Source organism: Carcharodon carcharias, chromosome 6, assembly GCF_017639515.1.
Source record: "Carcharodon carcharias isolate sCarCar2 chromosome 6, sCarCar2.pri, whole genome shotgun sequence".
NCBI lineage: Eukaryota > Metazoa > Chordata > Chondrichthyes > Lamniformes > Lamnidae > Carcharodon > Carcharodon carcharias.
Genome location: NC_054472.1, coordinates 159038664 through 159110752, shown reverse-complemented (window position 1 = coordinate 159110752; position 72089 = coordinate 159038664).

The following is a 72089-nucleotide window of genomic DNA, read 5'->3' as shown; positions in this document are numbered from 1 at the left end:
GCTTTGCAGAACACCTGCGGTCTGTCCGCAAGAATGACCCAAACCTCCCTGTCGCTTGCCATTTTAACACTCCATCCTGCTCTCTTGCCCACATGTCTATCCTTAGCTTGCTGCATTGTTCCAGTGAAGCCCAACGCAAACTGGAGGGACAGTACCTCATCTTCTGACTAGACACTTTACAGCCTTCCGGACTGAATATTGAATTCAACAACTTTAGATCTTGAACTTCCTCCTCCATCCCCATCCCCTTTCTGTTTCTTCCCCTTTCCATTTGTTTTTTTCCAATATTTTATATAGATTTTTCTTTTCCCACCTATTTCCATTATTTTTAAATCTTTTATGCCCTGCTAGTCTTTCCACCCCACCCCCACTAGAGCTGTACCTTGAGTGCTCTGCCATCCATTCTTAATTAGCACATTCACTTAGATAATATCACCACCTTCAACACCTCTTTGTTCCTTTATCTGTGACATCTTTTGATGATCTGCTTCTATCACTGCTTGCTTGTCCCTACAACCACACTCCACACCCCCCGCTTCTCTCCCCCCACCAACCCCCCCACCCCTCCCCCACCCCCAACCACCTTAAACCAGTTTATATTTCACCCCTCTCCTAATATTCACTCAGTTCTGCTGAAGGGTCATGAGGACTCAAAACGTCAACTCTTTTCTTCTCCACCGATGGTGCCAGACCTGCTGAGTTTTTACAGGTAAATCTGTTTATGTTCTCATTGGCCTGAATTTTGCACTTGTTGGGCATGTGCAACTGGTGGGCCCAGGAACAGATGGGAAACTGTCTCCCAACTGTGATCAGCCTCCAACCACAATTTCATGCCAATTAACAGACAATCAGCATGAAAAGCGCCAGGAGAAATGCTCAGCACTGCTGGTCTGCTGGTGTAGGAGGGAAGAGGGCGGGTGTTGGTGAGTGGTTCCACTGAGCTCCCTGAAGGCAGTTAGCTGCCTCAGGGAGCTGCAGACCTCTAAATAATATAAGGAAGCACAAGAATGCTGCAATAACTGTCCATGCAGCACAATCAAGCATCTGAAAGCATACCTCATAAAAAAAAGTCCCCAGATATTTCTTCTTATATTAAATCCTAACAGGAATGTCATCTCACCCTTGGATGAGGTTTCATCAAAAATGTAAAGCCCACCTGGCCAATTGGCTCATCCGTCAACCTTAAGGTTCGGCGGGCTGTGAAAAATCGCTCACAATTATGCCGTTAATGAGCTTAATTGCCCGCTTAATTGTCAGTAGGTGTTCTTCCAACTTTTGCATGTGCCCGCCAAGCAAAATATCACGTGAGTGTGCAATGAGGTTCGGACACTCACTTGACGTCATCTCGCGTGATTTTACCATGACATCTGAATTCAGTACACAAGCCTTCTCGTAATAAATACAAATTGCAAAACTGTTGTGATAGCGTGGCCAAGTTTTCCTTGTGGAGTTGGTCAGCCTGGCAAATACCACCTGCCATATCATAACACAATGCATAGTTTATCCTTTACGTCAAATGATTAACTGTTTTTCCTTTGTCATTTAGAACTCGACGCAGTTGCTTTCATTTCCAGTGAGCAAATTGCAAGAAATAAAGATGGTCTTTTGACAAAAGCAAAATACTGCAGATGCTGGAAATCTGAAATAAAAAAGAAAATGCTGGAAAAACTCAGCAGATCTAGCAGCGTCTGTGGAGAGAGGAGCAGAGTTAATGTTTTGGCTGCAAAATGACCCTTATTTTGGAACAAATAAGTTTGGGAATTAGTTCCAATTTTCCAAAAGAAAAGCTTTGCAAGTGGTTCAATATTGTTTAAAATTTAACTTTTGATCTTGGCTTTGTTACATTCTCATGTCAATTTGTAGAAAATGCTTGAAATACACTGAAAGGTCAAACAAAAGGCCAAGACAAAAAGACATCAACCTGACGTGGGCCTGAACTTTCCTAGCCTTATGGAGATGGGGTTGAGGTGGAAGGGGTGCGGGGCGGAGTTGGAAAATAGGAAGGAACTGTGTGGGATGGCTCTCGGGGACTTTCACGGGGGGGCTGGAACCAAGATCTACTCAGGTCTCCTGCTTAGGGAGGGCGGTCAGTCGCTGGTGTGCCTATGTACCCAGGTGGCGACTTTCCGTCTTCAGACCCTGCGATACCTTTATGTTGAGACCCCTCCGAGATGGTGTGTCCTGATGACGTATTTCTTATGTCAGGTGCACGGCTTGAATTATGACATGCAGCTCTTGTTTGTAGACCTGAGGAGCCTAAGTTGCTCCTTGCATGCGTTGCCGGTCTTTTACCAGGACCTAATCAAAGTCTGGGATATGGTCGCCTCGCGACGCAGCTCTCCACTGTCAGGAGTAGCGGATATCGTCAGAGAGCCGCTGCTTAGGAATCCGCCCCTCCGGCCTTTTCCATTGCTGGTGGAGAGGAGGGCTGTGGCTCCCAGGGTGACCAGGATCGGGGATGTGCTGGGTAGCGGAGGACTGGGCTGGATGCTTCCACAGGGGTTGGTGCATTGCGCATCTGCAGACGTCCGGCTCTCAGCCAATGCCATTCTTGACCTTAGGATGGTCGTGCTCGGCACGTACATCATACTATGCCTCGAGGTGGTGCAGGTCTTCTGTCCGAGTGTACCCCTGTTCAGATGGAATTCCACATTGGCCCCAAGCCCCGAACCCTCCCTCGGGAGCCATTCCCCGCAATCTGAGTTGCCGCACGGAAATACCCTCTGTGTCCTTTAGCATGGCGCAGAGTGGTTTCTGTATGGGCTGCTGCTACACACCCTTCACGTCCTTGCCTTCACCGCCACCCGGACACACCCTGTCATGCCTTGTTGCTATCCGGCAGTGGAAGTCCCCAGTGGGGGGCCCTCTATGGGGTGTCCTCCTTCTTTCCATCAGGGACCTGGGGTGCAGGGTGTTACGTGAAGCAGTCCCATATAACCATACGATGTGTCAGTTCATGGACTTCCATGATACCGGCGTCTTTTGCAGCCTTGTGGAGTCCGTGGACAATGTTTATATAGTGTGTTGTAGGCTGCACTTCCTTTTCTGTTATTTAAAAACCCTTTTATTGATGTCTTGTTTGCACTTCAGTCCCATGTTCCTGACCTACGTGCACCCAGTGCAGAGCGGGGCCGGGAGGGAGGAGGAGCTCCTCGTGAACTTGTTCCTGAGCCTGGACAAGCCAAAAAGCTGACAGAGTCCATGGTCCAGGGCCTCCAATCAAGCCCTGAAGAAACCTCCAAAGGGAAAATGACTACTTTCGCGGCTGGGTGTGCCTGGAGAGGGAACACGCAGTGTCTCTTGGCATTGTCGAGGCCTTCCATGCTCGGTGGGCACCACAGGGACTGGGGTGTTTTATTGACCCTCTTAATCACATTTTGGTTTAATGTTTGTAAGTCTCCTTTAAATTTTGTCTTTGGCTTTTCAGTCTCCCTAACTTAAGGAGCTGCGTTTGTTTTGTCCCTGATTTTGTTAATATATTTTATTTGGTTGACTGAAAACAGCTAATTCTCCTTAACTTTTCTAGGCCTGCCTCTACACGTTGGTGCTCCCCAGGCATCCACAGCAGAGGTGGAGGAAACCTGCTGACTGTGATGTCCTGTCTGTGATGACCTGGGCATATGTCGTCTGGAGGGCCCAGACTAGGAGGGCCCTGGCCTGCTTTTGGGGCCTTGCTGTGTGGCAATGATACCCTCCTCAACCTGTGAAGCTGGAGCTGCAGAAGTCACAGGAAGAGGGGATTCGGATGGGCCGGACACTCCCAGCATCACCTGGGTGAATGGGCCCAGAGTATGCACCTGCTGATCCTCCTCCCTATGAGTGCCGATGGACCCCTGGCTGATTCCTTGAGGAGAAAGGGTAGCTGGAGTGAGACAGAGCTGCCCCACACCCCTCTCACGTACACACTGCTGGAGGCCAACTATGGCGCCAGTGATGGAGTTCAGCCCAGGCAGCAACATCCTGGGCCAAGGTCTCCATGGCGACCGTCATTGCCTCTCCAGGGACACCCAGCTGCAAACATAACCGGAGAAGAGGGACAGACAGTTGGGTCATTCGCTGCCTGGACCTGTTAATGGCCAACTTGGCCATACCCAGGAGCAGGTTCATTAGGAGGTCCCCCCCACTTCCAGGCCCCCCTCCGCACTGGGTGCCCGTAGATCAGGAGAGTGGGACAGTGTTGACCTCGGTGCGTTGACATGCCGGTGCTATCATCTTAGGCTGAAGGCTGACGGACTCCTCCATGTGCCTTAAAATCTGAGGAGTGCAGTGACCATCCCTCCCTGATGTTCCCTAGCTTGCCTTTGCAGCTTCAGCAACTGTGACGTGACCAATTCCAGAGGCTCATCATCTGACTCAGACTCAGCAACGTCCTGGCCTCCAGCAGTTCCTCGACTGCCAGGGACCAGGGAAGTCCCTGCCTCCACCTGCTGTGCATCAGACAGTGTGATGTGCTCACCAGATTGTGATCCTGTGTCTATTCTAAAGCTAGGTTCCACTGAGATGTGTGTCCCTGCGCTGTTGGAGGACATGGGTGAGTGCTGTGATGGAACTTCGAGGATTTCCCATTGGAGGTTTCGTCAGGGCTTGATTGGAGGCCCTGGACCATGGACTCTGTCGGCTTTTTAGCAGATGTGTCTGTGAAAGCAAGGGGAGATAATTAGTGCATGGCAATGGCCTGTGAAAGAGGACACATCACTCTCAGCATGGTTGTCTGTTGCACTGCTGGATCCTCACTTGGTAGAGCAGCGCTGACCTCACCATCAGCACAGGACTGGTCCAGATCGCCGCCAGCCAGATGGATGGCTCTGTTTTCAAAGTCCGTGTGGACTTTGATTTCAGGCGTTTTGCCACCAGCCTGCAATCTCTTTGCCTTGTTGTGTGCCAGCTTGTCCTGCATGGATAGAGATGGAGAAAGTGTAAGCAGGATGCCAACCAGGCAAGGTGATTAATGTGCCTGGCTTGTGCGGGTGGTGAGTGGTCCAGTGGACGGGGTGGGGCCAATGATGGTGAGTATGAGAGAGTGAATGGTGATGTCCCTTGAACTGGCAGTGAATGAGGGCCCTGTGGATGTGTGATGGGTTTGTATGTGTTTGAGTTGAGACTGATAAAAACAGTGACTTACCCTGGCAGAACAGAGGCATTCATTCATCCTCTTGCAGCACTGGGAAGTTGTCCTCTTCTGAAGGCCGCTGGTGCTGACCACCGCTGCCACCACTTCCCAAGCTGGACTGGTTACGTTGCTGCCCATCCTGTGGCCACAGCGAGGGTACAGGACATCCCAGTGAGCTTCCACGGCATCCAGCAGTCGCTTGAAGGACATGTCATTAAACTGGGGGGCTGGGGGTTGGGGGCACAGCTGCAGTCTTTTTTCCTCTGCTGTCTATGTCTCCCTGGCAACAGTGGTGAGCTGGTAGTGATGAGCGGTGTGCTGGTGGCTGCCATATAAACATGGCAGCCAGCGTGATGCAGTGGCGAGGTGATGGTGGGAAGGCAAATAAGGGCCCGCCCGCCATGGAAACGATGTGCTTCCCGGGAGTGCATGAATAATGAGGTGGGTTTGGGATGATACGGTGTGAAAACCTGCCATCGCTGACAGCGGGTAGGACGACATTTTTCCTGCCTACTACCACACTTTGTGCAAATTTGGGAAAATCCGCCCTTAGTCTTTATACATTTCCTGGATTTCATTTTTATCCTCCACTCTGAAAGTGCTAAATGCATTCCTCCCGCTTCAAACATGATGTATTCTCCCTGTACATCATGGAACCCTGCTTGCTCATCAATACACATGAACCGTAAAATTACAACTTGGGCCATAACCCTCTTTCCTTCTAGTCAAATACTTTCTTTGTTAATGCTTCTTTTAGTATTATTCCAGCACTGAATCTCACTGTCTTATTGTCACTGCTTCCTAAATGTTCCACTTGCTACATCTCTTTAGGCTGAAGCATGTCAAGTCCTTGTTAGGGTACCAACATATTGAAAGAGAATGTGATTCTAAACCTTGCAAAAGCAATTCTTCTCTTTCTCGCCACCTTGTATCTGCCTATTTCCAGATAATTAACATTAGCCAATATTGTGACTTGATTGTTAGGACACATCAATCTAATTTCTCATTTAATTCCAAATATATCAGTAATCTCTACCCAGCGGAGAGATCAATAACTTGCTGCTACTCAGCTCAATTTACAAAGATTTTGTTTGAATCACTTGTTTTAATTAAATACCAACACTCTTGGATAATGGGATGGTTTCTTCTTCAGTATTCTGGCCGAAATCGGGATAATGCAGAGAACAATTTGGATGCTGAGGACTGTTAAAGCCTCATTGCTCAAACCAACTTTCCTTTAGGTTTCCAGACTTTTACAGTTCCAACCACCCATTTTATCACAGCTCTGTAGAATCACCAGTTCAGTTGGACTGCGAGAGCATCAGTGCGAGAGCATCAGGAATGAACTCAGTGCTCTGAATGAAAGTAAAGGGCCTAGTTGAAGGTCTTTAGCAGGTGAGCTGTTTCACTCATCTGTTATTGATACCTCTTACCTCTGGATGCTGATAGAGTGGTCCCGCTGAAACACTGTCCTTGTTTCCCTGGGGCCTCTGGTGAGTTCCTGTTCCTTTATTTGAGACCATTATTAACACCCTGATCCAGGCTGGTTCACCCCTGCAGGGACAGATTAAGGAAAATTCAAACTAATGGTAGCAAAATTTGGCTCCATTGTGCCTGCCTTTTCAATGCCGGGGAGCTGTTTTGGGTCCAAATGACATCCACCACACATGAACAGGATTCTGGTGCAGGCCTTGCAGGTCACTATTTTGGGAAGATTAATGGGGTGGGCGTTTGGAGCATGTGTTGGGAATAAGCAGACTAGGCAGATCATGATGTCAGTCAGCATGTAACAGTGTGTAATGCTGATTTAACCCTAGTGGTGTCATTTTCAACCTCAACTTTACCTGTCACAGTTTCACTCAACAGCAGGCAGGACCTTCCAACAGTGCTATTTAAATGGGTTATTAGTCACTCTTAGCTTAGATGCTGGTTAATTTGCACTGGCTGCTGCTGCATTAGTAGAAGTATTTGCAGGCTTGTACAGCTATTCAAAGTTGGTGGAGTCTACAGGGAGTAGTCTGACATGTGATGAAGGCTTTGGTTTCCATTTCAAGCGTTCTGTCACACCTCTTGCTCCCAGACAATGGCAGCTGCAATTTCAATTCCCCCTTGCCTTCAGCGTGATGGGGAGAATGAATAGAGATGACATAGAGGAAGGTGACCTGCTCAAAGAGGGAGGAGAAGGAGAAGGCATTGATGGCCATGAACCTCTTTGTATTGGGTTCCTTGAAGGCAGGAACAGGAGTCATCTCCAACATCACAGAGTTGTGAAAGGGAGGTGACTGATACACTGTTCAAAAAGGGAGAATATATTGTCTTATCTCTTTCCAGAGAGAATCAGGCAGAATGTGCATATGGCGAGCTATCCCATGGCACAGGATGCCACTGACTAAATTCAGAAATGTCGACTATCGTAAAAGGGTTACGTTCCCTTAATGTGCTGTTGATGTATGCCAATATCCAGTGCCTTTATTCTGGGCCAGTCTATTGTACCATTAGCATTTGAGCCACTGTGAGAGACCAGAGGGTGGCTATTACAGAAAATAGCCCTTGTCATGACTAGTTGGCCCATGATTCTAGACATGCAACCCATACACAAAAAGCCAGTGTGTGAAGAATGAGAGCCATGCGACTACACAGAATGTCATCAAGCAGATCACTGGTCTCCTTAAGCAGCATTTCTTCTGCCTGGACTACTCTGGAACAGACTTGCAGCACTGTATAGAGTGAATGTCACGGTTCATCATGGAATGCTGCATCCTGCACAACCTTGAAGAAAAGAAATAAAGCCTTGCTTTTATATAGCCTATTTTGTGACCACTGGACAACCCAAAAAAACTTTTACAACCAATGAAGCATTTCTGGATTGTAGCCCCGGTTATAATAAAGGAAACAAGGCAGCCAATTTGTGCACAGCAAGGTCTTACAAACAGTAATGCGATAATGATCAAATAATCTGTTTTCATGATGCCGATTAAGAAATAAATATTGGTTAGGACACTGGGGAGAACTCCCCTGCATTTCTTCAAAATAGCACCAAAGAATCTTCGATGTCCACCTGAGAGGGCAGGTTTAATGTCTCATCAGAAAGCTGGCACCTCTAACAGTGCAGAACTCCCTCAGCACTGCCCTCGAGTGTCAGCCTTCATTTTTATACAAGGCTGAACCTTGCTACCATTCACTGTACAGACATTGCCAGTATTTATATGGTTTGGAGGAGGAATAGGAGGAGCAGAAAGCAACCAATAGACCCCAGTTCTGACCGCACTTGCTGTGATCAGCTTGTTCATGGTACCAGGAAACACAATCTCAATTCCTCACTCAACAACAGTCACCTCTAACCTTCCCTCTGCTACAGACCTCTTGGCCACGATGTTGAAATAAAAGCTACTACAAAACAACCATTCCAAACCTACTTTGTCAAGCAAATTATTCAATATTCCATGCAAAAGTTCACTAATCACCCTTACACTTTCCCTTTGAGCGTGCCTTCCATATGCCTTTGCCTGGCCTAATGCTTTTACACAGTGCTACCCCAATGGCTACAGCATAGTGGAAGGCTGCTGACTTAAAGCAGACTACAGATGGCTTTGCAGGCTGACCTAGTGTAGCTCAGGAGCTAGAAGGTCCAACTGTTGGCTGCTCTCCATCAAATGGGTGGCAGCAGTTTTTTACTGGCTGGCTGACAGGTAACTGCAAGAGCTCTGATGGAATGGCAGTGCTGGGAGGATGAATGTTGTCATCCTGAGGGAAGACAGCAGGTTATTGTTCCACGAAACCACTGCTCTTCCTCACAGGCTGATGCCTCAGCAATCCTTGTATTCAACTGGGGCACAGATTGCTTGAGAACTATGATACCCTGCAAGTCCTTTTGAGCATTGGTATCTGCAACCATGACAGCAGCAGTCTGAGTATGATGGTAGCAAGCTGAACGTACACAATGTTTTCTGAAAGGCCTGCCAATGCATCAAGAATTTAATTGTGCCTGTACATCGCCTTTCTTTTTGGTACAACACCCCATTATGCCCTCATCTAAGTCCTCAGTGGTAAAACACAGGTGTGACTTGGCTCTCCAGCAAGCTGGTATCTGCGCTACCTTTTCCCCATGACCTGGCTGCAGGCTATTTGTGCCCACTATCTCAATGCATGCTGACCCTGTCTCTAATCTGTACTCTCAAGTATGAGCAGCGTCAATATCTGAGCTGTTGGTTTTAAGTGTCAGAGCAAAATAAATTGTTTCTTCCTTCTCCACTTCTGAGTCCTGTACCACTGCTTGGCCAACTTATAATTCTTGTGTGCCTGAAAGAGGGAAGGCAAATAATAAGATGGTGGTGAGGGGAAAGGCTGAAAGCAAGCGGCACATTCTGAAAAATCTGCAGCTTGGGAATCAGAAAAGATGTAGGATGAAGCATAAGTGGATTGCGAGAAGGCGGTTTTGGTAAGAGCACAGCATTATCATCAATTTTTTCAGTCCTGTTGCTGGCCACAGCCTCAGTCACGGCCACTCCAATGATGATGAAAACTATCCCCTCCATTGGAGTGAAGCCAAGCATCAGTGTCTATCCCCCACCAGCTATATGCTACTGCACCGCCTTGTTATGGCACAGCCGTTGGTAAATGCTGAGCTACTCAAATTCCAAAGGAAAACTTGAAACAATGCCACAAAACGTTTGCATTTTGTATTTTTTTGGAGATGCACGCTTTGAACTCAATAGTAATAAGACCACTGAGGTTTATAGGTTTCTTACAAAACTAAATTAAACCTTTATTAAATAGGGAGAAAATGATTTTAAGCACATACATAGGTTTACTAGTTACTTCTATGATAACTCCTAGCTCCCTTGATTAATCTAATTCCCAGTTGCACCTCTGTTAAGGCAACAATAAAACACAAATATTTTAAAAGACCCAGGCAAAGTAACATGATACCCTGAGCAGTTTAGTTCAAAGTGAGTTTTCTTAACTTCATTTCTTGCAGACAATAGTTTGAGGTTTAGAGGCTAGAGGTTTTTCACACTTGTTAGAACATAGGATGCCTTTCCTTACACACAGCCTTCTCTCCTTCATACATAGTTTCCCCTTTGAATGCAAATTCTTATTGTTTCACTGGGCAAAACTTTTAGCTCGGCGGGTGGGTGTGCACCCAACCCACCCAAGCATAAAATGACGCATGACATTTCGTTCGGCGGGCGCACTGCGTACTCCGGTGCATGCCCGCTGACAATTAAAAGGCCTGTTAAGGCCACTAAATTATCAGTTAAATAGAATTTTTTGCTGCCCATCCACCCTTATGGTTGGCGGGCAGGCAAAAAGGCCAAGTGCCCATGGATGTGGCTTCCTAAAGCAAATAAAAATAAGATAAAAACTTTGAAACTTAATTAATAACATGTCACTGCTCATGTGACAGAGCTGCGCGCTGCCAGTCGCATTTCACGCTGGGCCAGCCTTAATTGGCCCACCAGGGTGAAATTGCCTCCCGGCTCCAATCATGGGTGGCATTCGGCTTCCTGACTGCCCCCAGCAAGCCTGACCGACAAGGGCAAGCTTCTGTCCATTGTGCCTTTGGGCTTTTCCTCTCTAGTAATAAAATCTATCATAGTACCAATTGTACCAGTAATCTTTGGGAAAAATAATCGCACCCTTTCTTAACGACTACTGGCTGGGTGAAACATTTCACGCCCTCTTTTGAATTCAAACTAGTTTTATTTAAAAATGCAAATGTTCCTTTTACACCTAACACCCTAAAACTTCACCCATATTTACTACCTAAAATTTCAAACCTAGCTTATCTTCTGATGCACCAAGGCCTTCAGACCAGTTGCCTTTAATTCAATTAAGTCACACACACACACACACATGCACGCACACGCACGTACACACACACACACAGACCCCACTATTGTTCTACTTTACAATAAATTCCAATAACATTATGAAAATTATTATATCTTCCTGATAGCCTTGCCTGCAAGAGTGAGCAAAATGTATCAATATTGTGGTGTAAGGTGCTTGGCTAATGTGGCTGTGATGGTTAAAAAGCTGTCAATGTGTATAAGTTGGGAGTTATAGAGCAATAGTATCATAGTGGTTATGTTACTGGGCTAGTAATCTGGATGTCTGGCCTAATAAACTGAGGATGTGAGTTCAAATCCAACCACAGGATCTGGGGAATTTAAGGACATAAGAAGTAGGAGAATACCGTGTGGCCCATTGAGCCTGCTCTACCATTCAATGTGGTCATGACTGATCTTGGACTGCAACTGCACTTTCCTGCCCATTCCCCATGTCCCTTGATTCCCTGAGTAACCAAAAATCTGTTCATCTCACTCTTAAATATATTCAATGATGGCTGCATCCCTAATCCACTGGGGTAGAAAATTCCAAAGATTTGCAACCCTTTGAGTGAGAAATTTCCCCTCACCTCAGTCCTAATTGATTGGCCCCTTATATGGAAACTGTTCCCCCTTGTTCAAGATTTCTCAGCCAGGGGAAATAATATCTCAGTGTCTACACTGTCAAGACCTTTCATAATCTTGAATGTTTCAACAAGGTCACTTCTCATTGTTCTAAATTCTAGAGAATATTGACCCAGTTTGCTCAGCCTATCATCATAGGGTAACCTTTCATTCCAGAGACCATTGAGTGAACCTTCACTGTTTTAAATATGAAGAGCAAAATTGTACACAGTATTCTGGGTGTGGCCTCACCAAAGTCCTGTACAATTGTAGCAAGACTTCTTTATTTTTGTACTGTAGTCCTCTTGCAAAGAAGGCCAACATGACATTTATTTTCATAATTGCCTGCCGTACATGCATGCTACCTTTTTGTGTTCCTTGTACGAACACACCCAATTCTCTCTGAACATCAACATTTGCAAGTTTCACACTTGTAGAAAAAAATTCTGCTTTTCAATTCTTATGAGCAAGGCGAATAACATCACACTTCCCCACACTATACTCAATATGCCATCTTGTTGTCCATTCACTTAACCTGTCTATATCTCTTTGAAGTTCCTTTCTGTCTCTGTCCTCCTCACAGTTAGCTACAATACTCTCTATATCTTTGTCGAAGTCATTAATATAGATTGTAAATGGCTGAGGCCCCAGCACTGACCTTTGCGATATTCTACTAGTCACAGCCTGCCAACCTGAAAAAGCCCCATTTAACCCTACTCTCTGCTTCCTGTCCCTTAGCAAGCCCCCCTCTATCCACGCTAATATATCACCCCCAACTTCATGAGCCCTTATTTTTTGTATTAGTCTTTTGTATGGCAGCTTATTGAATGCCTTCTGGAAATTTAAGCATTATACATCTACCGGCTCCCCTTTATCCACCCAACTAGTTAAATCCTCAAAATACTGTAATAATTTTGCCAAACAGGATTCCCTTTTGTAAAACAAAAATCAAGTATTCTAGGTCCAAGTTTTGTTTCTCGTACTTGGGAGAAGACTTTTGCATGTTTCTGTTACATGGGAGGCAGAACTCACACCTATGGTTACAGAAGAAACTGGTGATGGCGTACTGATATTGTCAGTGGACTTGTGACCCAGAGACCCAGGGTAGTGCTCTGGTGGACCTGGGTTTGAATCCCGCCATAGCAGGTGGTGGAATTTGAATTCAATAAAAATCTGGAATTAAAAGTCAAATGATGACCACGAAAGCATTGTTGATTGTTGTAAAAACCCATCTGGTTCACTAATGTCCTTTAGGGAAGGCAATCTTTGTGCTTACCTGGTCTGGCCTACATGTGACTCCAAACCCACAGCAATGTGGTTGACTCTTAAATGCCCCCTAAACAAGGGCAATTAGGGATGGGCAATAAATGTTGGCCTAGCCAGTTACAGCCACATCCCAGGAACAAATTAAAAAAAATAATTTAACTTGCTGCCTTGGCTAGCTATTTTCTCCTCAGTACAATGTAGATGATAATGATTTTCTTCCTCTGAGTCACTATTCCACACTTCATCCACTTTCGGCACCATGGGCTGTGTGCATATCTGACAGGTTTTAAGCCCCTGGAGTTTCCTCCAATGTCTCTCCTCTCCTCTCCCCTGGCCCCTAAGTGCCCCCTACATTGTTACTCTTCCAATCTTTGCTTTTTCTTTATAATCCATGCAGTATTTCTACTTGTGCCTCAGGGAGGAACGTTGTTGAGGGACTGGGGGGCTTGCCTGCCGGCTGGAGAGTTAGCAACAGACCCACGCTTCCTCTTTCCCAGAAGGACCATTGAACCACATGCTGATCATGCAGTGGTGAGGCCATCGGCAGGTCTTCCTCTGGAATCAAGACCCCAGGGCGGAGGTCTCACCGATCAAGAGTTGACGGGCCGGCCGATCAGAGGTGCTCTGCAGCACCATGGAGGAGGATGTGGCTACTGCCAAAAGAACAACCGCCGGAATCCCAGGATCACGGAACAACACAGGACAAAGGTAAGAGATGCGGTGAGGGTGGGTGGGAGGCTTCACAAGGTGGGGGTAATGGAGGGAGGGAGGCAGGGATGTTGGAACCAAGGAAAGGCTGGTGGCTTTCAGTAATACTGCCCCCCCTCCTAATGTCCAGTCCCTCGATCAAGCAATGGGTGCCTTCGATCGAGGGATTCCACCCTCCGAAAGCTGACAAGCTGCCCGCATGGCGACAGTCTGTCGGCAACTAGCTAATCCCAGCAGCAGTGGGATGAGGCCTTTAAGTGGTCCTTCACTGGTGGGGGCAGGGTGGCGCTGGGGTTTGGGTATGCCACCATCCCAGCTTGGTAGATGCCCTTCCTACTCGCCACTAGTGAAAGCACAAGACTCCACTGTCAGTCTCAGTAATTTTCAACTTTAGCAAGTCAATTATTCTCTCATCAGCAAAGAGGTGGGAGATGTCATTGACTGGGCTATCAAGCAGCACCTACTAGCAATAACCTGCTCACTGATCCTCAGTTTGAGTTCCACCAAGGCCACTCAGCTCCTGACCTCATTACAGCCTTGGTCAAAACAAAAGAACTGAACTCAAGTAGTGAGGTGACTGCCCTCGACATCAAGGCAGCATTTGACCGAGTGTGGCATCAAGAAGCCCTAGCAAAACTGGAATCAATGGGAATTTGGGGAAAACTCTCCACTGGTTGGAGTGATACCTAGCACAAAGGAAGATGATTGTAGTTGTTGGAGGTCAGTCATCTCAGTTCCAGGACATCACTGCAGGAGCTCCACAGGCTAGTGACCTAGACCAACAAGATAGAATCTAACCATCTCCCCTTCACATTCAATGATTCATTGCTGAATCTCCCAATATCAGTATCCTGGGGGTTACCATTGATCGGAAATTGAACTGAACTAGCCATATAAATACAGTGGCTACAAAAGCAGGTCAAAGGCTGGAAATTCTGTGGAAAGTAACTCACTTTCTGACTCCCCAAAGCCTGTTCAGCGTCTACAAGGCACAAGTTAGGAGTGTGATAGAACATTCTCCACTTGACTGGATGAGTGCAGCTCCACCAACACTCAAGAAGCTCAACAGCATCCAGGCCAAAGCAGCCCGCTTGATTGGCACCCCATCCAGCACCTTAAACATTCACTCTCTCCACCATTGATGCACAGTGGCAACAATGTGTACCATCGACAAGATACACTACAGAAACTCACCAAGGCTCCTTCGACAGCACCTTCAAAACCCACGTACTCTGCCATCTAGAAGGACAAGGGCAGCAGGCGGTGCTTCTCTTCCAAGCCAAGCACCATCCTGGCTTGGAAATATATCACCGTTCCTTTGCTGTCACTGGGTCAAAAGCCTGGAACTCCCTCCCTAACAGCACTGTGGGTAACTGACAATACATGGGCTCCGGCAGTGCAAGTAGGCAGCTCACCACCATCTTCCCAAGGGCAATTAGGGATGGGCAATAAATGCTGGCCTAGCCAGCAATGCCAAGATCCTGTGAATGAATAAAAATTAAATAAAAGACATTTCTTCCTCTCCTGTGGCTTTCATGGTTTTCATAAAAATCCCACATTATACTAAGTTGAAGACAACGCAAGTTTTTAACCTAATAATTGGTGTCACAATACTCAAAGACATGAAAGCAGTTTCAGGCTAAATACACTCCAGCACTAAATTCCAATCCAGGTAACCCCCTTCAATTCACTAGCTTCTCACAAATCAATTCCCTCTCTTCCACAATGCACTTAAATTCTCTCAAATGAACACTGTCAATGTAAACAAGCAAATAATCCAAACATATGTGCTACTTCCACAGTAGTCAATCAATAAGAAGCACACCTCACTACCAATAACTTCATACCTAATTGATAGCTAGCTTGTCATTCAAACTCTCCCATTTACACTTCTAATAAAAATAACACCACTTAATTCAGCACATACCTACGCACTCTTCCACTTCTGTTTTGGCCTGTATTCCCTCAACTCTCTCCAGGCTTCATTCAGTTTTCCTCATTTAGGGGAGGGGTGCTTATGGTTTTAGTTACATTGGTTTTAGCCTTTCTCTGGTAAAGTATGGTTTTAGGATCTATGCTGATCCAGTTTACAAAGCAAGGTAGACTTTCTGAATTGTTTACTCATTATTCGTCATTCTGGCAGTTGCTCATTATTTTTTTCATTAAACTTTGCTTTCCATTTTATATCAAAATGTTAAAGGTATTTCAAATGACCCCTACCAATACTCACAACCTAACATTTCTTGTGAAGCTCTCTCCTAATTTGTTACTGTGTTTAGATCATTCACCACCAATATCAGGTGCTGTTGAGTTGCCAAGAGGGATGATTTTTGGTAAGCTACATCCAGTAAGACAAGTAATGGGAAATACAGAACTTTTTCAGACTGAGAAGATCTGATAAATGGAATTATATTTTGGTGGTTTAATTAGTTCTATATATATTCCCTCAGGGCAATGTGTGAAACCAGCCTTACATCAATGATTGTCTGATATCCCATGGATCAATCAGCTCAAAGGCGGCTGTAATTCAAAATTTTCAATTCTTGCAACAACATACTATTGAACATTTTTCTCTTTCTCATCCTAAATACAAACTTATGAATGTACAAAATAGGAGCAGAATTAGGTCCTTCGGCCCCTCGAACCTGCTCTGCTATTCAATAAGATCATGGCTGATCTGTTTGTGTTTTGAATTCCATATTACTATCTACCCCTGATAATTTTTGATTCTTTTGATTACAAGAATCTATCCACCTTAAAATTATTCAATGGCCCCGCGTCCTCCACCTTCTGTGGCAGAGAGTTCCAAATTTACACAACCCCCTGAAAGAAAAACATTCTCCTCATCTCTGTACTAAAAGGGTGACCCCTAATTTTAAAGCAGTTCCCCCTTCTTCTGGTTCCCATCTTGTCATGTCCATTCAGGATTTTATATACTTCAATGAAGTCAGCCCTCACTGTCCTAAACTCCAACGGAAACAAGCCCAGTCTGTCCAGCTTTTCCTCATGTTATCTCACAGCAGATGGTAAATCCTGAGCTACTCAAATCCCTGAGGGAAACTTGAAGTAGCTGCCACAACTGTTCTGCAATTTGTACTTTTATTTCAAGGTGCATGCCTTGAATTCAGTAGTAATAAGACCACCAAGCTTTAGAGGTTTTTCTTCCCAAACTAAATTAAACATTTGTTAATAAAGTAAATGATTTTAAGCACATACGTAGGTCCACAAATTACTACGATGATAGCTCCCAAATCCCCTAAATAATCTAGCTCCCAGTTACACTTTTGTTAAGGCAACAGTAAAACAGCATAAGGCAGAATTTTCTGCCTGTCTGCCGGGCAGACCGGGAGTGGGAGTGGGCGGGCGCGAACCTGATTGCCGCCCACGATCGGGTCCATGCCACCATTTTATGCCGGTAGGCCAATTAAGGCCCGACCAGTGTGAATCAAGGCTCCTGAAGACAGTGGGAGTGGGCGGGCGACGGCGGGACTGCAATGGCTGCCGGGTCCAATGGCGACCCGTCGGCCTATTTTAAAAAGTTGCTGCAGCCTTTCAAAGGCTGCGAATCATGGCCAGTGGAAGGGCTCCCCAGAGCGTTGCTGGTGAGCAGGCCAGACAAAAGGGTATGGGAGGAGGGCATTGTGCCCCTCATTTTTCCAATGATTGCTTTGCTGCCCTTCTTGAGGAGGTGGTAGCACGGAGGGAGGTCCTCGCACCCAAGGACAGGAGGAGGAGGTCCCCCATCTGACCAAACATGCCTGGGAGGAGGTGGTGAGCTCATGCGATGTGGCGCGGTGCACCTGGATACAGTGTCGCAAGCGCTTCAATGACCTCTTGCACTCAGGAAGGGTATCATGTTGGCATCGGTCACTTAACCCAACAGGTAGGCTTCCCCCCAGCAGACCCCCCCACCCACCCTACCCAAGTTTGAGTGTAGTGACTGCATTGAATCATTGACAGCATGTGTCCTTCGCTGGGTGGGCCAGCAGATGTTGGCCATGCCGAGGTCACCCTGAGAGGGTGATGATAAGATAGGTTCTGCCCCCACGGCATGTGATACACTTGAAACCCACAGCAAATAGTACACCGTGACCCACATTACTGATTTAGGGGCAACCTGGGGGAGCTGCCTCTAGGCGCAGTGCTGGAACTCCAGGACATGTCAAAGTCAGGGTGATGACATGCTGGGAGGGGAGCTTCAGAGTGGTGTGGAACCGATCAATCTGCTGTCCTCTGCGCTTCAACTTCTTGTGCCCCCTTGCTATGGAAGGTTAGACTGCCAGTTGCCTAATGTGATGTAGGCAGCATTTAGCCAAGAGGGTGGGCAGGGTGGGGACAGGCCTAGAATCTTTGTGTGAGTGTTCGGCAGCAGCGGGGTGAGGAGACACTGGAGACCTGCAATGTCCCACTCTGGTTGGGGTGGGCCGTCCGCGAAGACAGTCCAGGTACAAGTAACACTAATCAATGCTCTTCTCTCCTTTTCAGGAGGAGAATGCACATAATGCCGCTGAGTGGGTGAGGGCTGGCGGAGGGCCGGCAAAGTTGGCGATTCTCAGCCGCTTCAAGCAAGAGGTCCTAGATTTGGAGAGGTGCCATGCACCCAGGTCCACCGGTGTCAGTGAGGCTGGGATGCCACAGGCAGGTATATATGCCCAGCAGTGAGGACACCATTGTTCTCCCAACAGCCATGGCAGTGCTGACTGTTCAGTGATTTAAATTTGCAACATGGCTTGACCATTGCTTATGGAAGGATGAGCGCATAGTGATCCGGGGTCAGGAACCAGGGCTGGGAGGAGGAGCAGCAGAGAACCCCTCTCACACCTGAGGGCCCTGAAGTCTCACCAGCGTCACACCATCTCTGCCAGGCAGGCACCAGCATAGATACTAGCACCTCGGTGGGATTTGGAACATCGGTGAGTGTCCCGGGGCACAGCAGTGAGGGCACTTCACAGTCGCTGGAGGAGCTGGCAGAGACAGAGAGTACTCATGGCTCCAGCAGTTGGAGGACTGAAGGGGACAAGGCACTTGCTCAGTTGGTGCCTGATGATGTGCCTCTGGAGTTGTCCGTGAGGCAGCAAGCGCAGGAAATACGGCCGGGTACGTGGAAGCATCTGGGGGAGATACATGAGACTGTGGTTGGCTTGGTCTCCATCGTGGAGGAGTCTACGCGGACTATCACCGAAGCAATGAACCTCATGGCCAAGCGCCATGCGTCCTCCATGGAGAGAATGGCGACTTTCATGGAAAGGCTCCTCCAGGAGACCAATCAGGACTTCTTGGAGATGTGTTCTGACCAGCAAGCCCTCAGCTGGTCATTGCCAAGGTGGGAGATGGTCTGGGGACCAAGTTTCCCAGCTCGGTGCCCATCCATCCACGGTGAGCAGGGAGGTCCGAAGCGACCTCACATCGGCGCAGCAGCTGCCTGTCATCTCTCAGGGCTCCTCTCAGGGCACTCTGGATGAGGGCAGCAGCTCCTCTGCCCCTCTCCCAGTGACTGCGGCATCTGGTAAGGATGTGATGACTAGAGAGATGCCTGCTGTGGAATTAGCAGTCCCCTCCCAGGTGGGGCCAGCACAGGCTCCATGGGGCAGAGTATGACCGCCAAGGCCATCCAGGCCAACAGGATGGCAGAGTCAGCAGGCTGGCTCAGATGCCACTCCCAGTGAGGGGGCAGCACCAAGATGCAGCACCCGAAAACGTAAACATAAGGCACCTTAAGCACACCACGGGTTTATCAGTGGTGCTTTTGTGTTGGCCTGCAATGAGGTCTTTATGAGTTGATGTGATTTTTAACACTTTTGTCCTTTTGTTTCATTAAGTTTCTTTGATTGTAATATTAATTTCAGACATGTCACCATGGCTGAGGGTGCCTCTTTTCTTCTGCAGATGGACGGTTTCCAAAAATGTTATGAATGTTTTGTGGGACATTCAGCTTTATTAACAAGGCCCTTAGTTAATGTTCCTAACCAGGCAAATTTTGCACTTATTTATCGAGTATGGAGCCTACAGCCCAGGTTTGTACTGGAGGTCCATATGTGGTGAGCTAGCTGAAGATTCATTGGATTAAAGCCTCCCGGGTGTCCCTGCCTCCCTGGAGTATGCCCGAGTCAGCGTCTACCCCCTCAGCCTTTCCCTGTGCGTGATCATCCTTGGACTCGCTGCTGGACTCATCATGTGCAGCCGCATCCACTGCGTTGATGTGTTCAATGTCCACTGCGTCCACCCTTTCCAGCGCAAGATTGTGGAGAGTGCAGCATGCTACCATTTTCAGTGACACACGATCTGAGTGTACTGGAGTGCACCCCCTGAGCAGTCCAGGCATTGGAAGCACATCTTGAGAAGACCAATGGCTCTCTCCACTGCAGCCGTTGTGGAGGCGTGGCTCCTATTGTACTGTTGCTCAGCTTTTGCTCTTGGATGGTGGAGAGGCGTCATGAGTGAACTTCCGAGGGGATAGCCCTTGTCATCCAGCTGCCATCCATCAAGCCAGGCTGGAGCGCTGAAGAGCCCAGCACCTGGGAGTGTCTGAGGATGAAAGCATCATGGGAGCTGCCTGGGTACCTTGCACAGAATTGCAGAATCAGCATCCTGTGATCACACACTATCTGCACATTCATGGAGTGGAAGCCCTTCCTGTTGACGAAGGCATCGGGCTCACCTGCTGGCGCCTTGAGGGCCACATGTGTCCAGTTTATAGCACCTGGGATGCGGGGGAAGCCAGCAATGACCAGGAAGCTTCTGGCTCACTGTGTCTGGCTTGCTGGCCCCAATGGAAGTGGATGAAGGCCAATGCACACCAGAACAGAGCATCTGTAGCCTGCTTGACACAAGTGTGGACAGCTGAGTGGGAGACACCACAAAGATCACCCACTGAGCTCTGGAAGGAGCCAGAGACATAGAAGTTGAGGGCAGCTGTGACCTTTAGAGCCACTGGCATGGGGTGTCACCCAGTTAGCGGAGATCTCAGCCCAATCATCTGACAGATATAGTTGACTGTCTCCCTTGAGAGATGGCGCCTCCTTCGGCACTGCACCTCAGACATATTGAGGTAGCTGCTTCTCCACCTGTAAACCCTTGCAGCAGGATAGTGGCATCTTTTCCTGCTCCTTCCGCCTTGGACTACCTCTTGGCCCTGCACCCTTTGTGCCTGCGCCTGTCCTCCCAAAGGTGGCTCCACTGGAGGCTGAATGTGCTCTCCTGGCCTCCTCCCCCTTCTAGCCCTCCGTTCCTCCTCAGAGGAGGTGCCTCCATTGGAGAGTTCAACTCCCATTCCCAGGCTAAGGGAAGGCTTCCTGAAACCTTCAGGCTCAAAAAAGGTTCCTCATTGCAGAGTGCTGATCTGAAGGTTGTGAGCCCAGACCAAGCAGCTTGTATGCGTTTTGAAGTCTTGCAGATCACACAGGCAAGTATCAGTAACTTTGAAAAAACATTATTTGACAGAGCGCACTTGTGACCCCACTGAGCCCTCTTATCCCACCTGTGGATGAGGTTATACAAATATGTCCAATCTGCCTGCCCGTTGCGCCTATGCGCCGACCCGAAGATTGCACGGGCACCAAAAAAATCGCCATCAATTGGTGCCTCAAGGGTCTTAAGTAGCCCATTAATTAACGGGGGGTGCGCATCGGAGATCCATGTGCACTTGCCCAACGAAATATTGCGATGGCGCGCAGTGACGTCGGGATGCTCGCCCAACATCACCACGTGTCATTTTATGCACAGACGCGCGGAGCACTCCCGCACACTAACGGGAAAATTCTGGCCATAGACTTCAATAGACCCAGGCAAAGCACACAATGCCCTGGCCAATGATACTTCCAGTGAATTCTCTTAGCTTCAGTTCTTATAGGCAGCAGCTTGGTACATAGAAAATGGAGGCTTTTCATACTTATTAGACCTTGGAATCCCTTCTCCTTACACATATCCTCACACACTTTGGCTTAGTCTCTGTTGGCTAGAGTAACACCTCACCAGGTCTTGGAAATTCACTACTCTGTTTTATCTAAAAACGCAAATATTCTTTGCACCTCACATTCTAAAACTTCAGCCATGTTTACATATTTAGCATTTCAAACCCAGTTTCCATTCGGATACAACAAAGCATCCAGACCAGCTGTCTGTAATTCAATTAAAACCCACACACACACACACACACACACACATACACCCCTATACACAGAGAAACTAATCCAAGCTCCACTATTAACCTATCTTTACAATAAATTACAATAGTATGAAAATTATTATATTTTCATGACACTCGTAAGACAAGCCATTCATTTCAGATATCAGTCTAGTAAGCCTTCTCTGAACCATCTCCAATGCATTTACATCCTCCCTAAATAAGGAGGCCCAAGGATTTTTCTCATCCCTGCATGTTCACTGTCATGTAATCAAGAATCTCATTGAATATGTTACTTTAATACTGACCCAGGTTCACAAATCTCAGGAGACCCTGATTTCACTTAGCCTTTCTTTTGTCATACAATCTGCAGGCAGAACTAATACCTAATTTATCTACTTTCCTATTTTTTTTATCTTAGTAGTCTCCTGCTCAGTTGGCCTTGTCCCCCAACCTAGTTTCTAACTTTTTTCAGAATGAAGTTTCCATTTTCAATTCTATTCTGTGTCTTATGTAGAGAGTTATCTGGCTCAGTAATTGGAACAGCTGATATGCGCTAACTAGCTTATTTAATGCCTCGGGCACGTTATCTGATGTACCCTAAGCCAACTCTTGCAGCACATCTGCCATTATTTGATATGACTGTCCTACTGTTGGGGATAAGATAACCTTGCTGTAGAATTTAATGTTTTTTTTGTGTCGAAGATAAGAAAAATATATTTATAAGAAATGAAATGTTGCCCCTTATTTGAGATAAATCCTTGTTTATGTCAATGCAATTGGCTGGTAGTGTTATGCCTGGCTTGTTTCCAAAAGACAGCACCAAGTAAATTCACTTTTGAATGTTCTACAATTGATATGGAGTTTTAGTGGTTGAAAATTCCTTGACCTCTCTGTCTCAATCTCTGGTGATAGACTGTCCACCAATATCCATTACAAACCCACCGACTCCCACAGCTATCTCGACTACAGCTCCTCACACCCCGCTTCCTGTAAGGACTCCATCCCATTCTCTCAGTTCCTTCGCCTCCGTCGCATCTGTTCCGATGATGCTACATTCAAAAACAGTTCCTCTGACATGTCCTCCTTCTTCCTTAACCGAGGTTTTCCACCCACGGTCGTTGACAGGGCCCTCAACCGTGTCCGGCCCATCTCCCGCGCATCCGCCCTCACGCCTTCTCCTCCCTCCCAGAAACATGATAGGGTCCCCCTTGTCCTCACCTATCACCCCACCAGCCTCCACATTCAAAGGATCATCCTCCGCCATTTCCGCCAACTCCAGCATGATGCCACCACCAAACACATCTTCCCTTATCGGCATTGCGTAGGGATCGCTCCCTCCGGGACACCCTGGTCCACTCCTCCATCACCCCCTACTCCTCAACCCCCTCCTATGGCACCACCCCATGCCCACGCAAAAGATGCAACACCTGCCCCTTCACTTCCTCTCTCCTCACCGTCCAAGGACCCAAACACTCCTTTCAAGTGAAGCAGCATTTCACTTACATTTCCCCCAACTTAGTCTACTGCATTCGTTGCTCCCAATGTGGTCTCCTCTACATTGGAGAGACCAAACGTAAACTGGGCGACCGCTTTGCAGAACACCTGCGGTCTGTCCGCAAGAATGACCCAAACCTCCCTGTCGCTTGCCATTTTAACACTCCACCCTGCTCTCTTGCCCACATGTCTGTCCTTGGCTTGCTGCATTGTTCCAGTGAAGCCCAACGCAAACTGGAGGAACAACACCTCATCTTCCGACTAGGGACTTTACAGCCTTCCGGACTGAATATTGAATTCAACAACTTTAGGTCGTGAGCTCCCTCCCCCATCCCCACCCCCTTTCTGTTTCCCCTTCCTTTTTTTTCCAATAAATTATAAAGATTTTCCTTTTCCCACCTATTTCCATTATATAAAAAAAAACCCACTAGAGCTATACCTTGAGTGCCTTACCATCCATTCTTAATTAGCACATTCGTTTAGATAATATCACCAACTTTAACTTTAACACCTATGTGTTCTATTGTACTATTGTCGTTGATATCTTTTGATGATCTGCTTCTATCACTGCTTGTTTGTCCCTACAACCACACCAACCCCCCTCCACCTCTCTGTCTCTCTATCTCTCCGCCCCCCACACACACACCTTAAACCAGCTTATATTTCAACTCTTTCTTGGACTCAAACTCAAGTTCTGTCGAAGGGTCATGAGGACTCGAAACGTCAACTCTTTTCTTCTCCGCCGATGCTGCCAGACCTGCTGAGTTTTTCCAGGTAATTCTATTTTTGAATTAATAACACTAGATGCTTAAGGATAATCTGCATCCTGGAACATAGTTGTGCTGTTTAGCTTTAATCAGAGAATAGTGTTTTAACTTGGCCTGTCACTTTAAGGTATATTGTTCCAGTATTCCTTAGGAGAAAGACAGACAAAGAGATGCATTAGTGTGGAGTAGTAGAGGTTATTTGTGTTAGAATGGCAGCTCTTTATAACTATAACTTTATAAGTGGGAAAGAGCCAGGTAACTTTGGAATATTATGGACCTATGCTATATGTGTAGCTGTGTAGCTTCAAATGGAGTTCTGGATTATCTGCCTCAGGCTAGCAAATGCCTCTGCCATTTTAATTTTGATTGAACTGTTCACTATGAAAAATAATTAACCCAAAGAATATACAGGGAAGGGAGTTTTACTGGAACACAAGCATTAAAAGCAGACACCATAACAGAATAAGTTACAAAAAAGAGCCAAGTTGGCTGGTTTCATAGAACTTGGTACTAATCGGCCCGTCATGCTCTACACATCACTTTCTGAATTACGGAAGGCATGACAAAGGTGGATTAGCTGCCATGAAATGAACAAGAACTACTGCATCCTGGCAAGTTGAATCAATCACTTTAATCAGTTGGAAAGGAAGTGTCAAAAGTAACACCTGGGGTCGTTTCTCTTCAAGTGCACATTAGAGTCAAACTTGGCTTTCTATGCCAATCATTAAAAATGGAACAAAGGTGCATTTCAGAATATTTAGACGCAAGTGACTAACATGCTGCTGAAATATTAGCTCTGCTGTCTGTCGGGCACTGCGGTGAAAATTTTTGAAAGTTGGTGTTGGTATTATCTTTGATAATAATACCACCAAGAAGGCATTTGTTAGATTTTCTTACCATTCAATATAAATAGTCAGGACAAGCCAATGCAAATTGAAGCTGCCAGTGCATCCTAGCTGCCACCAAAGATGATAGGCGGGACTTTCCAGTCCCACCCGCTGCAGGAATTGTCGCAGGCAGGACAGAAAATTTGACAGATCAGCAAAAGCTCCATTGACTTCTGGCAGGAATTTCTGGTCCCGCAACAGCTGGGGCCCAAAAATCCTGCCCAACAACTTAATCCCACAAAGTGGCACTCAGGTTATTGATCCCAAATATTATGATAAACCTGTGTCTATTGAAATGCCTGTGGTAACGAAACAATATTATTGCTACTACCCATACAGCAACAACAATTACTAGCATTTTTATAGCTTCTTCATAGAACACCCCAAGGCATTTCAAAGGACCGTAATAAGGCAAAAATTGATTCAAAGCTGACATTTGGAAAGGTTACCAAAAGCTTGGTCATAGAGTGTAGGTTGAAGGAAAATCATACAGAAGGAAAGGGAGGTGGACAGCTTTATGGATGGAATTCCAGAGCTTAGGTCCTCGAAGGCTGAATGCACAACCACCAATGATGGGGTGAAGAAAGTGGGGCCTGGACAAGTTGCGGGAAAGTAGAGTTAAAGGCATAAAAGGAAAGCATGTTTTGTGGTTGAAGTGCTATCTCACCAGCAGCCAATTAGCAAATAAAGAAAGAAAGTAAAAGTGTGTTTATAGAGAGTGATTCACATCCATACGTGTTCTTAAATTGCCTAAACAGCAAATGAATTATTTTTGAAGTGAAGTCAATGTTGTTATGCGGGCAATCATCACAGGCAATTTGCACACAGGTTTCCAAAACATGAGAAGGACGACCAGTTAATCTGTTTTGTCAGTGGTTGTGTTGGTTGAGGGAAAAATGTTTGCCAGGACAGCAGGACAACCTCCTGTCTCTTTTTGGATGGTGCCATGGGATTTTTTTTTTACAGCCCTCTGGTCAGCCAGATAGGACTTCTGTTTATAACAGTTTACATAACATGTAAGATGTGCGACTTGATGCATGTTAGAAGATGGCATGGCCTGTTGGTAGCATGCTCGAACCAGGAGAATTATTAGCAAAGCATTGGAGAAATTTGCTGAATCATGAAAGCCACCAAACTAAGTGCTCACCAAGAAACAAAAACAGAAAATGCTGGAAAAACTCAGCAGGTCGAACAGCATCTACGGAAATAAAAAAAAACAGAGTTAACGTTTTGAGTCCATATGACTCATCTTCAGAGCCAAAGCGAAGTAAAATGTAATGAAATTTATACTGTTTAAGGGGGGTGGAGCAGGTGAAGCTGGATAGAAGGCCAGTGATAGGTGGAGGCAAAGGAGAGATTGCCAGAGATGTCATGAACAAAAGGACAAAGGGGTGTTAATGATGGAAGTACTGGCTAAAGGAGGTGCTAATGGTAACATTAAGATCAGAAAGCAGAATGTAATAACGGCAGGACCAGGGTAAGCACTCTGGAAAGAACAACATGTACAAGTGACAGACGGCCCTAGTGGGAGTGGGATGGGGGGGAGGGGATGGTGGTGGGAGAAAAGATTGAAAATAGGATAAAAGGTGGGGAAAAAACAACAAAGAAAAATAAAAATAAATAAAACTAAGTGGATAAAAAATACGAAAAGCTGAAAAAATAAGAATTAAAAAATGAAGATGAATATTGAAAAAGGGGATAAAAAAGGGTGTGGGGATGGAGGATAGAGTTCATGATCTGAAGTTGTTGAACTCAATGTTAAGTCCAGAAGGCTATAAAGTGCCTAATCAGAAGATGAGGTGCTGTTCCTCCAGTTTGCATTGGGCTTCACTGGAACATTGCAACAAGCCAAGGACGGACATGTGGGCATGAGAGCAGATCGGATGTTGAAATGGCAAGTAACAGGAAAGTCTGGGTCATGCTCATGGACAGACCGATGGTGTTCTGCAAAGCAGGGCAGAATTTTACATTTAGCGTGCAGACGCGCGCCCAACAGGTCGGAACGCAATATGAAGCATGATCACGTTGGGCGTCATCAAGCTGTCTCGCGATATTTTGTTTGGCGGCCGCGCGCCGGAGTCAGCTGCGTGCCCGCCAATAATTGAAAGGTGTATTAAGACCATTAACAAACTAATTAACTTCAAATTTATGCTGCCCATCCAACCTAACGGTTAGCGGGCAGGCAAAAAGGCCAAGCAGCCTTTACATTTTTTAGGGAACCTCATCCACGAGCAGGATGAGGTTTCCTAAAGCTATCACAAATTAAATAAAATCTCTCTTTGGACTGTAAAAACATGCCCCATCTCATGTGCCACAGTCACATGAGGGGACATGTTTCATTAAATTTTTAATGTCTTTAATAATTTTTTTAAAAAGTGGTTCAATCTGTGCCTCAGGGAGATTGAAACACTCTTTCGCGTGCATGCGCAAAAGGACCCGACCCTCCCTCCTCCCCCTACCCGCACAGGTAGCACTCAGCACTACCGTTCATGATTCGCACTGAAATTGCGGAGCAGTGCGGAGCCGATCACGAGCAGCGATCGGCTCTGTGACCTTCCCCACCCACTCCCGCAGAGCCCACCAAACCCATGTAAAATACTGGCTGCGGTCACCAAGTCTACGTTTGGTCTCTCCAATGTAGAGGAGACCGCTTTGGGATCAGCGAATGCAGTAGACCTGCTGAGATTTTCCAGCATTTTCTGTTTTTGTTTCAGATTTCCAGCATCTGCAGTATTTTGCCTTGATCACCAAGAAAACCGTACAATGAAATGTACAACTGAACAGAATTAGAAGAGTCCTGGTCCTGTAATCACTGATGACAATTACGGTAAACATTAAGAGGGAAATAAATGAGTGAAGCTCCCATCTCATACCATATTTAGAAATTGATTCAATATTCATAGAATCATTGAAACTTTGTAAGTTCCTCACCCTGAAGTAACTGCCCACCCAAATCCTTTGATAATTATTTATGAAAACCAGCTTGGATCAGTTTACTCGGTAGAGTGTTCCTGTTCTGGACAAAATTGATGAACAAATGAGACAATAGGTTTTGAGATTCTCCACCATGAAATAGATGAGTATTTAGTGCCTGTATAAGAAGATAATGTAGTGATAAAATGAGAGAGGGCAAGCTAATCTTTTCATCTCTGTGTAGCTTGTGCATACAGTAGTAAAAAGGAACCATATGACCAATTGCATGTTAGTTAAACCAGGCAGCCAATGTGTAATTAAATATATACAAAGTGTGATCTGAGTGCAATATCATGCATTATAGTTGTTGCTCTCCTTGCTGGAAGCCAAGGTCGCACAGCAGTTAAATTGCTATTTGCTATCACAAGCTTCCAAGTTCAAATCCAACTCCAGGGTTTGACACAAAAATCAAGGCTGACACTCTAGTGCAGAACTGAGGTAGTGCTTCACAGCCGGAGGTGCCATCTTTCGGACGAGACTTTAAACAAGGCTTGTCCTACCCGTGGCCCGTTGGCCGCAACTGGCCCCCAAAGCCTCGCTATGTGGCTCCCAGAGCCAGTTTTCAAAATGCCGATCAAATAGATAAGTTGGAGTGGAAAGATTCTGCTGGGAGCTGCTCCTCCAATTACAGGCCACTTCTCTCCTGCATTTGCTGCTGATAAGCTGTGATTGGACGAGCAGTGGTGAGTTTGCTGGGGAGAAAGAGGTTTTCTTTTGGGGTGTGGGGGAGAGGAGAGAGACTGCCAAGGCAGCGTGGTGTGGTGAGAATGCAGGAAGTCCTGGTAAGAAGAGGCTGGCTGCTGTGGGGCCTGGTAAGGAAAGTTTGGCTGCCGTGGGGCCCGGGAGGGAGAGGCTGGCTGCAAAGTCCTGAAGTGAGATGCTGCAGAGCCTGGGGTCGCAGAATGAGGGTGGGGAAAAGGCTGGCTGGCCTGTGGGGGATAGAGAGAGACAGAGAGTTTCTGTGTGTCTGCCTACCTTACTCCCAGTCTCAGGTTTCTCACTCACTCACCACCACAGACCAATGAGTGAGTGAGCATCCTGAGACTGAGAGTGAGTCTGGCACAGAAACTCATCCCTCTCTCACTCTGGTCACTTTTATGGATAAACTTTTTTAACTTAACAATTTATTGTTTTGAAATTGCTTTATCTTTGCTCAACAAATATGATTATTTTCTTAATACCACTTTTTTTTTAAATTAAGTTCAATGTTGTGCCTAACTTTATCTTTCCAAAATGTGTTCATTGGCCCCTGAGTGAGAAAATAATGGAAATGTGCCCCCCTCCCTGTGCCCCTCCCCCCCAGCCACCATCCCCCACCCAACCCCCACCAAAACCCATGTGAAAAAATTGAACAAGTCTGCTTTAAACTGAGGATGCAGCTGCCTGCTTGGGTGACTGTACAAGATCCCATGGCACCATTCAGAGATTCAAAGAAAGGTAGAGGAGTTTTCCTGGGTGTCCTGGGCAATATTTATCATTAACATTAGAAAAACAGCTTATCTGGTGATTTTCACATTGCTGTTTGTGGGAATTTGGTGTGTGCAAATTGGATCAGATCTAATGAAAGGTCATCGGCCTGAAACATTAACTCTGTTTCTCTCCACAGATGTTGCCTGACCTGCTGAGTATTTCCAGCATTTTTTGGTTTTATTTCAGATTTCCAGTATCTGCTGTATTTTAGTTTTGCAGCTGTTTTCTTACCAGTCAGCGATTGCTGCGGTCCATTTGGTGTAGGTACACCAACAATGCTGTTAGGGAGGGAGCTCCAGAATTTTGACCCAATGATTATGAAGGAGCCGCAATGTGTTTCCAAGTCAGATGAGTGCCTGACTTGGAGGGTAACTTGCAGTTGTGGTTGTCAGACAGCCATTTTCTTGTTCTTGTTTCTTTTAATTAATTTAACCACAGTTAATAAGAACATAAGAACTAGGAGCAGGAATAGGCAATTCAGCTCCTCGAGCCTGCCCTGCCATTCATTACGATCATGGCTGATCTCATTTTGGCCTCAATTCCAATTTCTTATCCACTCCTCATAACCTTTCACCCCATTACTAATTAAAAATCTGTCTATCTGCTCCTTAAATTTATTCAGCGTCCTGGCATCCACTTCACTATGAGGTAGTGAATTCCACAGATTCACAACCCTTTGAGAAAAGTAATTTCTACTCATCTCTGATTTAAATCTATCACCCCTTAGCCTAAAACTATGACCTCTCATCCTAAAATGCCCCACAAGGGGAAACAGCCGCTCCACATCTACTTTGTCTATCCCCTTTAGCATCTTATATACCTCAATTAGATCTCCTCTCATCTTTCTAAACTCTAGCAAGTATCGGCCTAAACTGCTCATTCTCTCCTCATAAGACAAGCCCCGCATCTCTGGAATCAATCTAGTGAACCTCCTCTGATCTGCCTCCAATGCAATTACATCCTTCCTCGAGAAAGGGGACCAAAACTGTGCTCAGTATTCCAGGTGTGACCTCACCAATGCCTTGTACAGTTGCAATAACATTTCTCTATTTTTATACTCTATTCTTTCAGCAATATATGCCAAAATTCCATTTGCCTTCCTTCTTTCCTGCTGTACCTGCATACTAGCTTTCAGCGATTCATGCATGAGGCCACCCAGATCCCTCTGCACTGAAGCATTCTAAAGTTTCTCTCCATTTAAATAATAAGTCACCTTTTTATTCTTCTGACCAAAATGGATAACCTCACACTTATCCACATTAAATTCCATCTGCCAAATTTTGGCCCATTCACCTAAACTGTCCATATCCGTTTGTAAATTTCTTATTTCTTCCTTGCAACTTACTTTCCCAGCTATTTTGGTGTCATCTGTAAATTTAGCTATAGTACCTTCTATCCCTGAATCCAAATCATTAATATAGATTGTTAAAAATTGGGGCCCAAGGATCGAACCCTGCAGCACCCCACTAGTTGCAGCTTGCCATCCAGAAAAAGACCCATTTATCCTGACTCTCTGCTTTTTGTTGGTTAGTCAAACCTCTATCCAAAGTAATATATTACCCCTAACTCCGTGTGATCTTATCTTGTGTATTAACCTTTTGTGCGGCACCTTATCAAAGGCCTTCTGGAAGTCCAGATATACTGCATCTACAAGATCCCCATTATCCTCTTTGCTTGTCAGATCTTCAAAGAACTCTAGCAAGTTAGCCAAACACGATTTACTCTTCATAAAACCATGCTGACTCTGATGGATTGCATTTTGACTTTCCAAATTCCCGATTACTCCTTCCTTAATAATGGAGTCCAACAATTTCCCAACAATAGATGTTAAACTAACTGCTTCATAGTTTCCTACCTTCTTCCTCCCCCACTTTTTGGATAAGGGCGTTATATTAATATATTAATATATAATCCATCAATTTTAACAACTGCAGAACCAGATCTTTGTCTTAAATGAGCTCACATTGCCTAATGGGTAACTACATCGGCAAACAGTGGTGTAGAACAACAATGGTACTCAACAGAGTGCAGGAAAAATATATTCTGTTAGAAGAAAAGAGGAAACTAAACACTAATAACAGTTCATGGAACAGACATGAGAACAACTGAGAGTTAGGAAAGAGGCATAGATTAAGAAGACAGCAATTGAGAGCATTATAAGAAAGAATATGGAGAAATTTAGAGAGAACTCAGAAAATGAAGGCAAAACGGACCTATGAAATTAAGTTATCAAGGAACATAAAACAGTAAAATATTTTACAAGCACATCACTGAAAAAGGAATGCTGTGATGGGAGTAGGACCAATAAGGGATAGAGAGACTAATACCACAGGTTGTGATAGAGAGACTGCAAAAATATTAAACAATTATTTTGTTCTGGTATTTATGGAACAGGTGGACATGATGAGAAGAGTAATGAGATAACTGCACTTAAAATTTAAAAAGGGGATGTATCAAATAACTTAAACTCAAAGAGGACAAAGCCCCTGGTCTGTGTGAATTGCATCCACACACTTTATTCGAAGCTAAGGAAGAGATAACAGAGTCATTACTACTCATAGTCAGTAATTCATTAGAAAAAGGTATACCAGAGGACTGATGGATGGTTAATGTAATTCCTATATATAAGAAGGGGAAACAGAATATGTCCAGGGAATTATAGACCAGTTATCTTGACATTGGTGGTAAAAAAATAAAGGAATCCTTACTAAAATAGAGAATAGGAGAACATCTATAAATAACAAATATTATAATGAATAGTCAGCATGGTACCATCCTTGTAAACCTTCTCTGCATCCTCTCCAATACCTCTACACATTCTTTCTATAATATGATGACCAGAACTGCAACTCAATGTGGTCTATTCTAACCAAGATTCAATACAAGTTTAGCATAACTTCCCTATTTTTCAATTCTATCCCTCTTGAAATAAAGCCTGGTGCTGGGTTTGCTATTTTATGGCCTTGCGAATATGTGCCACAAATTTTGGCAATTGGCATATTTGTATTCCACGACCTTTTTGTTCCTTTACTCCACCTAGACTTTCAGCTTCCAAGTTAGAAGTGACCTCCCTATTTTTCCTACCAAAATGTTTGACTAACTTCATTGAATTCTTTGAGGAGGTAACAGTATAATGATAATGCAGTCGATGTAAGTTAGCTGGATTTTTAAAAGCCTTCGATAGGATGCCCCATAATGGGCTAATGAATAAGCTTAGAGGATGTGGAGTCAGGGGACAAGTGGCAGAATGGATTGCTGGTTAGCTTTAAATCAGAAAACAGAGAGTGGGAGTAAAGGATAGTTATACAGTGCGACAGAAGGTGGGAAGGAAAAACAGAAAGTGTTGGAAATACTCAGCATGTCTGGCAGTATCTGTGGAGAGAGAAACAGAGTGACCTTTCATCAGAATTATTTCATCATTATTTGCTTTCGGAGAAAGTGGGCAGTGGTGTTTCAAAAGGAGCAGTGCTGGGCTCACTGTTGTTCACAATTTTACATTAACAATTCGAACTTTACAATTTCTAAATTTGCTAATGACACAAAATTGGGAGATAGTCAACATTAAGGAGATTTGTAACAACTTACAGGGGGACATTAATAAACTTTCAGATTGGGCAAATAATGTTCTACAAAGATAAATGTGAGCTAATATATTTTGTAGGAGGAATAAAGAGGTCACTTATTAATTGGAAGTTGCAGGTCTAGCTGGGGGTAGAGGAACAAATATGCCAATCAAATTTGAACAACAGATGAAGCTAGTTGTTTCACACTACTACTATGCATAGCAACACAAGTGGTATTCACCACTAACAGGATGCTGCCATCAAGTCAAAAAGATGTTCTGCCTATCACACAAATAAGTAATGTGATTTCTGAATTTCAGTGCCAGTGTGATGCTAGGTGTTTAGGCTGTATGTTCCAGAGACTGGTGGATCATATCGAACAGCATGTCCCAGCCACTGTTCACAAAGGGCAGGATACCCAACCAGCACAAGCTTGCAAAACACAAAACACAGTGTCCAACATTAGATGTGATTCTGCGACAGGACAATATTTGGTAAATAATCCTCAATGTGCTAAGAGTTACGCTGACAACCAATTTAAGATTGTCAGTCGGGCTTGCATTGTGGCACATTTGCATGTACTGGAAGCTACATATATTAATACGTAGGGCCCTGTTCTTTGTAGACAGAAAGAACATGTACATACATTGTGCCTCTTTGAGCTAAACAAAATAAGGGACAGCCATTCACTGACTCATTCCTCGGGGCAATGCCTTGACCAATCAGGGTCAAGCTGCCTGTTTTAAATTTCAAACAATGCTTGGCAGTTAACTGTCAGTCACCATCAGTGGTACATTCTCCAAGGCAATGTCTCTACTAATCAGAGTCCACTTGCCAACCAAACAACACTCCCTGACATTGATATTCTTGCGATTGTCCTAATGAGTACAAGACGAAAAGCTTCACTAAAATGTCTTTTTTCAGCAATACTCCAGTTTGGTACTATCAAATGACTATAAATATGCCAATAAATGCACCAGAGGTTAGCAAGACCATAAAAAGACAAACCAAGCACGAAGCTTTATTTCTGGAAGAGCAGAATTGAAAAAAAAGTTAGACTAAATCTGTATCAAACATTGGTTTGGCCACACTTAGAGATGGATCAAAATCCTGGAACTCCCTCCCTAATAGCACTGTGTGTGTACCTACACCACATGGGCCACAGTGGTTCAAGAAGGCAGCTCACCCAGCAACACCCATGTCCCATGAATGGATAAAAAAAAGTATTGTGTGAAGTCCTGGTCGCCATACTATAAAAGGGATTTTGGGGGCACTACAGAAGGTGCAGAGAAGATTTACGCTGATGATACCATGAATGCGTGGGTATACATATCAGGAAAGTGTTGACAGCCTGGGTCACTTTTCTCTTGAAAAGGTAGGCTGAGGAAGTCTCCTAATAGATGGCTTTAATATTATGAAAGGTTTTTATTGAGTGGACACAGAGAAAATGGGCTAGGTATTCGCTCCTGAGGCAGGCACACACGGTCATCTCTCCACACCAGCCTCAGGAAAAAATGCACTGAATGGATCGGTCTGTGCTGGAGTCAGGCCTGCCATCCCTAGATGATCCCATAGGGGCTGCCAAGTGTTGAGGCAAGGTGGTTAAAAAGCCTGCCATGCTTCTCTGGGACTTTGTCACAGTTGTGTTGGTCAAACATTAATCCCCCTAGCCCATAGCCTTCACACCTCTTCATCCCTGACCCACTCCCCATGCCCCATCCATACTAACCTGTCCTCTCCACCCATCCCAATGGCCTCTCATGCCAACCCATGCCCCCCTCACTCATCCCTGTGGCCCCTTATTGTCCCTATGCCAAATTACTGGCAACTCAAGCAAACACATGACTCCACCCCCACTGATCCCCATGGCCCCTTAAAGACCCTATGCCAACTCATATCAACCCATGCCCCCCAACCACCACCCTTTTCCCCTACACCCACCATGCTAACTTACCCAATATACACCATGGGCAGGTCTCAGGAACCATGCTGAGATGAAGTAAAATAAAGTTCTAAATATCTATTATAGCCTTCACTGTTTAAAAAACCACTCTCATTCATAAAAGCTCACTCAATAGACCTCTTATGAAAACAAACATTTGTTTTCGTAGCCCCACATCAAAGACAGCTAATCTTTGAATAACCTTTGGAACTGTCAGTCAAACTGTGAACTTACAGGCACCCACTGTGGTAATGACAGGTTGTAGAAATAGTCAAGTAGTAATAATACTATAATGATGCCACTTAGGGTTATGTCAGCAAACATCTATGGAAACTGCAAATGTAGATTTTTTTTCCCAACTCACAGACGCAGGCAGGCTGTTTTCCCCCCCTAAATTTAAAGGGCAGGTGCTTAAATAACTTGACAGCTCAACAGTTCCATAATCTTTATCTGCTCTTTATGAACAATTAAGTCTACTGTAAAATTTGTAACTTACACATTGCGGGAAAAGGCCCTTGCCCTTCCAGTGAAAATGGGGTCTGTTTGAAATTAGCAATGATGAGTTTGGGTTCCCCGTGCATGAGTCATTCCTCACTCCCGTTCCCTACTAGTGAAAACAGGATCTGTCAGAAATGGTATGGGACTTCTGGATCCAGGTTCCCAGTGTCATTTTGGGTATGTCACGGAGTCTCCACAGCTCCATGGAAATCTCGGCCAATGTTCCCACTTGTGGGGCAGAGGATAACTTGAAAGACCATAAATATAAGTTAGTTACCAAGAACTCCAATAGTGAACTCAAAATAAACTTCTTTGCCCGAAGAGTGATGAGAATGTGAACATTGCTATTAAGTGAGTGGTTGAATCAAATAGTATGGATAAATTTAATGGGAACCTAGACAAGCATATGAAGGAGAAGGAATAGATGTTTATGATGGATGTTTAGATGCGAAAAGATGGCAGAAGGCTCAAGTGGTGTATAGGCACTGGCATGGATTGGTTAGGCTGAATGACCTGTTTCTTTGCCCTATATCCTATGTAATCTTATGTATGTAATCCACCATGAGTACTCAGTGTTATAGCATGGCAGATGATGTGTGCCAGGCAGATCAAATCCATAAGGGAAACTTGATCACACTATCACAACGATTTTGCAATTTGTGTTTATTTCAAGATGCATGCGCTGAATTCAGAGGTAATAAGTCCACAGATATTGGATCCAGTACTCTTAGATTTGTTGGGCTAAAGGATCTGGATTGTGCGCTTAAATTGGGGTGGCTGAGTTGGCACAGAGACAGAGACCATCAGGAGATCGTTGTTAGAATGAACACATGCTGTTTATTTACAAACTAACCTCTGCAGCTATACTTGTGTCCTCACAACATAAAACTCTGTCGTCACTCATCAGTGACTAACTCAAGACTCTCCCACAGAGAGGTAGCCTGGGCTACTCTGCCATTGGGTGATAAGATCATGTGATCTTACATACTTGTCTTAAAGGTAAATTACATATCATGTTACTACAACTGACTTCAGAGATTTTTTAAAAAAACTATATTAAACATTTATTAACAAAAGGAAAGATTTCAAACATATACAAAGGTCTACAAATTACTAGTTTAATAACTCCTGAAACCCCTAATTAATCTGGCTTCCAGTTATATCCCCATTAGGACAATGGTAAAAAATAGATTTTAAACAGATTCCAGCAAGTTAACTCAATACCCTGGACAGTAGATTTCAATGTGGCTTTTCCCAGCTTCAGTTTCTGTAGACAGCAGCCTTAATGCACAAATACTGGAGGCTTCTCAAACTTCTGGTAGATCTTACAATGCCTTCCCTGACACAGAGCCTCATTCCCCTTTATACATGTTTCCCCCCTTTAATGTGTAATTTCCATTGTCAATATGTCTTTGGAACTTTACCTTTTTCATAATATAAATCCTTTCATTTTGCCACTATTTTTTCAATAAGCCTTGAGAAAAATAAACACATTCCTTAACTTGCTTGTCTGGCTATTTGTAAACAGGCTGAGGTCACTCTGAAAGCCAAATCTTCCTTTCTATCTAAAAATGCAAATTCCCCTTACAACTTACATGCTAAGACCACAGCCATGTTTACTCATTAACATATTGAAGACACTTCTACACCTTACCTCTTTTAATGATTTCAACCTGCAGTCTGCTTGGCTACAAGATGTAATTAAATCACCCACACAGGCAGAACAACATGGTGCGCATCTCCCCCCATAAACCTACTTCACACTAAACCAGAAAAATATTCTGAAAATTGTTATACTTTTGAAACATCAGTCAAACATACAATACAATTCCTTTGTATAATTTTTTTTATTGAGTTCACAATTCCCTACAGTAACTTAGGAGCAATGCTTCACAAGCTTTTTCCCCAAATACAGCTCAAAATACTTACACCAATCCCATCTCTGATCCATACATTCCATACATACTAACACTAAGCTACAACACATTAAAAGACACACAATTCAGACTTGAAGCCAGGAAGATGCACTCATATTCATCAATCTCTCCCAATGATTCAGTTACTATGGCTGTGTGATCCACCCAAGCATTTTAATAACTTTATTACTATAAACAGTGTCCAAACATGTCCCAGACCCTCAAGACATTGATGAATGACTTTCCCATTTCTTCAGCTTCTCGTCCTTTTATGTATTATCCTTGTTCAGCAGAACTGAAAACTGATTTAACACATCATGTGCTGATCCCACAAAGAGCCCAGTACATCGAAATGCATGGGCAATATGAACCCTCATTCCCACGGTGGTGTTCTCTTGCACCTGCTGTCCTTAAGGCAGAGATTGTGAGTTTGGAAGGTGCTGTTAAAAGAGCCTGAGTGAGTTGCTGCTATGCATTTTGTAGAAGGCACACATTGCTGCCACTGTGTGCTAATGGTTCAGGGACTGAATGTTGAAGCTGTTGGATGGGATGCAGATCAAGCAGGCTAATTTATCTTGGTTATTGTCGAGCTTCTTGAGTGTTATTGGTGTTGCGTTCAACCAGAAAGTGAGGAGCATTACATTACATGCTGTGTATGGATTGTCTCTCAGAGTGCAAGAAACCATCAAGACTAATTTTTACACAGGGTTGGGGGAGGTTATAGCTGGAGGAAGGAATGGAGAGCCTAGGGGATGGAATGCAGAAATGTGTGCAACTAGAAAGGGACCTGCTGTTACAGGACAAGCCTAGTGATTCTCTAATCAGCACTCAATGTAATATTTGGCACCCCTGCTGGCAAATCTCTGTACAGTCATGGTGGATGCAGCATCACTGAATTTATTTAAGGCTGAGATAGACATATTTTTGGTCTGCCAGGAATCAAGGGATATGGGGAACGGGCAGTAAAGTGGAACATCAGTCAAGATCATATTGAAGGGTGGAACAAGCTTGAAGGGCTTTATGGCCTACTACTGCTTGTATTTCTTATGTTCTTATAATGGTCTAAGAAACTACTGAATTTATGCAAATTAGAATCATTGCAAGGACTGCAATGACAATGAGCAATTTTGGGCCCTGTATCTCAGGAAGGATATGCTGGCCCTGGAGAGGGTCCAGAGGAGGTTCACAAGAATGATCCCAGGAATGAAAGGCTTAACATATGAGGAACGTTTGAGGACTCTGGGTCTATACTCGATGGAGTTTAGAAAGATGAGGGGGGATCTGATTGAAACTTACAGAATACCTGAAAGGCCTGGATAGAGTGGACGTGGGGAAGATATTTCCATTAGTAGGAGAGACTAGGACCTGAGGGCGCAGCCTCAGAGTAAAGGGAAGACCTTTTAGAACAGAGATGAGGATAAACTTCTTTAGCCAGAGAGTGATGAATCTATAGAATTCATTGCCATAGAAGGCTGCGGAGGCCAGGTCATTGAGTGTATTTATGGCTGAAATAGATAGATTCTTGATTGGTAAGGGGATCAAAGGTTATGGGAAGAAGGCGGGAGAAGGGGGTTGAGAAACTTATCAGCCATGATTGAATGGCGGAGCAGACTTGATGGGCCAAATAGCCTAATTTCTGTTCCTATGTCTTATGGTCTTATGGTCTTATGGACAGTCTAGGTCAGTTTGTGGCCAAATGTAATATATCTTCATCCGGTAAGCCTTAGATTGATACACCGTAGGTATATTTTTGCACCAGGAAGTGCTTGGAGGCAAAAGTAAATACTTATAAAAAGGAGCAAGCATCATAGAAGGTGACATTAGCACTAAGCAATTTGGACCTTAAGCTCTGTATAACATCTGCACTATCCAATTATGATTAATTAAATATTGGTTTAGTGTGGAACACAATATGTTGATGCTCACAAGATGGTTAGCATCTTATAAGCAACTAGGAGACATGGCCACCCCACAGAAATACAGCCTTTCATAGCTGGGGAGAACCCACAGCAACCAGTTAAAACAAATTTCATAATCTGTCTGATAACTGCAAGGTCATATCAACACTGCAAAGCACAAGCACAGGAACATTCTTCATTGACCCCCTTGTCCTTTCAACAATGACAGTGTTGGAGTTCATTAAAAGAATGCCAGAGTGATTTGTTGATCTGTTGGTTATCTGGCAGTATCTACCATACCCTAGAGTCTCCTTTCATGATGCTAATTAGCATGAAGCTCAATGGTCTTCACTATGCTAATGCTTCTTTCGATTGGGATATTTTGGAGCTTATATTACACGATCATTAATTAAATATATTCTCTTGGCTGCACTGCAAGGTACCCTTGAGTGAGGCTCCAAAACATTGCTTATTGTTTTGGCATGGATCTTACACTATTGGTTACCTTGAGTAACTGTTAATCGAAAGAACAAAGAGGATAGACAGAATCCCACAGGAGCCATCCATCCTACCTGCTACGTCCTTGACTATTGAAATGTTGCTGGGTTTGAGAGACATGGCAGCTCTCAGGATACCTAACATTAACAGGGAGGCTCATTTGACATGCCCATTATCTGTATATTGATTGAATGCAAGAAGCTGTGCTTTTATATTTTTATGTGGCTTGGCCTGGTGAAACGGAAATGACCCAGAATGTATTGCACCCTTGGGAAATGATCTATGGAGCCAGGACCTCTGCTGCTTTGCCTCCATGTCAAACCATGTTCAGATGTTTCTCTTCCAGCTATCTCGACTACCAGAGCCTTCTGGGGCCCTCTTCCAGGCATCAGAACAGGAGGAGGCTAATTAACCCCTTAACCATATTCATTCAATGAGAACATCTGATCTGTGACCTAACTCCATTTACCTTTGCCCAGATCCCCTATTATACCTTTGGTTCACAAAAATGTATTAAAGTAGTTGAGGCCAAAACATTGTATGTTTTCAAGAAGGAGTTAGATATAGCTTTTGGGGTGAAAGGGATCAATGAATATGGGGCGAAAGCAGGAGCAGGCTTTTGAGTTGGATGATCAGCCATGATCATAATGAATGGCAGAGCAGGCTCAAAGGGCCAAATGGCCTACTCCTGCCTCTATTTTCTATGTTTCCATGTTAACCTCAGATTTAAAAATAACAACTGATGTGGCATCAATTGTCACTTGTGGAAGAGAGTTACACATGTTTACTGCTCATTGGATGTAGAAGTTTTCCCTAATTTCACTTCTGGAAGGTTTGGCTCTAAGTTTTAGACTAACTCCCCGACCAGCAGAAATAGTTTCTCTCCATCTAAGCAATCTGTTTGGGAAGTCGGTGATGGGAAGCTAGAAATCACCAATTTAAATCTATCACTGAGAATGAGGAGAGATGTTAAGAGAAATGTAGATATTTGTTGGAGAATTTGGTGCTTGGACACAGGAAGTGGCCAAGGTATCCTTTAAGAAAAGAACTTTAAATATTCGGAACAGAAGAAAATACGGTACTATGATGAGAAAGTAGAGCAGTGTGATTAGATTTGGATTGTTCAAGCGGAGAGCTGACATAGATATAAATGGCCAAATGGCCTCCTTCTGTGTTGAAAACCTTATTGACGTCTTCAAATAGTTTAATTCAGAATGATTCAATGCTTGACTCAAAACTATAGGGTTTTTGCTTGAAACACGCAGCAGGACCCCTGGAGAGAGGAGACGAGTTATTATTTTGGATTCTGGCAATCCTTCAAAAAAATTGAAAGATGAAACAGCATTTTAATAGAAACGGAATAAAGCAGAGGGGTAAGGGACAAAGACAAAGTATAAGTTCATTAAAGGAAACAGGAGATGGATGGATCACTGAGATGATGATTACATCAGACAATAGCCAGAAGAGGAAGAGTGAAACTTCAAATTGAGTTCAGGTGGAATGATGCAGGTCAGTAGACAGGTGCTGAGAAAGGAAATGCAGCTTTCAGAATGTTTCTGAAACAAGCTGGTTCAAATTAAAATGGTCAAGAAGCAGCCACAGCAGGGAAAACACAAAAAGAAAATGGCAAATATTTTCCTGGTACTTTTCCGATTTTTCACTGCAAATATTGATGTGCGTGCAGGGGGCCAAAGTGAGTCATGTAAGCATGATGACAGCCATACAGTCTCCAGAAAAATCACAGTAACAGCAGCAGAGGCAATGTGATAGAGATGGTTGTACAGACTGGAAATCTCTATAAAACTTGATGTGTTGGTTACTCCACATAGCACATTTGGAAACCATACCCTGCCTAAAGCCTGAATCCCAAGACCTATTAAATATTCACAGATTGTATCAAGCTTACACACCTTGTTTGATGAGTGTGAGTGACAGAAAGGCATATCTTGCCTGACAATGCCTTGTACTGGTTTGAAAGTCAGCAAGCAGTGCAGATGTGCAGTATCTTTGACAAAGTTATTGTTCTATGCCATTATTAGCAGGAAGGATGGTGCATGGTGTTGGCGATGATCTATCGGCAAGGGTTGGAAAATGGTTGGGACGTAGGGAATAGGGAATGGGGAACGGCGATAAAGTGTAGGTGTTCTGATTGGCAGGAGGTGAAAAATACTTTTTAAATGTTATGAGGGTTCCTGACTCAACCACCCTTTCAGGCAGTGAGTTCAGGACTTCCACCACCCTCTGAGTGAAAAAATTTCTCCTCAACTCTCCTTTTTGCCTTCTGCATCTTACCTTAAATCTATGCCCCCTGGTTATTGACCCCTCTACTCATGGAAAAAGTGCTTTCCTATCCAACCTATCTATGCTCCTCATAATCTTATACACCTATATAAGTTCCCCTCTCAACCTTCTCCAATTTCCTTTGCTTCATTGGCAGCTGTGTCTTTATCTGCTTAGACCCTAAGCTCTCTAAATCTTCATGCCTACCTCTCCTCCTTTAAGACACTCCTTCAAAATTACCTCTTTGACCATGCATATCATGTCTTGTCCTAATATTTCCTTAAATGGCTCAGTGTCTATTATATCTGCTAATACACGGTGAAATGTGTTATTACATTAAAGGTGGTTTATGAATAGAAGTTGTTGAAAAGCAATTTTAGGACTGATGTCAGGAAACTCTTCTTCACACAAAGAGCAAGCAAAACTTGGAAAGGACTTCCAGGTAGAACATTGGAACCAAAACCTTGGAATCAGGGTGGACACTTGGATGCTATGATGGGGAGTTGTAGGTTTTTGGAGATGGATGAATTCAGAAGGACTGAATGGTTTTAGTTATCTCTATCTAGCTTGTGATTGCTTCCTCAATAATATGAAATGTTTTGCTTTCCACAACTTATAACCATTCCCAGTGAGGCAGTCTATTTGTTTCAGGCTGCTAGGGAATGGATTGATATAGCCCAGACTCTTGGATTTCCACACTCACTGGAGATTCTAAAGGTTTTTTTTAATTGGATTCAGTCAACTTCCTGAAGTTAAGCAACTATGATCAGAATAATTGAGCTGTCCTGTTTCTCCATGAAATGTATTCCAATGTGTTTAAAACTCATAAAAAAACACACTCAGCCAGTTGACCATTATTGTAACTATAATGCAAGAATGCTGTCAATATATGTTTGTGATTGCAAGGATAAAGCTGTTTTATATTGTGAATGTTGTTACAATACCAATTCCATAATCGGTAGTTCCTAAATATTCCTTTCAACTGAATGAAATATATTAAATATATTTGAAGATTGCTGCTAAGTTGAATGATAATAAGCATTTGGCCAGTAAGCCCTCCTCAACGTGAGGCCCAAGCCATTTTATGGGCTGCCACTCATTTCCATATAAGCCATGTTCATAGGCAGCTTGCTGGTTGGATAAGAGGTGAGCATTCTGGTAGTCCTGATATGAAGCAGAGCCAGAAAGTTTATCCTGTATGATGGATGATAGGACATTGTCACAAAGAGAAGCATGTGGTTGGGCTGGCAGTGGAGCTGCAAAATGCATTTTGGGCCATTCATGCCCTTTAAAAACACAAACTTTCCTTTCCCAGAGTGGTCACATTGCAAAACATTGTTTAGATGACTCGACACCTGGCACTAGTTGTAGAGCTCATACATTGGCATCTCAAAAATCATACTGCTTCCGAATGCCAGATTCAGGTTCCCGCCTAAAACTGCTGGGAGCCTGGACTGCCCATGCCATTAGAAAATGGTGCTGGACAAGAATGAAGAAGGGATAGACTGGTAGTATAACTACATGATTTTTGTGGGGATGACCGCCCCCTTCAAACTGGACAAAGAGAGTTAAAATCAACCCTGCTACATTTGTTAAATATTACAGGTGAGCAGGTAAGAAAAATAGGCCTTCCTAATATCATTATACCATCACCCAATGATTTCAAAGTAGTCGGGGCTTGACAGCATTACCGACTCAAGGATTTAAATATATTCCACAGAGATAGATCGATAAAACTGCCAAAATGAAATAGCTCTTTAAATTATGGGACAAAATACTGTTAGCAATTTCAGAAACTTTCACAGCAATGATTACATTGCTATTACTACTGTGAAATTCCAACAAGTTTATCTTCTGCCAGATAATATGAAATATGAATATTAAAGACATTACCATTATAAACACTTGAGTTAGAACAATTTCCCCAATATTACCCCCTAATGTTTGTAATTTCAAGGTGTCACCATTTTAATGTCATAATTGCAGGTTGTGGTGTCATCAGAGGTGGCATCCCACTGTGTTGAATTGCAATGGCTGCTGTAACTCACTCAATGTATGATTATGAAGTGTTCTGTATTGGAAGCATGCACTGAGTTTAATATGATGAGCATCATGGGTCATTGCTTCACATTGCCTCTGAAGGACACAAAACTGCTAAACATCACACTCCTTTGATTGTGTCTAACAGGATAGTTAGAGTGAAGTGCATTGCTGATCGGCAGAAAAATCAAATCAAGAAAGCAACTGCAGTTTTCCGAGACCAGTACAAATTCAACTCCTATATCTTGCTCTTGTTTTCAGAATGTATAATTTGTCGTTTCCCTTTTAAGTTTCCTTCTTTGCCCCATTCCTTTTGGCAGAGCTGTAGACATCATACAGCTGTAGATTCACAACTTCCCTGATCAGCCATGGGCCTGGCTACAACAGCATCATTTTAGCCTTATGTGCTAACTTGACTAGAAAATGCTTTGCATGCACTCACAAAATATAGGCAAATGTACTGCATGTGTGTATATTTAGAGAACAACCATCCATCAGAATTCAAAACACTCACAAGGATCAAAAAGTATTCTGTTTTTCGTCTTATCAATAAATGCAATGCTTGTTGAAGTTTGCACACATATGCCATGCAAATATGATTATTAAGATCATAACATAATGATAGTGTGGATTACTCATTCTTGTTAAATTTACTAATCAGAAATGCAATTTGCTGCACAAGATTTCACAATTTGCCTGCTATTTGTGTCGAGTAGCTCATGTATTGGACAACTCTGCACGAAAGAAACCATTCTTGTAGGAATAGTAGAAGGAAATGATATAGTAGAAATGTGTCTGGGTCAATCTTTTGTCTAAGACTCAGTGATCTGTGAGCCCAACATTGGTCCTACATTTAAGTCAAAAAGTAATTTCTGCTTTAGTCAGGGTGACTGGAGCCAATGAAGAATCCTGAATGAGGCAGGCCTGATGGCTGCTTTGCTCACTGGTGGATGGAATTGTCTGTGCCCGCTGGCATTGTGCATGTTTGGTAGCATGAGCGGAGAATATGGTGAGAAGGCCAAAAATCGGTTTCACGACATTCTGAAACCAGTTTGCAATTGTCTGCTCAGCCTGTCAATGGTGGGCCGCATTTCTTGCCATCGGATGTTAGGAACCTCATTGTAATACATCAGTGAATCATTATAATGCCAGCCCACTGGTCTCATCCCTCCCACACTGTATCATCCAACGTGATTGCATGCTGACATGTTTCACAACAGTATATAAACGGTGTGCACTTGGCGTGCTGCACTTTGAGGGGAACTCGGAGGCGAGTGCACAATAATGTTGTGGAGTGCTCGCGATGGCTGCCTCTTGAACTTTAATGTTGAGGCACATTTGGGGGGGGAGGCAGGCAAAGGCTGCTCTGCGGTTGAAGGTGGTGCAGGGTTCGGTGGGGTGAGTGGGGGTGGGCAAGGGAAGCGGCCATGCACAAGGAAACCATGTATAAAGTGACCATTCCTCTGCAGCTGAGAAAGTTCATGTGCAGCCACATTGATATGATTGGAGTCAGGCCTCTAGCTTATCTGCCCACTCAAGCAACACAGAGGCATCAAAGTGCTGCCAAGTGTTCTAGAGCTTTTCACTCCTTGGGCACAGATTTTTTTTTTTATTTGTTTATGGGATGTGGGTGTGGCTGGCCAGGCCAGCATTTATTCCCCATCCCTAGTTGAGAGGGTATTTAAGAGTCAACCACATTGCTGTGGGCTTGGAGTCACATGTAGGCCAGACTAGGTAAGGACAGCAGATTTCCTTCCCAGGTGGGTTTTTACAACAATCGACAATGGTTTCATGGCATCACTTTTAATTCCAGATTTTTATTGAATTTGAATTCCACCATCTGCCGTGGCAGGATTCGAACCCAGGTCTCCAGAGCACTAGCCTAGATCTGTAGATTACTATCCTAGCAACAATACCACTATGCCATCGCCTGCAAGCTAATGAGTGTTTTAGTGGATTGCAGAGCAGTTGGACGACTGGGCACATTGTACAATCTCCTTGCTAAAGCTGGCCGTGGAGCAGTCACTGGTGGAGGCGCTCACAGCCTCTTGCAATGTCATCATCCCAGTTTGGAACAGTCGCCCCATGGTTCAAGCTAACAGTGTAGCTTTGCAGTATGGGTTAGGAGAATGAAGTGAGAGCACAATCTGCAGTCCAATGGGCAAAGCTGCCGCCAATCGGTCAGGTGGAGGAAGGTGGGTTTTCAGGCAGCCATGCAGCACACTAATCTCTGGCCAGCCAAGTGGTGGACAGCACCCTCCGGGATGGGTTAAGGGCCTTCAGACAAACCAAGAGAGATTCTTAGTACACCCTTGCTAACCCACGCGTCTCTCTTTCATCCTGCAGAAGGAGTACATCAGGGTCATGGAGCCTGGTGACCTAGCTTTATGCCTCATGGCGTACAGAGAGTGAAGACAACAGAGAAGAGAGTGACTGAAGCATATGGCTGCACAGAGGGATGAGCAGCACCCTCTGGAAGAAGGGGCACCTGGTGCTCCCACACACACCCATGAAGAACCACAGCGAGCCATCGGTAATTGGCACCTAGCGACACCCAGAGTCTATAGATGCCGCCTTTCATTCCTGCACATGACCAAGAACCAGTGTCGCCAAAGACTATGCATGTCTAGGGAACTGATCGATCAAATCTGCCAGCTACTGCAGGATTTAGCGCCACATGGACATGGAGGCCATCCACTGCCAGTGGCCGTGAAGGTGACCTCTATGCTCAATTTCTACTCCAGTGGCTCCTTTCAGGGCTCCAAAGGCGACCTCTGTGGGATATCACAAGCCTCCACCCATAAATGCATCCATGAGGTCATGGACGCCAACTTTGTGAGGGCACACAATGTTTTGTATTTCACCAGAGACCAGGACAGCCAGGATGCAAGAACGATTGGGTTTGCCCAGATCTCAGGTTTCCCACAGGTGCAGGTTGCCATCGACTGCCCTCATGTGGCATTTGGCCCTCCATTGCAACACGTGGTCAACTATGTCAACCGCAAGCAATTCCACTTGCTGAATGTGCAGCTGGTATGCGACAACCACAAATGCATCCTGCAGGTCTGCGCATGGTTTCCAGCGGCTGTGTATGACTTCTACATTCGCAGTCGGTCACAGATCCCTGGCGTCTTCCAGGATCCACAAATGCTGCAGGGACAAGGGCTACCCACAGAGGACATGGCTGATGACACTCATGCAGTGGCCTCAGACTGCAGCAGAGCAAAGTTATAACGAGGCTCATGCTGCAACTCGCAGCTTGGTGGAGCAAACCATCGGGATGCTGAAAATAAGGTTCCAATGCCTGGAATGGTCTGGTGGAGAACTGCAATATAGTCCACAGAAGGTGCCACGCATTGACATCACGTGTTGTGCCCTTTGCAACCTGGCACTGCAACAAGGAGAGGAGCTGGCTGAGGAGGCGATGGAAATCTCCCCCGATGAGGAGGATGTCAATGGTGATGAGGGTAAGGGGGTTCTCAAAGTCGACGATGATGGCAATGAGGCCATTGCAATGCCCAGACGAGGCAGGCGCACTCGGGGGGCCCTCATAGCTGCTAGATTTGTGGAGGATGATGGCGACATGCAGTGAGGAGGCACCATAAGATCCCTACATTGCATTTATGGGCTCTTGACTCCAGTCTAGCTTACAGGAGCACACATACCCTCTGTGATAATCTTCCTGTCATGGAGACACAGTGGAGGCCTATTGGCCGCTCGATCACAGGAGAATGATGACGACATGCAGTGAAGGCACTTCATAGATCTTCACACAACCTCTGAAAATGTCTGACTCCTGTCTGGCCAAAGGCAGTTTGCTTGTGCTCTGTGATTAGGGTCATATCATGGAGATGCAGCCATGAAACTTTAGAAGCATCTGACCCTTTCTCCACCTTCAGCACCCGACCCCTACAGGAGCATAGCGTCCCTGGTCACAGATGATAAAGAGATGGGGGACAGCCCCACCTTAAAGGAGCTGAGAATACACAGAGAGAATGACTGAACTCTGTGACATCTGCCCACAACATTCTGGCAGCAATGACAAACAGTGCAGAGGTGCAGGTATCAGTAATATGTCCTGGGAGTGTGAGGCTAGACCAGCACTTTGGCCTCAAGGCTGCACAAAACACAGGGAAGATGCCATGGACTGAGTCACCTGCCTTTATCTTGCGTAGAAAGGTTTCACATCTGGATGACACGAAAACTGCTCATCAGAACAAGGAGCCATGGGCAGGGAGATATTGTTGGGAGTTTATTGACAATAGTACATGAGCAGAATTGAAGCCAGTCATGAAAGAAAAAGATATCCTGGTAATAGTCCCTCATACCCTGAAGGTTAATGACTAATATTGTGAAGTTTTAGCTAAAGGAAATCAAGTTCTAGGTTGTATAAAGGCAAAATATTGTGGATGCTGGAAATCTGAAACGAAAGCAAAAAATGCCAGAAAAACTCCGCAGGTCTGACAGCATCTGTGGAGAGAGAGAGACAGAGGTAATGTTTCGAGTCCATATGACTCTTCTTCAGATTTAAAGGGAGGTAGAGATGCGGTGAAATATATACTGATTAAGGGGGGTGGAACCAGTGAAGCTGGATAGAAGGCCAGCGATAGGTGGAGGCAAAGGAGAGATGGCAAAAGATGTCGTAAACAAAAGGTCAAAGAGTAAATAATGCTGGTGGTACTGGCTAGATGAGGTGCTAATAGTGACATTAAGAAAGCAAAATGTGATAATGGCAGGACCAGGGTAAGCACTCTGGCCCTAGTGGGGGTGGGGTTGGGGGAGGGGACATTGTGGGAAGGAAGATCAAAAACAGGCTAAAAGCTGGGGATAAAACAATAAATGAAAATGGAAATAAATTTTTAAAATAATAATAATGAAAATAAGTGGAAAAATTAATAATAAAAATTTAAAAATATATAAATGAATATGGAAAAAAGGGGGATGAGAAAAGGGGGATAGTGGGGATGGAGGAGAGGGTTCATGGTCTGAAGATGTTGAACTCAATGTTCAGTCCAGAAGGCTGTAAAGTGCCTAATTGGAAGATGAGGGGCAGTTCCTCCAGTTTGCATTGAGCTTCACTGGAACATTGCAGCAGGCCAAGGACGGACATGCAGGCATGATAGCAGGATGGTGTGTTGAAATGTCAAGCAACAGGAAGGTCTGGGTCATGCTTGCACACAGACCGAAGGTGTCCCACAAAGTGGTGACTCAGTCTGCATTTGGTCTCCCCAATGTAGAGGAGACCGCATTGGAAGCAGTGAATGCAGTAGATCAAATTGAGGGAAGTGCAAGTGAAGCGCTGCTTCATTTGAAAGGAGAGCTCTAGTTCTAGGTTGCAGTTGCTGCACAATTCACTGCAAAACAAAGCATACCATTTTGTCCTTGTATAAGACCTTGGTTAGGGCTCAATTAGAAAAATATGTCCAGTTTGGTCTCCTTATATGTTGGGGGCTTTTAAGGCTTTGGACAGGGTGCAAATGAGGACTATGAGGTTGATTCCCACTTTAAAATATCTTAGCTACCCGATTAGGCTGAAAGAGTTGGAACAGTGTGCATTAGAGAATTTACAGTCAGATGATTTGATTGAGGTTCATAAAATAAGGAAGGGACTAGATTGTGTGCAAGTGAACAAGTGATTTCAGCTGAATAAGTGAGTAAGGACTGGAGATCATGCTTACAAGTTATGTCAGGGCAGAACTATGTTGGCTGCTGGCTGGTTCTTCTTTTCTCAGTGAATAGAGGCTTATGGAGCAAGTTGAGTTACTGTATTACTGTATTACTTTAAATGAGAGCTGATCTTGTTTCTGGCTGGGGCAGAAATCACATTGTACAAGAAATACTGACCCTATATCTTAGGGCTTATGAGGTTTCAAAGGATCAGAGAAAATATTTTCCAAACTGACTTGGGTTTTTCTAAGTGGATTTGTGTTACGTTTATCTCATTACAGGAGTTCAAGGCATAGAATATTTTTGTAATCTATTTAAACAAAATAAGATGGGGTCACATGCCACAATGCTGCTCATTTCATCTAACATCGACCATTAGACTTACATACCACACTTGTACCCAAATAAGTATTCTGGCCTTTTCTCGCTTGTCTGTCTAACTGCCTTTTCTCTTTTATAGTGTCTCCCTGGAGAAGTCTATAATGGCCAAAATACCCTCCAACTGATGTCCTTATCTGTCTGTATCATAGACCTACTTGTGTCTTACTTCAATCCCACTGTTGGATATTAAGAAGCTACATCAAGTTATTAGCGTTCATACATAGATTATGGCATTTTTCTTTTTCTTTCAAAAAATGGTTAAATGCTGATTTTTGATTAAGTTAGTGATGAAATAACAGAATACATTTTTAAAAATATATGCAATCTCTGGAAATTCAGTTTCATTAATGTAGCTTACAATAGTAGCCAATGTTAAATGACCCTACAAAATGATCTTTTAAAACTGCTGAAACAGCTAACAAACCACCTAGCTGACACAAATGTCAGAAAGTACTTCAAATGAAACTAGAAATTGCAGTAGACAATAGTACAATGGCAGTAATAGAGAAAATCATATTTCACCAAATATTGGTGATCTCTGTTATTGAGCATTCTCGATGCCAGAGAAAGACTAACAAATAAGTCAAAGAGGTGACAAGTATGTTGGTCATGCTGTGTGCAATTTTCCAGTTTCTGTTCTTGCTGGGTGCCTCACCTATTGGGAGTGCACTTCTGAAATTTGATATGACCTGTATGTTATTTCCTGACCATATAAGTTGATGGTTAGAAGACCAAAGTACATGCCTTAATTTGTGATATGTGCTCGACAATAACTTGCACTTAAATCAATCCTTTAACACAGTTAAACACTAAAAAGACTGTATCCAAGCAAGCAAGTTACCCTCTCTATATCAATCATCAGTAAGTAGCATAAATGAGAAAAAAGCTACACAATTTAAAAGAGAGCACTGAACAAATGCAGAGATATTAATGCACATTTGGGGCTCAACGGATAGATGTGTGTGCGAAGAAGTTATAACAATTTATGAAATATACGCATTTTTTCTCAAATTGTGCAAACTCTTCCAGACATCTATGAGGTTGTGACTGGGTTCATATTTTCTGTCCACAATAGAGGGTTGACAACAGTTCACCAGTAAACCATTCACTCCAGACAGCCAAGGCTTAGTCCATGGTAATCGTTCTACTCAGCTTTTGCACAGAAAGAGTGTGCATGCTCCAGCTGAATTAATAAACTTCTCATAAATTATCCAGGTTAAGTGGCTCATTAGTTGCTTGAGAAGTGTTAAAGAATCATTATTACAGGTGCATTGTGAAGATTTTTTGCAGCTCAAGCTAATGAAACTGTACAGCATGAAATCACCCACTTACAGATGATGCACAACAACCTTTTTGATATCACCAGTTAATATATATATTTTTAAAATTAACCTTTCCTTATTGTCGTTTGGCAGCACAGAACTTGAGTATTGCTGAAAAAAGAGATATCTTTTATCAAAGCTTTTCATCTTGCACTCATCAGGACCATTTGCAAGAAAATTCCAATGTCAGGGGAAAGAATATTTATACAATATGAGAAGAGAGTGTTGATAGGTTGGCAAGTGGACTTTGATTGGTAGAGGCACCTCTTCCAATCAGGGTCCACTTGCCAACTAATCAGCACTCTCTTCCCATACTGTATAAATATGTTGTTTCCCCTGATATTGGTATTTTCTTGCAAATGGTCCTGATGAGTGCAAGATGAAAAGCTTTGATAAAAGATATCCCATTTTTCAGCAATAACCTTTCTTTCAAAGAAAGAAGAAAGGACAGATTTTACAGGCTCAGAGAAAATCCCCTCTTGCACAACGACTGCTACTTCTTGCATTTACAAAACATCTTTTTAAAGTAGAAAAATGTTCCAAGATACTTTTCGGTAAAAGCAATGAGCATTGACCATGGCGGCAGAGTTATGAGTGGTACAGAGAGCTTGATTGAAAAGTTGTACATTAAGGAGATTTTTTAAAATGGACAGGGAGGAGAAATGGAAGGATTTAAGGCTGGAGAGTTCACAAGAGTGGGATCAAGTTGCCTGAATGGCAATGGTTGCCTGACCCCGTGAAAGGAGGGAGAGCTGCACAGAAGGCCAGAGGTGGAGATAGAAAGGAAAGGAATGTAAGGGTGGAAGAAATTCCAAAAGTAAGATCAGGTGAGATCACGGAATGATTTGAAGATAAGATTTTCAAATTCAATGGGCTGAATTTGACCAGTCATGTGGAGATAGGCTGGAAAGTGGGAGTCTGGTCCATCTCCCACGCATCCACCCTCACGCCTTATCCTCCCTCCCAGAAACATGATAGGGTCCCCCTTGTCCTCACTTATCACCCCACCAGCCTCCGCATTCAAAAGATCATCCTCCACCATTTCTGCCAACTCCAGCATGATGCCACCACCAAACACATCTTCCCTTCACCCCCACTGGCGGCATTCCGTAGGGATCATTCCCTCCAGGACACCCTGGTCCACTCCTCCATCACCCCCTATTCCTCAACCCCCACCTTTGGCACCTCCCCATGCCCACGCAAAAGATGTAACACCTGCCCCTTCACTTCCTCTCTCCTCACCGTCCAAGGGCCCAAACACTCCTTTCAAGTGAAGCAGCATTTCACTTGCATTTCCCCCAACTTAGTCTACTGTATTCGTTGCTCCCAATGCGCTCTCCTCTACATTGGAGAGACCAAACATAAACTGGGCGACCGCTTTGCAGAATACCTGCGGTCTGTCCACAAGAATGACCCAAACCTCCCTGTCGCTTGCCATTTTAACACTCCACCCTGCTCTCTTGCCCACATGTCTGTCCTTGGCCTGCTGCATTGTTCCAGTGAAGCCCACGCAAACTGGAGGAACAGCACCTTATCTTCCGACTAGGCACTTTACAGCCTTCCGGACTGAATATTGAATTCAACAACTTTAGGTTTTGAGCTCCCTCCTCCATCCCCACCCCCTTTCTGTTTCTTCCCCCTTCCTTTTGTTTTTTCCAATAATTTATATAGAGTTTTCTTTTCCCACCTATTTCCATTGTTTTTAAATCTTTTATGCCCCCTCACCCCCACTAGAGCTGTCCCTTGAGTGCCCTACCATCCATTCTTAATTAGCACATTCGTTTAGATAATATCACCAACTTCAACACCTCTGTGTTCTTTTGTTCTTTTGTCTGTGACATCTTTTGATGATCTGCTCCTATCCTAACACTCCCACCCCTCCACTTCTTCCCCCCCCATCCCCCCACCCCCCACCTTAAACCAGCTTATATTTCCCTCTCCTTGTAAAGAAAGATCAGTTCTGTCGAAGGGTCATGAGGACTCGAAACGTCAACTCTTTTCTTCTCCGCCGACGCTGCCAGCCCTGCTGAGTTTTTCCAGCTAATTCTGTTTCTGTTTTGGAGCTCATAAAATGATGGCAGAAGACATTGATAGGAAAGCCCGATATCTCCCCAGTACCACAGGATATTCCGGGAAGCAGAAGCGGTAGCCATGTGGCTACCAGGTGGATAGGAGACAACACCTGAGTGAGATGTAGATCGAATGAGTAGTTGGGAATTTAGATCAGGTGGGAATTTGGTACAGAGGGGTAAAGAGGTGCTCCTTTTTCTACTTTCTCTTCAGCCTCCTGTAGTGGTGAGTTTCTTTCCTTGACATCAAGCTAGGTGAGTGCAACTTTCTATTGTTTTATCTGTGTAAATTATTAACTAAGTGACTAATTAAATAAATAAGGTTGGTCAGAGATGGCAATGATGTTGGTGTGCCATGACTGCAGCATGTGGGAATCTTTGGAATGCACTGCAATCCCGGACAGCCACATATGCAGCAAGTGTCTGCAGCTTAGGCAACTGTGGCTCAGAGTTGCTGAGTTGGAGCCAGAGTTGCAGAAATTGCAGTTCATCAAGGAGGGAGAAGAGTTACCTGGACACTTTGTTCCAGGAGGCAGTTATGCCCATTAGGTGAAGCAGAACTTTGGAGTTGATCATTGGTCAGGGACAGGAGAATGTGACTGCAAGTCAGGCAGGCATGGGGAATCCAGTATGTAGGGAAGGAGGAGCCTCAACCCCTGACTTCGTCCAATGAAGTGCTTACTACCTGTGTGGATGAGGAGAAGGATAGCAAGGTGGATGAGCGGACTGACCGTGGCACCATGGCAAAGGATGCCATTCAGGTTGTTGAGGCGGGGGGGAGTGGGGTGGGGGGGAGCAAAGAGGAATGTGGTAGTGATAGGAGATATTACAGTCAGGAGGATAGATACTTTTCTCTGTAGCCACGACTGGGATTTCTGAGCCTTGTGTTGCCAGCCCAATGCCAGGGTTAGGGGCATTTCCTTGTTGCCGGAGAGGAACTTGGATTGGGAGGGGGAGTATGCAGTTGTTGTGATCCACTTGGAACCCAATGCCATAGGAAGAAGCTGGAATGATGCTCTGTTAAGGGAATTTGAGGAATTAGGGATCAAATTAAAAGACAGAACATCAAAGGTAATCATCTCTGGATTGTTATCCGAGCCATGTGCAAATTGGCATGGGGTCAATAAGATTAGAGAATTAAACACTTGGCTCAAAGACTGGCGTGGGAAGAAGTGGTTTTGATTCATGGGGCCCTGGCACCAGTGCTCAGGGAAGCCTGAGCTATTCCGTTGGATTGGACTCAACTTGAACTGGGCTGGGGCAGTGTCCTGGTCAATCATATAACTAGGGCTGTGAACAAGGCTTTAAGCTAACAGAGGGTGGGGAAGAGGACTCGGGTGAAGGGAGATTTAGAAATCCAAAGGGAAATGTTGAGGCATCAGAACAATGATGTGGGTAAAGGCAAGCAGAGTGCGTCAGGAAGGGACAGAGAGTTCAAGAATTTTTTTATATTGGCAGTTAAGGACATCGCAGGGAATAGAAGTAAAAAATTGAAATTAAGGGAAGAATTTTCTGGTCGGTGAGCAGGAGAAGGGCCTGCTCACTGACACGTAAAATTACGCACATTGATGTTGGGCGGGTGTCCCGACGTCACTGCGCATTATGTAGATTCTCAGTTTAGCGGGCACACAGCCAGCTCAGCTGCGCGTCCGCCGAACTGTCAAAGGCTGATTAAGGCCTGTTAAAAACTAATTAAAACAGATGAATGAGCTGCCCATCCAACCTTAAGGTTGGCGGGCAGGCGAAGTGCCTAGGCAGCCTTCACATTTTTCATAAAACCTCACCTATGGGCGGGATGAGGTTTTATGAAGCATTTTAAAATTCAATAAGAATTATTTTAAAAATTCATTGACATGTCCCAACCCATGTGACACAGTCACATGAGGGGATGTATTTTAAAAGTTTATTTTCCTTTATTTAAATTTTAAATTCTTAAACTGGTCTCCCTGAGGCATAGGGGTGCCTAAGGGAGATTTCTGCACTCTTTCGCGTGCACACGCAAAAGAGTGCATGCCCAGATTTAGGGCATTCACCCCCACCGCCCCCCCCCCCCCCCCCCCCCCCACCGCACAGGGAGTGCTCAGTGCTTCCAGGCGAGTGTCACGCTGGGTGGGCCTTAACTGGCCTGCCCACGTAAAATGGCAGGGTGGACCCGACTGGGAGCACCTATCGGGATCGCGCTTGTTCCCACCTGCCCTCGCACAACACCCCCCCCCACCCCCCCCGACAGGGGCAAAATTCAGCCCTAAATGCTCTTTATTTGAACGCACGAAGCATCTGCAGTAAGATAGATGAACTCGTGACACAAATAGAGATAAATGATTTAGATTTAGTCACCTTTACAGAGACATGGTTACAAAGTGATCAAAGTTGGAGTATAAATATTCCAGGGTACACAATATTTCAGAAAAACAGACAAAATAGCGAAGGAAATGGATAGCACTTATGGTAAAGGGTGACTTAAGGACATTCGTGAGAAAGGATCAGGCCTCAGGAGATCATGAAGTAGAATCAGTATGGGTGGAAATTAGGAATAGCGAGAGTCAGAAAACACTGGTGGGAGTAGTTCATAGGCCTCCTAACAATAGTTATACTGTTGAGCAGAGCAATAAACAAGAAATCATTGGAGCTTGTAACAAAGGCAGTACAGTAATTGTGGGGGACTCTAATCGTCATATAGACTGGGACAATCAAATTGCAAGTAGGGTCTATAAGATGAGCTTTTAGAATGTTTTTTGTGACAGTTTCTTGAGCAATATGTTGTGGAACTGAATAGAAATCAAGATCTTAGATCTACTGTTGTGTAATGAAGCAGGGTTAATTAGTAATGTCATGGTAAAAGATCCTCTGGGAAATAGTGATCATAATTCCATTGAATTCCATGTTAAGTTTAAAAGTGACATGCTCCAATCACAAACAAAAATCTTAAGCTTAAACAAAGCCAATTACATAGTTATGAGGAAGAACTGGCTAAAGTTAGTTGGGCAAATGGAATAAAAGGTATGGAGGTAAATGAACAAGGGGAACAGTTAAATAAACAATTCAAAATCTTCAACGAAAATACATTGACAAATAAAAAGTGAGAAATACCCATCCATGGCTCACTCAGGATAGTATTAGGTAAAGGAAGAGACTTACAATATTGCAAAAATACAGAGCACGTCTGAGGATTGGGAATGTTTTAGAAAACAGCAATGGGCCTCCAAAAAAGTTGATAAAAATAAAAAAAAGAACATGAGAGTAAATTAGCCAGGAATAGAAAAACAGATTTAAGGTCTTTTATTAGTATATAAAGATAAAGAGAGTAGCTAAAGTAAAGTTTGACCCCTTAGAAACAAATACAAGAGAAATTATCATGGAGAATGAAGAAATAGTAGATGCATTGAACAAATATTTTGTGGTCTGTTTTCACAGTAAAAGACTTATGTTTCATACCAGAAATAGATAGTAACCTCGGGGCTAAATAGAGTGATAAATTAAAGAAATTAATATCAGAAGAGAAAGAGTGTTGGAGAAACTTGAGGGACTAAAATCCGACAAATCCCCAGAGCCTGATGGCTTACAACTTAGGGTTCTAAAAGAGATAGCTGCAGAGATAGTGGATGTGCTAGCTATGATTTTACAAAGTTCCTTAGATTTGGGAATGGCCCAATTAGGTTGGAAGTTGGAAAATGTTACATCACTTTTCAAGAAAGGAGGGAGAGGGAAAGCCTAACAGGCCAGATAGCCTAACATCAGTTGTTCGTAAAATGCTGGAATCAATTATTAAGGAAGTGTTAACAAAGCACTTAGGAAAAACATAGTATGGTTAGAACAAGTCAACATGGTTTTATTAAGGGGAAATACTTTTGACAAATTTGTTTGAGTTTTTGAGGATAGTAGTCCTCTACTTATCCCTGGTTACCCATAAACATTGCTCTTGCTGATCTCGCTGATCCACCTTCACAACCATCTTGCAAGAGTAAAGTCTAACTGCAGAAACTGAAAGTAGGTCCTGAAACTATGTGGGCTAACTGCAGAACCGTGGGGGTGGTTTTACTGGCATTGACCAATTAAGATGCTGCCTGTCCCTTCCTGACACACTCTGCTTGCCTTTACCCACACCACTGTTCTGATGTTTCAACATTAAGGGCTTATGGAATTTGAGGTTAATATTTTAGCATGGGTAGAGGATTGGTTAATGGATAGAAAGCAGAGAGTGGGCATAAATGGCACTTTAACAAGTTGGCAGGCAGTGAATAGTGCAGTGCCACAAGGAGCCGTGCTGGGGCCTCAGCTATTTACAATCCACATAAATGGCTTAGATGAAAAAAACAGAGTAACGTATCAAAGTTTGCTGATGATACCAAGCTAGGTGGGAAGGTAAGCTGTAGGGAGGACACAGAGAAGCTGCAAAGAGATATAGGTGAGTTAGGTAAGTGGACAACAAGATGACAAATGGAGTATAATGTATGGAAATGAGAAGTCATTCACTTTTGGTCATAAGAATAGAAAATAAATATTTTTCAAAAGGTGTGAAACTTGTAAGTGTTAATGTTCAGAGAAACTTGGGTGTGCTTGTACAAGGAATGCACAAAGTCAGCATGCAGGTCCAGCAAGCAGTTAGAAAGGCAAATGGCCGTTGGTCTTTATTACAAGAGGATTGGAGTACAAGAATGAGGAGGCCTTGCTTCAGTTGTACAGAGTTTTGGTGAGACTTCATCTGGAATACTTGGTATAGCTTTGGTCTCCGCATTTAAGAAAGGATATACATGCATTGGAAGTGGGACACTAGATTGGTCCCTGGGATGAGGGTGTTATCCTATAATAAGAGGTGAAGTAAATTGGGCTTCTATTCTCTGGAGTTTAGAAAAATGAGTGGCAATCTTATTGAAACCTACAGAATTCTGAGAGGGCTTGATGGCATAGATGCTGAGAGATTGTTTCTGCCAGCTGAGGACTCTAAACATGGGAGGCACAGTCTCAGGTTATGAGACAGCTATTTAGAACTGAGATGAGGGGATATTACCTCACCCAAAGGGTTGTGAATCTTTGGAATTCTCTACCACAGAGCGTTACAGATGCTCCATTGTTGAATATATTTAAGACTGGGATAGGTAGATTTTTGATCTGTCAGGGAATTAAGGGATATGCAGAGCAGGTGGGAAAATAGAGCTGAAGCCCAAGATCAGCCATGATTGTCTTGTATGACACAGCAGGCTTGATGGAACATATGGTCGACTCCTCCTTTATTCTTGTGTTCTTGTGATCTTGTACCCACAGACTAGAAGTGGTCAGGCAATTAATTCAATTAAGTAGACAATTAATGATCACTTTCTGCCCCCAGTTTACCGGTTTAGGGATGGGCTCCAGCTGTGTAGAGAGACCACCAGGTAAAGCATGGCAGCCTCTCAGTGGGTTCCGGTAGGGGGACGTCTTGCTTTCTTGGTGCCCCATGGTCCATGGAGGGGGCCCCAGTGGCAATGGCTGCCCTCAAGGCTCTGACATTGCCTCTGATTTCCAGGACCTGCCTGCCTGGCCGTAGCACATTAAAGGTAATTTTTATCCATTCATCGAGGGTGCCTCAACATCTTTACCCTGAAGCGTCAGCAATGGCCAGCTTTATCAGTGGTGCTATCAAAGCTGCTGAGCTGCTGGCCCTCTGACTGGGCTGACATCTCTGAGGCCTGGGCCATGGACATTGGATGGCGTTGCAGTGACGGCCTCTTAATTGGTCAATGCCAGTAAGATCACCCCCGTGGTTCTGCAATCAGCTCACGTAGTTTCAGGACCTGCTTTCAGTCCCAACGGTTAGACTTTACTCTTGCTGGCAAAATGATTGCAAAGGAGGATCAGCGGGATCAGCAAGAGCAATGTTTATGGGTAAGTAACCAGGGCTAAGTGGAGAACAAGATACACACATCTGTGTTTTGAATGTATCATTAAATATTCAGGAATTCAGATACACATATCTTCCTCAGTGGACTTTCACAGAGCACAGAATGTTATGAGTTGTTATTTATTCATGGGATTAGATACTTACCCTCATTTTCTCTGGGGACCTCCATTGACTCAGAAAGATGCATTTCTTTCTTTGTTAAACATTCAAAGATCTGAACCTAACTTCAAAAAGCAATTCAGTGGATATCAAGCATTTTGAGATCCGAGAGGCATAATACCTACATTTTTTAAATTGTGATGTGGGTGTCACTGGCAAGGCCAGTAATTGTTGCCCATCCCTAATTACCCTTGAGAAGGTGGTTGTGAGCTGCCTTCTTGAACCACTGCATGTCATAAATTACACTCACAGTGCTTTTAGGAAGGGAGTACCAGTATTTTGATATAGCGACAGTGAAGGATCAGGGATACAGTTCCATGTCAGGATTGTGTGTTGCTTGAAGGGGAACTTAGAGGTGGTGGTGCTCCCATGTTTCTGCTGCCTTGTCCCTCTAGGTGATAGAGGTCATCGGTTTGGAGAGTGCTATTGAAGGGGCCCTGGTGAGTTGCTGTAGTGCATCTTGTTATAGAATACACTGCTGCCACTGTGCATCCATGGTTGAGGGTATAGTATAAGAATCTGACAGATGAACTTGGAATTGCATACAGTACTGCCCACACAGTGATGTAAATGAACACATGACCCACACCCAGGGGTCAGTATAGTGTTGGACAGAGCAGTGTTTAGAAGCAAGCATAGAGACAGCTCCTAGATTAGACCTTTGCTGAACCTATGTATATTGTTTCTAGTAGTTAATAAATACTTACTGTCGAAATATCCAAGACTACAATGCTTTAATAAGATCTACCAAACTATGCCTGACACCTTACAACATGGTAGCAGTGAATGGAACAACTCAAAATCTTGCAGAGACTACAGAAGAAAATTAAAATCCTGGAAAACTGGAGGAAATATCAAATAAGCATCCTGACCTGAAGAAAAGATCAGGAAGCCAAGGCGCAGAAGGAAATCACCAGAGAAAAGTTCCAAAGAAAGGTTTGGAAGCTGAAGGCAGAAATTCAATTCCTCAATGCAGCAGAAGATTCCATTGAATCCGATGGAAGTCCAGCTTCTACATCCAGCGCGTGGAGAGACAGACCTAACAGGGGCAAGCTAAAAGTTCCAAATCCCTGGACAACACCAGTTCTGAAAAAAAAATAAAGAAACTGCAGTGGTCAGAAATTGCCACCTAAATCGCAGTCAAAGAAATTCAATTTCCAAGTGGACATCTGAAAATGTGGCAGACGAGTTCACTCTGAACACCGAAACAAAAAAAAATTAATTGCAACTGAGTAGGCAGCTTTAAAAATCCAGCAAAAGTGGGAATTCAATGCTTCCAAGTCTCGAGAACACTGTGCTAAATCAGAGAAGACTCTAGCCAGTCGATCTAGGCAGCCATTGTTGAAAACAATTAAACACTGATGTCGCAAACACCATTACTGCGGGAGTCTTCCAAAACTCTTTGTGCAGAAATGTACAGTGGTGCCCTCTTGGATTTTGGGAAACCAATTAAAACTGAACCTGCAAATTAAAAATTGTAACCATGGGGAAAATTTCCTCCCCATCGGGGGTGGGGTGGGGGGAAGTGCAGGAGTGGGCGGGCATGCCTCTGATCGGCGCCCCCAATTGGGGTCATGCGGTCATTTTATGTGAGCGGGGCAGTTAAGGCCTGTCCAGCATGACGTGCGCCAGGAAGCGCTATGTGTGCTCCCTGTGTGGGCGGGGGCTTCCATTAGCTGAGAGTGCGCTCTTTTACGCATGCACATGAAAGAGCGCGCTGTTCTCCCTGGGGCTAAGTGCTGTCTCAGGCAGATCAGCTTAATTTAAATTTAAATTTAAAAATGTTAAGCAAACAATATCAACATTTCCCTGACATGTCCCTTCATGTGCCATTGTCACATGAGTTGGGACATGTCCATCACTTTTACTGAAACCTTTATTAAATATTTAAAAACCCTCATGAAACCTCATCCCACCTATGGATGACGTTTCATGCTTTTTCTTAAGTCCACCAGGGCTACCAGTCTGCCTGCCAACCCTAAGGTTGGACGGGCAGGGCAATTAATATGGTTAAGTACTTTTTAAATGGCCTCAATAGGCCATTGACAGGTTGGCGGGCATGCAGCTGACTTGGTTGCGCCCCCGCCGAACTAAAAATTGAAATGATGCGAGGTGACATTAGGAGTTCCACCCGACATCATCCTGCATCATTTAATGCATCAGCGAGCAGGCCCCACTCCTGCTCGCTGACCGGAAGATCCACCCCCATGGATCAGAAATCCACTCTTCCAGTTTAATGTGGATTTATCCTTGGCCCAGGTCAATCACAGAATTGGGAACTTTGGAGACAGAGACTCTTTAGAGAAGAGAGAACTTCAGGTCTGGATAAAAAGACACGGTGAACAAGTTAACACACCGCTTTATTCGATAGGCCCAATAGCTAATGATGGAGCTAGAGAAGAAATCAATGAATCATTTGCAAAATGTGATGAAATTTTAAAATCATTCAATGTCTATTTTAACTTCAGAAGTAAAAAATCGTTGAAAAGGCTAAATTTAATGACTACGCCCAGCAACCAGAAGAACGTGCCCGCTGCTTCATTAATGAGCTCTACAGAATAACTGAAGGCTGTGATTACAGTGACTTGAAATCTAGAGCTAATCAGGGATAGAATAGTTGTAGATGTGGTGAATGACACACTCTCAGACATGTTTCAAGTCAAAGAGGATCCAACCCTTCACAAAAGACATCCAGATTATCAGACAAGCTGAAATCCGTTTGCAGCACTGATCCATATTAAGGGGAGAAAGCAAACCACGGTACAAAGTAAACCCCACTGTCCAGCTAGTGAAAGAGCACAAAAGCAAGGAGGCTTCAGGCCAAGGGTTGCAATACCCTAATCAACCAATAGGGCGACCATGGCATAATCAATGTCTGGTAATTTCAACCCAATGCTTTCAATGTAACCAAATAGAACATTTCGGGAAGCTTTGCAAAGCCAAAACATCAAAATGCATAGAAGATCCCAAAAGGATTGATGAGGTCCAGACGGCACAACAAGAGGAGACATGCCCATGTTTCTTGGGTGTGGTCAAAGATCCTGTAGACATCTTGGTTAATGGCCAGCTCACAAACTTTAAGTTGGACATGGAAACCATGGCTAAAAGACTTCTGGCTTCGAACAACAGACACACAATTTTGTGGCCCCAGAGGAACCTGACTCCTGGCCATAGGCATGATTCTAGAACCATTAAGGTATGGTGACAAATAAATCTTCAAGCTGATGTATGTCAACTGTAACCAATCTTTTCCTCTCTTGAACAGAGATGCCTGTGTAGCCCTGAATCTCCTCAAAACGGCAGATGTCAAGACAACCATTGACGCAAATTATACTGAGCTGCAAGCTCCTGAGAATGCCAACGAGAAAGATTCTCTTGACTGGGATTTCAGCTCTGAATTGTCTTCTCCCTTTGCAGGGCAGGTTTGTCCACTTCCATTACAGGTGCAGAAAGCCCCTCATTAATTAGACCAGCCAACTACTCAGATGGTTACCATAACACCTCAAGTAGATGACAGTCAAGAGACGAACCAGCATCGAGAACAATCTCAACCTCTGACTCCACTGCCAGTTGAAGACATAAACCCTGAGACCACAGAGCAGAGACTGTAATCCCCAGGTAGCATTACAGTGCCACAAAGGATGCTGGAACCGCATATCAGCCATCCACTGATGTCAGCACACCATACAGCCAAACAGAAAGGTGAGCTTATTACCAAGTCACACCCTCAACATCATGGTGAACGCACAAAAGAAGAACTGGAGAAAACACAGTACAGACAAACCCAAAGTTTGTCTGCCCGTAAAGAGCAGGATAAATAACCGCCATCTGTCACTATAATTGGGGAATTGATTAAGAGCAATACAATGCTCAAGAACGGGGAAAAACAGGATGAAAAGACACCCAGATGCCAGAATAACCTCAGATTCAACAAAGTTTACTTGCAGCGATGGAGCCTACCACTTCTCCAACAGTGAGAACAAGGCATGGAAGGGTTGCAAGGCCTCCAGACTGTCTGGACTTATGAACTCAGAAACAAAAGCAGAAAATGCTGGAAAAACTCAGTGGGCTGCATCTTCCGGTCAATGAGCGGGGGGCTGTGTAGAATGACACAGGGTGACGTAGGCTGTGCGTCCCTACGTCACCCCGCATCATTTATATTTTCAGTTCGGCAGGCTGTCAATGGCCACTTAAGGGCTTTAAAAAAGTAATCAAGCGCACTGACCTCTACCTCGCGGAGGCTGAGCATCAACTCGCAGACACTTCCTCCTACCTCTCCCTGGACCATGACCCTACCACTGAACATCAAGCCATTGTTTCCAGGACTGTCACTGACCTCATCTTCTCTGGGGATCTTACTCCCACAGCTTCCAAACTGATAGTCGCCCAACCTCGGACAGCTCGCTTCTATCTCCTACCCAAAATCCACAAACAGAACTGCCCCGGTAGACCGATCGTCTCAGCTTGCAACTGCCCCACAGAACTCATTTCTCGTTATCTTGACTCCCTTCTCTCTCCTCTTGTCCAGTCCCTTCCCACCTACATCCATGATTCATCTGACACCTTATGTCACATCAACAATTTCCAGTTCCCTGGCCCCAACCGCTTCCTCTTCACCATGGACGTCCAATCCCTCTACACCTCCATCCCCCACCAGGATTGTCTGAGGGCCCTTAGCTTCTTCCTCGAACAGAGGCCCGAACAATCCCCATCCACCACTACTCTCCTCCGTCTGGCTGAAATTATTCTCACACTGAACAATTTCTCCTTCAACTCCTCTCACTTCCTCCAAATAAAAGGTGTGGCCATGGGTACCCGCATGAGACCCAGCTATGCCTGTCTCTTTATGGGGTATGTGGAACATTCCTTGTTCCAGTCCTACTCCGGCCCCCTTCCACAACTCTTTCTCCGGTACATCGATGATTACTTCGGTGCTACTTCATGCTCCTGTCGGGACTTGGAAAAATTTATTAACTTTGCTTCCAATCTCCACCCCTCCATCATTTTCACGTGGTCCATCTCTGACACTTCCCTTCCCTTCCTTGACCTCTCTGTCTCAATCTCTGGTGATAGACTGTCCACCAATATCCATTACAAACCCACCGACTCCCACAGCTACCTCGACTACAGCTCCTCACACCCTGCTTCCTGTAAGGACTCCATCCCATTCTCTCAGTTCCTTCGCCTCCGTCGCATCTGTTCCGATGATGCTACCTTCAAAAACAGTTCCTCTGAAATGTCCTCCTTCTTCCTTAACCGAGGTTTTCCACCCACGGTTGTTGACAGGGCCCTCAACCGTGTCCGGCCCATCTCCCGCGCATCCGCCCTCACGCCTTCTCCTCCCTCCCAGCAACTTGATAGGGTCCCCCTTGTCCTCACTTATCACTCCACCAGCCTCCGTATTCAAAGGATCATCCTCCGCCATTTCCGCCAACTCCAGCATGATGCCACCACCAAACACATCATCTCTTCACCCCCCCCATCGGCATTCCGTAGGGATCGTTCCCTCCGGGACACCCTGGTCCACTCCTCCTTCATCCCCTATTCCTCAACCCCCTCCTATGGCACCACGCCATGCCCATGCAAAATATGCAACACCTGCCCCTTCACTTCCTCTCTCCTCACCGTCCAAGGACCCAAACACTCCTTTCAAGTGAAGCAGCATTTCACTTGCATTTCCCCCAACTTAGTCTACTGCATTCGTTGCTCCCAATGTGGTCTCCTCTACATTGGAGAGACCAAATGTAAACTGGGTGACCGCTTTGCATAAGACCTGCGGTCTGTCCGCAAGAATGACCCAAACCTCCCTGTCGCTTGCCATTTTAACACTGCACCCTGCTTTCTTGCCCACATGTCTGTCCTTGGCTTGCTGCATTGTTCCAGTGAAGCCCAACGCAAACTGGAGGAACAACACCTCATCTTCCGACTAGGGACTTTACAGCCTTCCGGACTGAATATTGAATTCAACAACTTTAGGTCTTGAGCTCCCTCCTCCATCCCCACCCCCTTTCTGTTTCCCCCTTCCTTTTGTTTTTTCCAATAAATTATATAGATTTTTCTTTTCCCACCTATTTCCATTATTTTTAAATATTTTTAAATCTTTTATGCTCCCCCCACCCCAACTACAGCTATACCTTGAGTGCCCTACCATCCATTCTTAGTTAGCACATTTGTTTAGATAATATCACCAACTTTAACACCTATGTGTTCTTTTGTTCTGTTGTTTGTGACATCTTTTGATGGTCTGCTTCTATTACTGCTTGTTTGTCCCTACAACCACACCAACCCCCTCCACTTCTCTCTCTCTCCCCCCACCCACACCCCCCCCACACACCTTAAACCAGCATATATTTTACCCCTTTCTTGGACTCACTCAAGTTCTGTCGAAGGGTCATGAGGACTCGAAACGTCAACTCTTTTCTTCTCCGCCGATGCTGCCAGCCCTGCTGAGTTTTTCCAGGTAATTCTGTTTTTGTTTTGGGTTTCCAGCATCCGCAGTTTTTTTGTTTTTAAGCTAATTAACAGACCTGTCTGTCCAACATTAAGGTTGGTGGGCAGGCAAAGAGCCCAGTCAGCCTTCAGAAAAAACATGAAATCTCATCCACAAGCGGCATGAGGTTTCATGACGGATTTAAGAATTTTTACAAAATGTTGAAATTAAAAAAATTGACATGTCCCAGCTCATGTGACAGTGCCTCAGGGAGATCTGTGAGCTCTCCACGCACAGCGCTTCCGAGCGGGCGTCACACTGGCCGGGCCTTAATTGGCCCACGCAGGTAAAATGGCGGCGCACCCCCGACTGGGGATGCCGATCGGGAACCCACCCACCCGTGCCGCTCCCGCACATCCCTCCCCAACGAGGGGAAAATATTGCTCAGCAGGTCTGACAGCATCTGTGGAGAGAGAAACACAGTTAATGTTTCTAACCAGTGTGACCCTTCATCAGAGGTTCTTCAGATTTTGCTTTTATCTATGAACTCAGGGGGCAGAATTTTCAACTTGGTGGGTGGGCGCGTGTAAAATGACACAGGGTGACGTCGGTTGTGAAGTGACGTAAGTTGACATCAAGCAAGCATCTCGACGTCAATGTGCAGTTGCACGATAGTTTGGTCAGCAGGCGCACATGGGTATCAGCAGCACGCCCGTCAGCACTTAAAAGGCCTATTAAGGCCATACGGACTTGAAACATTAACTCTGCCTTCCTCTCCACAGATGCTGTCAGACCTGCTGAGTTTTTCCAGCAATTTTCGTTTTTGCATTAAAGTATCAATTACTTCAATTTTTTGCTGCCCATCCAGCCTTACGATTGGCAGGCAGGCAAACAAGCCAAGCGCCCTTTGCATTTTCTTGAAAGCCTCATCCACGGGCAGGATGAGGTTTCCAACATCAAATGAAAATAAGATCATTTTTTTTTAAATTTCACCTATAACATGTCCCTACCCATGTGACAGAGTCACACGAGGGGACATGCTTTATAGCATTTTTCAGATCTTTGTTATTTTTTTTGCAAACCCTTCAATTCCTTGAGGCAGCTCTGTGCCTCAGGGAGATAGTCAAGCACGCACCTGCATGCATGTGCGAAGTTCGTGCTTGCCCTACTCACCCTCCTTCCCCCCCCACCCCCACAACACAGGCAGCATTGAGCGCTGCTGTTCACATTTCACCCTGGGCGGGCCTTAATTGGCCCGCCAGTGTGAAATCACCTTCCAGCCTTGATCGCGGACAGCGGTCGGCTACCCAACCGCTATCGCCCACCCCCACCGAGCCCACCCACTGAGGTGAAAATTCTGCCCAGAGACTTGAGCAGGCGGGGGGTGGTGAGGGGTAGTAGTAATGATGTAATATTCAGGATAAACTGGGATAACTTGTAAATATAATGGATAAAGACTAGGAGGGAGGTATAATGTAAGGGTCTGACACACATAGGGATTGAGTACAGTTCCGTCCACACAGTAATGTAGGAGAACAGTTGACCCACACCTAGAGGTTAGAGTATTGTTGGACAGAGTCATGTGCTGAAGCAAGCATGGAGACAGCTCCTAGCTTGGACCTTTACCTATGTATATATTTTCTCATGGTTAATGAATACTTACTGTTGAACCCAAGGCTACGAATACAGTAATAAGGCCTACTGAACTTCACCCAACATCTTACAATGGAAGGAGTAAATATTTAGGTTGGTGGATGGTGTGCCCCCTTAGAATTTCCAGTCACTGACCTGCTCTTATAGCCACAGTATTTATATGGCTGATCCATTCAGTTCTGGTCAATGGTATCCCTTAGTATTTTGATAGTAAGGGATTCAGCAATAGTAATGCCATTAAATGTCATGGAGAAATGGTTATACTCACTCTTGTTGGATCATTTAGTTCTGTTTTTCACATGTTACTTCCACTGTTTGGCTTGCACATAGTTCTACATTGTAGCTTCACCAGGTTGACTCCTTTTTTTAGTTATGCCTTGGGCTGCTCCTGGTGGCCTAGACTGGTTACAAAACACACTTCATATAATCTTCTTTATTAGTAGAAAAAACATGAGAAGCACACTTGCATTCTTTCGTTAAAAGGAGGTTCTGAAGCTACAAACATATGGATTCTCCTACCTCTGCTTCTTAACACCCTAACTACAAAACTGTATTGATTCAACAAATATATGTTGACGAGACTGATATTCAAGTGTTTCCATCTGGAACTTCAATAAAGCTTCAACTGGAGAAGGAGGTGCATCCTCCCTTCACTTATTCCAATGGCTTTCTCTACCCATGGAAAGGATAATTCAATCCCCACAGCAGGATTTTTTATTTATTTATTCTTTCATGAGACGTGGGTGTCAATGGAATGGCCAGCATTTGTTGCCCATCCCTAACTGCCCTTGAACTGAGTGGATTGCATTGTCATTTTAGAGGGAAGTTCAGAGTCAACCAAATTGTTGTGGACCTGGAGTCACATTTAGGCCAGACCAGGTAAGGAAATTTCAGTTGCTTGGTTGATAACAACTTGCATGCCTTTAAATAAATGGAGAGCTACTTGAAGTGGCAGCAGATGCTGGCAGATGTGTGGAGGGTGTGAAAATTCAAACGTAGGATTACAATTTCTTTAAGTGTTGGTGAGTGATATAGGAATGAGAAGCAAGGTCCAGCAACAGAGGTGCTCTCATAATTTGTATTTATATAATGCCTTTAAAAATACCCCTAAGCTCTTTACTGGAGTATACCTAAACAAGCAAATAATGTGCTTGATTGGAAGTTATCAAGATTTTTGAGTGCTGCTGTAACTGGAGAGTATCCAGCTTCTGCCCTACTATTGTAGCCATGGTATTAGCCCCTTGGTCAGTAAACACCCCCAAATGTCCATGGTGGTGAAATGACTTGAATGGTGTTTTTGAATGTCATTGGAATGTGACAGGGTTTTCCCTTTTGGGAATTAGTCATCTTCTGGAAAATAAATTTCCGAGCAAGCGCAGTTTAGGAAACCAATGTATGTAATTTAGTAATCTGGGAGCGGGGCCAGTTATATAAGTAGAGATGCATTCGGATGGAGGGATTGATATAGCCAAAAAATTATTGAAGAACTTTAGGCATTTTGTAGCTGTTTATTATTTCGAGGGATGTGGGCCTCATTGGCAAGGCCAGCATTTGTTGCTCATCCCTAATAGCCCTTCAGCTGAGTGGCTTGCTAGGCCATTGCAGAGGGCAGTTAAGAGTCCATAAGACCATAAGACATAGGAGCAGAAATTAGGCCATTCAGCCCATCGAGTCTGGTCTGCCACTCAATCATGGCTGATAAGTTTCTCAAACCCATTCTCCCGCCTTCTCCCTGTAACCTTTGATCCCCTTACCAATCAAGAACCTATCCATCTCGGTCTTAAATACACTCAATGACCTGGCCTCCACAGCCTTCTGTGGTAATGAATTCCATAGATTCACCACTCTCTGGCTAAAGACGTTTCTCCTCATCTCTGTTCTAAAAGGTCTTCCCTTTACTTTGAGGCTTTGCCCTCAGGTCCTAATCTCTCCTACTAGTAGAAACATCGTCCCCACGTCCATTCTATCCAGGCCTTTCAGTATTCTGTAAATTTCAATCAGATCCCCCCTCATCCTTCTAAACTCCATCGAGTATAGACACAGAGTCCTCAAAAGTTCCTCATATGTTAAGCCTTTCATTTCTGGGATTGTTCTCGTGAACCTCCTCTGGACCCTCTCCAGGGCCAGCACATCCTTCCTGAGATACGGGGGCCAAAATTGCTCACAATATTCTAAATGTGGTCTGACCAGAGCCTTATAAAGCCTCAGCAGCATATCCATGCTTTTATATTCTAGTCCTCACGAAATAAATGCCAACATTGCATTTGCCTTCCTAACTACTGGCTCAACCTGCAAGTTAACCTTAAGAGAATCCTGAACTAGGACTCCCAAGTCCCTTTGCACTCCAGATTTCTGAATTCTCTCCCCATTTAGAAAATAGTCTATGCCTCTATTCTTCTTCCCAAAGTGAATGACCTCACACTTCCCCACGTTGTATCCCCTCTGCCACTTCTTTGCCCATTCTCCTAACCTGTCCAAATCCTTCTGCAGCAACCCAGCCTCCTCAATACTACCTGTCCCTCCACCTATCTTTGTATCATCTGCAAACTTAGCCAGAATGCCCTCAGTTCCTGCATCTAGATCAATAATGTATAAAATGAAAAGTTGCGGTCCCAACACTGACCCCTGTGGAACTCCAATAGTCACCAGCCGCCATCCTAAGAAGGACCCCCTTATCCCCACTCTCTGCCTCCTGCCAGACAGCCAATCTTCTATCCATGCTAGTACCTTGCCTCTAACACCATGGGGTCTTATCTTACTGAGCAGCCTCCTGTGCAGCACCTTGTCAAAGGCCTTCTGGAAGTCCAAGTAGATAACACCCATTGGCTCTCCTTTGTCTAACCTACTCATTACCTCCTTAAAGATTTCTAACAGATTTGTCAGGCATGACCTCCCTTTGATGAAACCATGCTGACTTTGCCCTATTTTACCATGCACTTCCAAATATTCTGAAATCTCATCCTTGATAATAGACTCTAAAATCTTACCAGCGACTGAGGTTAAGCTAATCGGCCTGTAATTTCCCATCTTTTGCCTCACTCCCTTCTGAAATAGGGGGGTTACATTAGCGATTTTCCAGTCCTCTAGGACCCTCCCTGACTCCAGTGATTCACTAACACCTCCACTATCTCTTCAGCTATCTCCTTCAGAACTCTGTGGTGTAATCCATCTGGTCCAGGTGATTTATCCACCTTCAGACCTTTCAGTTTTCCTAGCACCTTCTCCTTGGTAATGGCCACCATACTCACCTCTGCCCCCCGACTCTCTTGAACATTGGGGATGTTATTCGTGTCTTCCACTGTGAAGACTGACGCAAAGTACCTATTCAGTTCCTCCGCCATTTCTTTGTTTCCCACTGCTACCTCTCCAGCGTCATTTTCCAGTGGCCCAACGTCCACTTTTGCCTTTCTTTTATCCTTTATATATTGAAAAAAACTCTTGCAATCTTCTTTTATATCACTGGCTAGTTTACCCTCATATTAAATCTTCTCCCTCCTTATTTATTTTTTAGTTGTCCTCTGTTGGTCTTTTAGGCTTCCCCCTGGTTTCCCACTGCTCTTTGCCGCATTGTATGCTTTCTCTTTAGCTTTTATGCTGTCCCTGACTTCCCTTGTCAGCCATGGTTGCCTCGTCCTCCCTTTAGTATGCTTCTTCTTCCTCGGGATGAATTTTTGCTATGTCTCCCAAATTACTCCCAGAAACTCCTGCCATTGCTGTTCCACTGTCTTTCCTGTTAGGCTCATCTCCCAGTCAATTCTGGCCAGCTCCTCCCTCATGCCTCTGTAGTTGCCTTTATTCAACTGTAATACCGTTTCATCTGATTCCAGCTTTGTCTTCTCAAATTGCAGGGTAAATTCTATCATATTATGGTCACTTCCTCCTAAGGGTTCCTTCAACCTTAAGCTCCCTTATCAAATCTGCCTCATTATACATCACTAAATCTAGAATTGCCTGTTCCCTAGTGGGCTCCACCACAAGCTGCTCCAAAAAGCCATCGTGTAGACATTCCACAAATTCTTTTTATTGGGATCCACTACCAACCTGATTTTCCCAGTCCACCTGCATATTGAAATCCCCCATGATCATTTTAACTTGCATTTCTTACCTGCCTTTTCTATCTCCTGGTGTATCTTGTGCCCCACATCCTGACTACTGTTCAGAGGCCTGTATGTAACTCCTATTATGGTTTTTTTACCTTTGCGATTCCTCAACTCTACCCACACAGATTCTACATCATATGACCCTACGTCATTTCTTGCTATCGATTTAATTTCATTTCTTACTAACAAAGCAATCCCACCCCCTCTGCCAACCTGCCTATCTTTTCGATAGGATGTGTATATCCTTGGATATTTAGCTCCCAGTCCTGATCCCCTTGCAGCCATGTCTCCGTGATGCCCACCATATCATACCTGCCAATTTCAATCTGCGCCACAAGCTCATTTACCTTATTTCCTATACTGCGTGCAGTCAGATACAACATCTTCAGTCCTGTATTTCCCGTCCCCTTTCTCATTGTTGTCCCTTTATCTGATGTGCTTGAAGTTAGATTCCTAGCCTTTTCCAAACACTCTGTCCTATTTTGTGTTCTGGAGAATTTAATAGCCTCTCCTGGGCTCTCCTTTCTTTTCAGTTTTTTC